Source organism: Salvelinus alpinus, chromosome 16 (genome assembly GCF_045679555.1).
Source record: "Salvelinus alpinus chromosome 16, SLU_Salpinus.1, whole genome shotgun sequence".
Taxonomy (NCBI): Eukaryota; Metazoa; Chordata; class Actinopteri; order Salmoniformes; family Salmonidae; genus Salvelinus; species Salvelinus alpinus.
Genome location: NC_092101.1, coordinates 19,270,645 through 19,342,733, shown reverse-complemented (window position 1 = coordinate 19,342,733; position 72,089 = coordinate 19,270,645). Strand labels below are relative to the sequence as shown.

The window sequence follows — 72,089 nt, the reverse complement described above, 5'->3', positions numbered from 1 at the left end:
ACCGAGATGAGATCCTCAGACCCCTTGTGAGACCATATGCTGGTGCGGTTGGCCCTGGGTTCCTCCTAATGCAAGACAATGCTAGACCTCATGTGGCTGGAGTGTGTCAGCAGTTCCTGCAAGAGGAAGGCATTGATGCTATGGACCGCCCGTTCCCCAGACCTGAATCCAATTGAGCACATCTGGGACATCATGTCTCGCTCCATCCACCAACGCCACGTTGCACCACAGACTGTCCAGGAGTTGGCGGATGCTTTAGTCCAGGTCTGGGAGGAGATCCCTCAGGAGACCATCCGCCACCTCATCAGGAGCATGCCCAGGCGTTGTAGGGAGGTCATACAGGCACGTGGAGGCCACACGCACTACTGAGCCTCATTTTGACTTGTTTTAAGGACATTACATCAAAGTTGGATCAGCCTGTAGTGTGGTTTTCCACTTTAATTTTGAGTGTGACTCCAAATCCAGACCTCCATGGGTTGATAAATTTGATTTCCATTGATCATTTTTGTGTGATTTTGTTGTCAGCACATTCAACTATGTAAAGAAAAAAGTATTTAATAAGAATATTTCATTCATTCAGATCTAGGATGTGTTATTTTAGTGTTCCCTTTATTTTTTTGAGCAGTGTGTATTTATATATTTTCATTTAGGGGTGTACTCACTTTTGTTGCCAGCGGTTTAGACATGAATGGCTGTGTGTTATTTTGAGGGGACAGCAAATGTACACTGTTATACAAGCTGTACTCTCACTACTTTACATTGTAGCAAAGTGTCATTTCTTCAGTGTTGTCACATGAAAAGATATACTCAAATATTTGTAAAAAATGTGAGGGGTGTACTCACTTTTGTGATATACTATATACAGTGGGGCAAAAACAGCTCTTTGGTCTTGACCATAGTGGAGTTTGGAGTGTGACTGAGGTTGTGGACAGGTGTCTTTTATACTGATAACAAGTTCAAACAGGTGCCATTAATACAGGTAACGAGTGGAGGACAGAGGAGCCTCTTAAAGAAGAAGTTACAGGTCTGTGAGAGCCAGAAATCTTGCTTGTTTGTAGGTGACCAAATACTTATTTTCCACCATAATTTGCAAATAAATTCATTAAAAATCCTACAATGTGATTTTCTGGATTTTTTTCCCTCATTTTGTCTGTCATAGTTGAAGTGTACCTATGATGAAAATTACAGGCCTCTCTCATCTTTTTAAGTGGGAGAACCTGCACAATTGGTGGCTGACTAAATACTTTTTTGCCCCACAATAGAACAGGATTATCTATTTTGGATGCAATTTGAATGGAGTTGGAGAGAGTGTGTTTTGGTGCACTGATTTAAAGCAACAGTATTCGAGTGATAGGCTGCAATAATAATAAATAAATCAAGGTGACCCCGGAAAGCCAGATGGAGATAGATAAATTAGACACGAATTTGGTCTTTATGTTACTGTAGCATAGGATATGCTGCACAAATGTAGGTGTACCTGTCAATTATATTAAGTCTATGGTGTGCCTGTGTATTGTGGGGGGGAAACTTATTGCCTTACTGTATGTGAGGATTGGTCTCCAAGGCAACTAAGGAGAATTGGGGGAAGATAAACCGATGGTAACAACAATGGATAATTTTTTTGTTTGTGCTGTGGACGTGTAATGCCTCTGACTCACCAGCCGTCGTGTCCGTCTGTGAGGGTGAATGGAGCCGTCCGCCATGCAACACACAAACTGCTGGAACAACAAATGCTGTGCTGCGGCCTCCTGGCATGTTAGCTCTCCCACTGAGCTTTGGGTCAGAGGGTTTTTATCTGTTATTTCTACTCTCCACCGCTCTGCTCCCGTCTCACTTCCTGTTCTTCCAGGGGTCCAACAGAGTTATTTGTGGCTGAGGCACAGAGAATTAAAGGAGTGGGTCTCAGGACACAGTCATGGTTATGACTCCCTATGGTCTATCAAGGATAATTGGACACTTTCCTGTGCTCTGATTTTCATGTCCTCCTTGGGAAGAACAAGTAAGGTGTACCATTAAATCATTTGTGTGATTCACAGGTATGACCGAGGGCAAGAGCTTGTTTCCTCTCGTTTAATTGGAAGACTTCAGTGTTCTTTAAATTCTCAAACGGATAGAGAGATGCTGGCTGTGGCCATTAATGTGCACAGAACAGCCACATTAACCTTTCCCCTCTGTATCTGTCTCTAGGTCCCTGTCTCAGCCTACAAGGGTTCTTTGGATATAGGCTATCTATGGCCTTAATTTGGTATTGACTTGGCTTACCTAATAATATAAAGAATATGGTGTGTGTGTGTACACCACTGTACTAAATAGACTCAGGGAGTGTAGCTAATATTACAGCCCTGCTCTGGTGGAGCTACACTGCTGTCTCAGACTGCTGTAGACAACTGTAACCCTCTCAATTACCTTAATCAGGGGGTTTTACCAACAGTGACTGGGTAAGAGGTCAAACAGTCATCTGCAATCTATAATAAAGGGTATTGGTTATGTCTTGAGAAAATGACACTGGCAGTGGACTGTAACGGGTTGACCTGGTTGCAGCAAAGTGTACAATTGAATAATTATTAGGATCCTCATTTAGCTCTTCCTGGGGTCTAAACAGGGTTAAAACAGTTACATCAAAACACAACAATGGTCTACATCATAAATAAAACGAAACATGTCGTGGAAAATCATTTCAAATACAACGCTTACCAGAACTTGTAAAATCAAACATGCTTTTTATTACAATTGTATAGCCAACTGGCATGTCCCCGCGGAACACACCCCGCGGAACACACACCGCTTCCCAACCCCGGTTCCAACATTTATACATAAATAGCATATGGGTCCACCCCATATGCAAATAAGCATACTTCCCCTAATTCTTCCTGCCATCATTATCTTTTTAGTTCAGGCTTCCTGCTTGTTCACGCCTACTAACGCCCATTATCTGCTTTCAGTTAAATTATAATAGTGGCCAGACCCGTGCTTGTCTTAAAAATAATATATGTCCATCTATCCTATAGGCCTATAACTCAACCCTGTATTTAACTCAATGCCCCAGCATGTTCTCTGGTATGTCCTTATTGGAATTGGCAGACTCTATGTCTCTTCTTATCATTAGTGTCCAGTTGCCTTAGGCATATTTCTCTGGTATGTGTCTTATTGGAATTGTCAGACTATATGTCTCTTCTACCATTAGCATCCAGTTGCCTTAGGCATATTTCTCTGGTATGTGTCTGGTCAGTCTGTCAGCACAATGGAGAAAATAAGAGGGCCAGAACGTCCCTTAGTATATCTCCATTACCACAGTCTCATGATCAACGTGAATATGTGGTTCGTTACTTTAATGTTCAGCTGTCTTATGTTACTACTACAAACATCGTACAAGATATTATTACACTTATAAAATATAAATTCCACAATGCCAAAACATTACAATGTGTGTGTGCATATGCGCATGTCATGTCTGCGTTGTGTCAGGAGGTGTTGTTTTTTCAGATTTTACTGCTCGCTTGAGTTACTTGATGCGGAAGAGTTCCATGTAGTACTGTGCATTTCCCAGAGTGTGTCCTGAAATTGATGACTGTGAAGAGACCCCTTGTGTTCTTCATACTATAAAACAATGCTATGGAATTCTAAGCAAATCTTGTTTGCTAAATGGACTAGTGTAGCCCATAACCATTTGGCATAGTCAGATCAGGACCTAACATACGAACAACTCAGAGTATGCTATTCTGTTCTAATGAAATAGACTACATTTTCTTCATATCATGCTTCTTTAGACCTGTCTAAAATAAATATTGGATTTATTGTGAAGGTTAAGACTATATTACATGGATTTGACTTTTTTAAATGTAGATGTTCCAAAGGTCTGTATCAATGGCTTGTAGGAAGCCAAGAGATGTTAAATGTGTTTGTTAATTGACAGTCAATTACCGTGAGATCGACAGTTATTTGCTTGACAATCACTGGCTGGCAATTTCATGACCACCACAGCCCTACATGTGACCAACCAATACTTCAAGAGGCATCTTCTCCAAGCTGAGACCTTGAAATTGAGATATCCCTTTCGTTCTTAAAACAAGGGTCTGGGCGTACTGCCAAATTGCAGATGCTGATAGTGAGGATTCCTCCCAGGCACGTTCAATCAGTCACTTGCATATACACTGAAATTGGTTATTAGAGAAGCACAAACGTTACATTTTCCATCACACACCTTATTTACATAAGTATTCAGACCCTGTGCTATGAAACTCAATTGAGATCAGGTGCATCCTGTTTCCATTGATCATCCTTGAGATGTTTCTACAACTTGGAGTCCACCTGTGGTAAATTCAATTGATTGTACATGATTTGGAAAGGCACACACCTGTCTATAAAAGGTCCCATAGTTGACTGCATGTCAGAGCAAAAACCAAGCCATGAGGTCAAAGGAATTGTCCGTAGAGCCCCGATACAGAGTTGTGTCGAGGCACAGCTCTGGGGAAGGGTACCAACACATTTCTGCAGCATTGAAGGTCCCCAAGAACACAGTGGCCTCCATCATCATTCTTAAATGGAAGAAGTTTGGAAGAACCAAGACTCTTCCTAGAGCTGGCCACCCGGCCATACTGCGCAATCGGGGGAGAAGGGCTTTGTTCAGGGAGGTGACCAAGAACCCGATGGTCACTCTGTCACTCGGCATGGTGGCAGCATCCTGCTGTGGGGATGTTTTTCAGGGGAGTCAGGATTGAGGGAAAGATGAACGGAATAAAGTACAGAGCGATCATTGATGAAAACCTGCTCCAGAGCGCTCAGGACCTCAGACTGGGGTGAAGATTCACCTTCCAACAGGACAATGACCTAATCACACAGCCAAGACAACGCAGGAGTGGCTTCTCTGAATGTCCTTGAGTGGCCCAGCCAGAGCCTGGACTTGAACCCGATCGAACATCTCTGGAGAGACCTGAACATAGCTGTGCAGCGACACTCCCCATACAACTTGACAGCTTGAGAGGATCTGCAGAGAACAATGGGAGAAACTCCCCAAATACAGGTTTGTCACACTTGTAGCGTCTACCCAAAAAGACTCCAGGCTGTAATCACTGCCAAAGGTGCTTCAACAAAGTACTGAGTAACGGGTCTGAATTCTAATGTAAATGTTATATTTCAGTTTTTTATTATGGGGTATTGTGTGTTGATTGATGGGGGGGGGGGGGGGACTATTTAATAAATTTTAGAATAAGGCTGTAACAAAATGTGGAAAAAGTCAAGGGGGTCTGAATTCTTTCCGAATGCACTGTGTATCTTAGGAGGGTATAGAACAATTTTGAGAGTGTTGAAATTTCCAAGAGCACAGAAGTCTCCATCATTGGGAAGTCTCAAAAATACCCAGACTCTGCCTAGAGCTGGCCTTCCGACCAGTCTGGTCAAGAAGGACCTTGGTCAGGGAGGTGACCAAATACCCAATGAACACTTTGACAGAACTACAGAGTACCTTGGCTGAGATGGGAGAACCTGCTAGAAAGACAACAGTCTCTACAGCACTTCACCAATCTGGGCTTTGACAGCACGCCTGGAGTTTACCAAAAGGCACGTGAAACTCTGAGAGCATAAGGAAAAATATTTTGTGGTCTGATGAGACAGAAATTAAACTTTTGGCCTGAATGCAAAGCGCAATGTCTGGAGAAAACCAGGCACAGTTCATCGCCCTTCTAACAGCATCCCTACTGTGAAGCATGGTGGTGCCAGTGGCAGGTATTGGGATACTGGTAAGGATAGAGGGAACAATGAATGGAGCCGACTAGAGGAAAATACTTGATGAAAAACTGCAAATGACCTTAGACTGGGGGTGAAGATTTACGTTCCAACAGGACAATGAACCCAAGCATACAGCCAAAGCAACGCTGGAAAGGCTTTAGAACAAGAATGTGAAAGTCCTTTAGTGGCCCAGCTCAGACTTGAATCCTATTGAAAAACTTTGCTGTTCACCGCCGCTACCAATCTAATTGAACAGAGCTTGAGAAAATCTCCCATGAAGAATCAAAACTGTAATCACTGCCAAAGGTTATTCTACAAAGTATTGTCTCGGGTGTGAATGCTTATGTAAATGAGATATTTCTGTATTTCTTCAAGAAATGTTCAAACATTTCTAAAAACATGTTTTCACTTTGTCATTATGGGGCATTGTGTGTACATGAGTGAGAATTAAGTATTTAATCCATTTTGAATTCAGGATGTAACAAAACAAAATGTGGAATAAGTCAAGGGGAATTAATACTTTTTGAAGGTATTTAACTCTCGGTCCACAGTCTGGCAGAGGATATAAAGCCATAACACACATGTGTTTTCAGCAGCAGACTATGATCGATGATGTCAGAAGATGCACTGAAGTCTAACAACAGCTCCCGCAATCTTCTTATCAATTTCTTTCAGACAATCATCAGTAAGTTGTCTTAGTGCTGTCCAAGTTAAGTGCCCTTCCATATTAGCGTGCTGAAAGTCTGTTGTCAATTTGTTTACTGTAAAAAAAAGCATTGTATTTGGTCCAAAAGTTTACAAAGGGTTGGAAATAGGCTGATTGGTCGGCTATTTGAGCCAGTAAAGGGGACTTTACTATCCTTAGGTAGGGGAATAACTTTTGCTTCCCTACAAGTTGTCAGACCCCGGTGGCTTGTCATTGTTGATAGACAACAATCATTTTTTCACCTCTTCCACACTTACTTTACGGAATTCAAAATTACAATGCTTGTTGTTCATAATTTGGTCAGATATACTTGGATGTGTAGTGTCAACGTTTGTTGCTGGCATGTCATGCTAAAGTTTGCTAATCTTGCCAATGAAAAAAATCATTAAAGTAGTTGGCAATATCAGTGGGTTTTGTGATGGATGAGCCGTCTGATTCACTGAATGATGTAGCAGAGTTTGCCTTTTTGCCCAAAATTTCATTTAAGGTGCTCCAAAGCATTTTACTATAATTATTTGTAATTTATCTTTATTTAATAGTGTAGTTTATTTTATTCAGTTTAGCCACATGATTTCTCAATTTGCAGTACGTTTGCCAATCAGTTGTAAAGCCAGACCTATTTGCCATTTATTTTGCATCCTCCCTCTCCACTATACCATTTTTCAATTCCTCATCAATCCACAGGGATTTAACCGTTTTTACAGTCATTTTCTTAATGGGTGCATACTTGTTAATAACTAGGATAAGCAATTTCATAAATGTGTCAAGTGCAGCATCTGGTTGCTCCTCATTACACACCACGGACCAAGAAATATTATTTACAACATAGGAATCGCTACAAAACGTATTGTATGAGCTGTTATACAGTATATTAGGCCCAGCCTTTGGACCTTTGGTTTTCCTAGATATAGCTACTATATTGTGATCACTACATCCGATGGATTTGGATGCTGCTTTCTAACAAATTTCTGCACCGTTAGTAAATACGTGATCAAGACATGTTGATGATTTCATTCCTGTGCTGTTTGTAACTACCCTGGTAGGTTGATTGATAACCTGAAGCAGGTTGCAGGCACTAGTTACAGTTTGAAGCTTTCTCTTGAGTGGGCGGCCTGACGAAAGGCAGTCAATATTTAAATCGCCCAGAAAATATACCTCTTGATATAACATACACTACCGGTCAAAAGTTTTAGAACACCTACTCATTCAAGGGTTTTTCTTTATTTGTACTATTTTCTACATTGTATAATAATTGTGACGACATCTAAACTCTGAAATAACACACATGGAATCATGTAGTAACCAAAAAAGTGTTAAACAAATCAAAATATATTTTAGATTTTAGATTCTTCAAATGCCACCATTTACCTTGATGACAGCTTTGCACACTCTTGGCATTCTCTCAACCAGCTTCATGAGGTAGTCACCTGGAATGCATTTAAATTAACAGGTGTGCCTTGTTAAAAGTTAATTTTTGGAGTTTCTTTCCTTAATGCGTTTGAGCCAATCAGTTGTGTTGTGACAAGGTAGGGGTGGTATACAGAAGATTGCCCTATTTGGTAAAAGACCAAGTCCATATTATGGCAAGAACAGCTCAAATAAGCAAAGATAAATGACAGTCCATCATTACTTTAAGACATGAAGGTCAGTCAATACGGATCATTTCAAGAACTTTGAAAGTTTCTTCAGGTGCAGTTGCAAAAACCATCGAGCGCTATGATGAAACTGGCTCTCATGAGGACTGCCACAGGAATGGAAGACCCATAGTTACCTCAGCTGCAGAGGATAGTTCATTAGAGTTACCAGGCTCAGAAATTGCAGTCCAAATAAATGCTTCACAGAGTTTAAGTAACAGACACATCTCAACATCAACTGTTCAGAGGAGACTGAGACTGTGTGAATCAGGCCTCCATGGTCGAATTGATGCAAATAAACCACTACTAAAGGACACCAATGAGAAGAAGAGACTTGCTTGGGCCAAGAAACACGAGCAATGGAAATTAGACGAGTCAAAATGTGCGATTTTTGGTTCCAACCGCCTTGTCTTTGTGAGATGTGGTGTGGGTGAACGGATGATCTCCGCATGTGTTTTTCCCACCGTAAACCATGGAGGAGGAGGGAGTTATGGTGTGGGGGTGTTTTGCTGGTGACACTTAACCAGCATGGCTACCACAGTATTCTGCAGCGATATGCCATCACATCTGGTTTGGGCTTAGTCCCACTATCATTTGTTTTTCAACAGGACAATGACCCAACACACCTCCAGGCTGTAAGGGCTATTTGACCAAGAAGTAGAGTAATGGAGTGCTGCATCACATGACCTAGCCTCCAGAATCCCCCGACCTCAACCAAATTGAGATGGTTTGGGATGAGTTGGACCGCAGAGTGAAGGAAAAGCAGCCAACAAGTGCTCAGCATGTAGGAACTCCTTCAAGACTGTTGGAAAAGCATTCCAGGTGAAGCTGGTTGAGAGAATGTCAAGAGTGTGCAAATCTGTCATCAAGCCAAAGGGTGGCTATTTGAAGAATTTGGTTTGTTTAACACTTTTTTGGCTACTATATGATTCCATATGTGTTATTTCATAGTTCACTATTATTCTACAATGTGGAAAATAATAAAATAAAGAAAAACCCTTGAATGTGTAGTTGTTTTAAAACTATTGATCGGTAGTGTACATTATCAAGCATTTCACGCATGTTATCCAGATACTGACTGTTAGCACTTGGTGGTCTATAGCAGCTTCCCACCAGAATGGGCTTAGGTAGATGAACCTGTGGCAATATTACTTCAACAGTATTTAACGTGAGATCCTCTCTAGGCTTTACAGGAATGCCGTTCTGAATATTAACAGCCACACCTCCACCGTTGGCATTTCTGTATTTTCTGTAGATCGTATAACCATGTGTTGCTACCACTGTATCATCAAAGGTATAATCTAAGTGAGTTTCAGAGATTGTCAGAATATGAATGTCATCTGTTTCTAGCAAATTGTTGAAGAGATGGAAAATAGGAGTGGCAATATGGTCCACTACCATCCTCAGTAATTTTCCATCCAAATTGTCAGTACGAGGTGGTTTGTCATTATTGATAGACAATTTTTTAACCTCTTCCACACTCACTTGACGGTATTTCGAAATTACAATGCTTGTCTTTAATAATGGTGAGTTATGCATGGATATGAAGGTTGAGTTTATTCTTGACATGTCATGCCTACATTTGCTGATCTTGCCAATAAAAAAGTAATTAAAGTAGTTGGCAATATCAGAGGGTTTTGTGATGAATGAGCCATCTGATTCAATGAAGGATGGAGCTGAGTTTGTCTTTCAGCAAAAAGTTAATTGCTCCAATGTTTTTTTCCCTATCATTCTTTACAGCTTCAGTCAGCCAAATACGAGCGGTGTCGAGCCCTTCTGTCCGTTGCTTCTCTACGTTGTCCCCACAAACCCTATTTATTTGTTTAATCATTGATTCCAGTTTTTCTATATTTAAAGTCCGCCAAATTCGTACTTTTTCCTGCATTTCGGGCCAAAATAGATGTTCCTCTTATCTTTTCCCTGCATATATTTCTCATCTCCCGTTAATTCCGGGATTCCCTTAGGGGATTTACTACTCATGTTTATTCAATTACTATTATTGTTATTGTTATTATGCTTCTTCTTACAATCTAGGTGTATGTGCTTTTTACCGTTATTATCCTGAACCTATGTTGATAAATTCCTCCCGTAAATCTTCCCTAGAATTTTACAATAATTATTTGTATGAATCCTGATATATTATTTAGATCTCACACTTTATACGACTATAAGTTCTACTTATTCTTAGTTGTTCCTTTTGACTTTTGACTGATAGATATATTTATCTCCTTATTCTATGTGTGTGCTTTTAAAATTCTGATTAAATTACTCCTAAGTCAAATCAAATCAAATGTATTTATATAGCCCTTCTTACATCAGCTGATATCTCAAAGTGCTGTACAGACACCCAGCCTAAAACCCCAAGCAATGCAGGTGTAGAAGCACGAAAAACTCCCTAGAAAGGCCAAAACCTAGGAAGAAACCTAGAGAGGGACCAGGCTATGAGGGGTGGCCAGTCTTCTTCTGGCTGTGCCGGGTGGAGATTATAACAGAACATGGCCAAGATGTTCAAATGTTCATAAATGACCAGCATGGTCAAATAATAATAATCACAGTAGTTGTCGAGGGTGCAGCAAGTCAGCACCTCAGGAGTAAATGTCAGTTGGCTTTTCATAGCTGATCATTAAGAGTATCTCTACCACTCGTGCGGTCTCTAGAGAGTTGAAGATCTGGGACAGGTAGCACGTCCGGTGAACTGGTCAGGGTTCCTTAGCTGCAGGCAGAACAGTTGAAACTGGAGCAGCAGCATGGCCAGGTGGACTGGGGACAGCAAGGAGTCATCATGCCAGGTAGTCCTGAGGCATGGTCCTAGGGCTCAGGTCCTCCGAGAGAGAGAAAGAAAGGGAGAGAGAGAGAATTAGAGAGAGCATACTTAAATTCACACAGGACACCGGATAAGACAGGAGAAGTACTCCACATATAACAAACTGACCCTAGCCCCCCGACACATTAACTACTGCAGCATAAATACTGGAGGCTGAGACAGGAGGGGTCAGGAGACACTGTGGCCCCATCCGATGATACCCCCGGACAGGGCCAAACAGGAAGGATATAACCCCACCCACTTTGCCAAAGCACAGCCCCCACACCACTAGAGGGATAACTTCAACCACCAACTTACCATCCTGAGACATGGCCGTGTATAGGGGGGGCGCCAACCCAGACAGGAAGATCACATCAGTGACTCAACCCACTCAAGAGACGCACCCCTCCTAGGGACGGCATGAAAGAGCACCAGTAAGCCAGTGACTCAGCCCCTGTAATAGGGTTAGAGGCAGAAAATCCCAGTGGAGAGAGAGGAACCGGCCAGGCAGAGACAGCAAGGGCGGTTCGTTGCTCCAGAGCCTTTCCGTTCACCTTCACACTCCTGGGCCAGACTACACTCAATCATATGACCCACTGAAGAGATGAGTCTTCAGTAAAGACTTAAAAGTTGAGACTGAGTCTGCGTCTCTCACATGGGTAGGCAGACCATTCCATAAAAATGGAGATCTATAGGAGAAAGCCCTGCCTCCAGCTGTTTGCTTAGAAATTCTAGGGACAATTAGGAGGCCTGCGTCTTGTGACCGTAGCGTACGTGTAGGTATGTACGGCAGGACCAAATCGGAAAGATGGGTAGGAGCAAGCCCATGTAATGCTTTGTAGTTTAGCAGTAAAACCTTGAAATCAGCCCTTGCCTTAACAAGAAGCCAGTGTAGGGAGGCTAGCACTGGAGTAATATGATCAATTTTTTTTGGTTCTAGTCAGGATTCTAGCAGCCGTATTTAGCACTAACTGAAGTTTATTTAGTGCTTTATCTGGGTAGCCGGAAAGTAGAGCATTGCAGTAGTCTAACCTAGAAGGAACAAAAGCATGGATACATTTTTCTGCATCATTTTTGGACAAAGTTTCTGATTACGTAGATGGAAAAAAATCTGTCCTTGAAACAGTCTTGATATGTTCGTCAAAAGAGAGATCCGGGTCCAGAGTAACGCCGAGGTCCTTCACAGTTTTATTTGAGACGACTTTACAACCATCAAGATTAATTGTCAGATTCAACAGAAGATCTCTTTGTTTCTTGGGACCTAGGGCAATTTTGGGGCTTCACCATGTTTCATTGAAATGTACAGCTGTGTGTCATCCGCATAGCAGTGAAAGTTAACATTATGTTTTCGAATGACATCCCCAAGAGGTAAAATATATAGTGAAAACAATAGTGGTCCTAAAACGGAACCTTGAGGAACACCGAAATGTACAGTTGATTTGTCAGAGGACAAACCATTCACAGAGACAAACTGATATCTTTCCGACAGATAAGATCTAAACCAGGCCAGAACTTGTCCGTGTAGACCAATTTGGGTTTCCAATCTCTCCAAAAGAATGTGGTGATCGATGGTATCAAAGGCAGCACTAAGGTCTAGGAGCACGAGGACAGATGCAGAGCCTCGGTCTGACGCCATTAAAAGGTCATTTACCACCTTCACAAGTGCAATCTCAGTGCTATGATGGGCTCTAAAACCAGACTGAAGCATTTCGTATACATTGTTTGTCTTCAGGAAGGCAGTGACAGCTTTTTCACATTTTTTTGAGAGGAATGGAAGATTCGATATAGGCCGATTAGTTTTTAAAATATTTTCTGGGTCAAGGTTTGGCTTTTTCAAGAGAGGCTTTATTACTGCCACTTTTAGTGAGTTTGGTACACATCTGGTGGATAGAGAGCCGTTTATTATGTTCAACATAGGAGGGCCAAGCACAGGAAGCAGCTCTTTCAGTAGTTTAGTTGGAAACTAAAGGGTCCTGGCAGAGTTGTGCAGACTCAGGACAGCTGAGCTTTGGAGGAATACGCAGATTTAAAGAGGAGTCCGTAATTTGCTTTCTATGTAAACTGGAAACCACACACCCTGAGGCTGCATTCATCGTAGCTGGGGATTTTAACAGGCTAATCTGAAAACAAAACTCCCTAAATTCTATCAGCATATCGATTGTGCTACCAGGGCTGGTAAAACCTTGGATCATTGTTATACTAACTTCCGCGACGCATATAAGGCCCTCCCCCGCCCTCCTTTCGGAAAAGCTGACCACGACTCCATTTTGTTGCTTCCAGCCTACAAACAGAAACTAAATCAGCAAGCTACCGCGCTAAGGTCTGTTCAACGCTGGTCCGACCAATCTGATTCCACGCTTCAAGACTGCTTCGATCACGTGGATTGGGATATGTTCCGCATTGCGTCCAACAACAACATTGACGAATTCGCTGATTCGGTGAGCGAGATCATTAGAAAGTGCATTGACGATGTCGTACCCACAGCAACGATTAAAACATTCCCAAACCAGAAACCGTGGATTGATGGCAGCATTCGCGTGAAACTGAAAGCGCGAACCACTGCTTTTAACCAGGGCAAGGTGACCGGAAACATGACCGAATACAAACAGTGTAGCTATTCCCTCCGCAAGGCAATCAAACTAGCTAAGTGCCAGTATAGAGACAAAGTACAGTCGCAATTCAACAGCTCAGACACAAGAGGTATGTGGCAGGGTCTACAGTCAATCACGGATTACAAAAAGAAAACCAGCCCCGTCGCGGACCAGGATGTCTTGCTCCCAGACAGACTAAATAACTTTTTTGCTCGCTTTGAGGACAATACAGTGCCACTGACACGGCCCGCTACCAAAACCTGCGGGCTCTCCTTCACTGCAGCCGAGGTGAGTAAAACATTTAAACGTGTTAACCCTCGCAAGGCTGCAGGCCCAGACGGCATTCCCAGCCGCGGCCTCAGAGCATGCGCAGACCAGCTGGCTGGTGTGTTTATGGACATATTCAATCAATCCTTATCCCAGTCTGCTGTTCCCACATGCTTCAAGAGGGCCACCATTGTTCCTGTTCCCAAGAAAGCTAAGGTAACTGAGCTAAACGACTACCGCCCCGTAGCACTCACTTCCGTCATCATGAAGTGCTTTGAGAGACTAGTCAAGGACCATATCACCTCCACCCTACCTGACACCCTAGACCCACTCCAATTTGCTTACCGACCCAATAGGTCCACAGACGACGCAACCACACTGCACACTGCCCTAACCCATCTGGACAAGAGGAATACCTATGTGAGAATGCTGTTCATCGACTACAGCTCAGCATTTAACACCATAGTACCCTCCAAACTCGTCATCAAGCTCGAGACCCTGGGTCTCGACCCCGCCCTGTGCAACTGGGTCCTGGACTTCCTGACGGCCGCCCCCAGGTGGTGAGGGTAGTTAACAACATTTCCACCCCGCTAATCCTCAACACTGGGCCCCACAAGGGTGCGTTCTGAGCCCTCTCCTGTACTCACTGTTCACCCACGACTGCGTGGCCATGCACGCCTCCAACTCAATCATCAAGTTTGCGGACGACACTACAGTGGTATGCTTGATTACCAACAACGACGAGACGGCCTACAGGGAGGAGGTGAGGGCCCTCGGAGTGTGGTGTCAGGAAAATAACCTCACACTCAACGTCAACAAAACAAAGGAGATGATTGTGGACTTCAGGAAACAGCAGAGGGAGCACCCCCCAATCCACATCGACGGGACAGTAGTGGAGAAGGTGGAAAGTTCTTCGGTGTACACATCACGGACAAACTGAATTGGTCCACCCACACAGACAGCGTTGTGAAGAAGGCGCAGCAGCGCCTCTTCAACCTCAGGAGGCTGAAGAAATTCGGCTTGTCACCAAAAGCACTCACAAACTTCTACAGATGCACAATCGAGAGCATCCTGTCGGGCTGTATCACCGCCTGGTACGGCAACTGCTCCGCCCACAACCGTAAGGCTCTCCAGAGGGTAGTGAGGTCTGCACAACGCATCACCGGGGGAAAACTACCTGCCCTCCAGGACACCTACACCACCCGATGTCACAGGAAGGCCATAAAGATCATCAAGGACAACCACCCGAGCCACTGCCTGTTCACCCCGCTATCATCCAGAAGGCGAGGTCAGTACAGGTGCATCAAAGCAGGGACCGAGAGACTGAAAAACAGCTTCTATCTCAAGGCCATCAGACTGTTAAACAGCCACCACTAACATTTAGTGGCCGCTGTCAACATACTGACTCAACTCCAGCCACTTTAATAATGGGAATTGATGGAAATTATGTAAAAATTTATCACTAGCCATTTTAAACAATGCCACTTAATATAATGTTTACATACCCTACATTACTCATCTCATATGTATATGTATATACTGTACTCTATATCATCTACTGCATCTTGCCATCTTTATGTAATACATGTATCACTAGCCACTTTAAACTATGCCACTTTATGTTTATATACCCTACATTACTCATCTCATATGTATATACTGTACTCTATACCATCTACTGCATCTTGCCTATGCCGTTCTGTACCATCACTCATTCATATATCTTTATGTACATATTCTTTATCCCTTTACACTTGTGTGTATATGGTAGTAGTTGTGGAATTGTTAGGTTAGATTACTTGTTGGTTATTACTGCATTGTCGGAACTAGAAGCACAAGCATTTCGCTACACTCGCATTAACATCTGCTAACCATGTGTATGTGACAAATAAAATTTAATTTAATTTGATAATGATCATGATCTTTTCCTCAAAGAAGTTCATGAATTTATTACTGCTGAAGTGAAAGCCATCCTCACTTGGGGAATGCTGCTTTTTAGTTAGCTTTGCGACAGTATCAAAAATAAATCCTCAATTAAGTTGGAAAAATAGGATGATCGAGCAGCTCTTCGATACTGCACGCTACTGTCTTTCCAAGCTAGTCGGAAGACTTCCAGTTTGGTGTGGCGCCATTTCCGTTCCAATTTTCTGGAAGCTTGCTTCAGAGCTCGGGTATTTTCTGTATACCAGGGAGCTAGTTTCTTATGACAAATGTTTTTAGTTTTTAGGGGTGCAACTGCATCTAAGGTATTGCGCAAGGTTAAATTGAGTTCCTCAGTTAGGTGGTTAACTGATTTTGGTCCTCTGACGTCCTTGGGTAGGCAGAGGGAGTCTGGAAGGGCATCAAGGAATCTTTGTGTTGTCTGAGAATTTATAGCACGACTTTTGATGCTCCTTGGTTGGGGTCTGAGCAGATTATTTGTTGCGATTGCAAACGTAATAAAATGGTGGTCTGATAGTCCAGGATTATGAGGAAAAACATTAAGATCTACAACATTTATTCTATGTGTCTCACTATTGATGTGTATGTCACTACTCCCTATGTGTGGGCATACACTCTATGTGTATTTTACTATCTCTTAACCTATGTGTGCTTTTCCTTTCTTGAAACTTTATCTATAGAGGTGTCTTTCGATCAGACATTAGGTCTCACCGTTTACAAGCTATTTTCCAGGGGTCGTAAATCCCTAGTCAGCAGCCTATTTTTCTGTTGTTCCTTGTTCTTTTGACGTTAATATCTCGTATCTCACTCCGCTGTATTAGGTTTCCCTTCTTTCTCCATTTTTTGGACTTTATTTTAAGTATTGTTATTGTCTTTGGAATCGGATCTATGGCTAATTCACTTTTGTTAATTGACCATTTGAGTTATCTTGTTCGCATAGAATTACCGTCCTATCTCACCAAACCTATTTTATGTCCTCACCTCTTCAAGTTAGGACTTTATTTAGGTATGTTTTTTAAATTGGATCTATGGTTAATTTACCACATGATAATTAACCATTGAAGTTATCCTATTTGCACAAAATCACCGTCCTATCTCACAGCACCTATTTACATCCCTTGCTAATAACCTTTCTGCCATTCCACAGACCTCAATTATTAAGCTATTTTTATTTATGGTAGTGCACATGTAACTCAGGTCAATGAGGACCTGTTCCCTCAATCGATTTTTGGTTAAAACACAAAGTAAAAGCCTCCTAGTGAATCTGTTTAGAATAACCAAGCTCCTATTATTGATATATTCTAAGTATTTAGAACATCAACTCAAAGATCTCTTAAATAATTCCCCCAAATTCGTGAATAAAGATTTACTGACCTTCGTCTCATAGACTGGGAAAAGCAATGTGGGTTAGATTCCGTCACCGTCTCTGCCGACCTTAGATATATACCGGCCTGCTATAGAACCCCAATGTCAGGGGACAGGTCTTTCATTTACGGGTCAATGACCAGCCCGTGCACGGTTTTTGGCGTGGTACCTTCGGACGGCAGGGACAGGTATTGGAATCCGGCTCTCGAAGGACCAAATTGTTAAGAGAATTATGTTCTCAATGTTCATAACCCAATTCAATTACTACTCGGTCTGCAACCCAGAATTTGTAAGATACTGGTTGAATGAAACAGACAGAGGCCCAGCCTACAATAGTCAAATGTTTATTCACGAGAACGTTCTGAAGTCCACAATACAAAGACATCCATTTTATAGTGGCGCACATACTTCCACACAAACAGTAGGTATACTTCCACATAAACAGTAGGTATCCTGCGCACATACTGTCTCCCTACCCAGCCGACATAGATTACAGAGACCGTGAGAAGCACTCCCCGTCCTCCTCCAAGATTGGGGAGGCCGTGAGACCAAATTTCTCAGTGGCCCCTAGCCAAGGTCGGCACCGAATTTTGCTCAGACAGTCTGTGTTTAAGATACTGTAGAGACATATTGTTTTACTGACTAAAACTACACACATCATTAATTATAACTTCATGATTCTAATCAATTTCATACAATTATATGGTTTCAGGGTGGAGTATTCTAATCATTAATTTAAACATAAATTCCATTAACAACCAGTCAAAAGTTTGGACACACTCATTCAAGGGTTTTTCTTAATGTTTACTATTTTCTACATTGTAGAATAATACTGAAGACATCAAAACTATGAAATAACACATGTAGTAACCAAAAAAAGTGTTAAACAAATCAAAATATTTTATATTTGAGATTCTTCAAAGTAGCCACCCTTTGCCTTGATGACAGCTTTGCACACTCTTGGCATTCTCTCAACCAGCTTCATGAGAAATGCTTTTCCAACTGTCTTGAAGGAGTTATGCTGAGCACTTGTTGGCTGCTTTTCCTTCACTCTACGGTCCAACTCATCCCAAACCATCTCATTTGGGTTGAGGTCGGGTGATTGTGGAGGCCAGGTCATCTGATGCAGCACTCCATCACTCTCCTTGGTCAAATAGCCCTTACACAGAATGGCGGTGGTGTGTTTTGGGTCATTGTCCTGTTGGAAAACTTTTGACTGGTACTGTATATAATTTATCTTTGTCTCATAATACAGTTTCTTCTTCTTTTTGTATAGTTTAGTCACATGATTTATCAATTTACGTTATGTTTGCCAATCGGCTGTGAAGTCAGACTTATTTTCCATTCCTTTTTCCTCGTCCCTCTCAACCATACCATTAGCAGTTTTTACAGTCAGTGTCTTAATGGGTACGTGCTTATTAGTAACTGGAAGAAGCAATTTTATAAATGTGTCAAGTACGGCATCCGTTTGCTCCACAACAGACCAGCAAATATTCTTTACATCTTCAACATAGGAATCACTACAGAACCTCTTGTATGATCTCTTATACACAATTTTAGCCCCAGCCTTAAGAACTTTGGTTTTTCTAGATATGGCTATCATATTATGATCACTACATCCGATTGGTGTGGATACTGCTTTAGAGCAGATTTCTTCCGCATTAGTAAACATGTGATTAATACACATGGATTTCTTTCCTGTGCTGGTTGACTAATTACCTGAACCAGATTGCAGGCACTGGTTTCAGTTTGAAGCTTTTTTTGAGTGGACAGCTTGATTAAAAACCAGTCAATATTTTGGTCACCCAGAAAATATACCTATCTGTTAATATCACGTACACCATCAAGCATTACACACGTACACTACATGACCAAAAGTATGTGGACACCTGCTCGTCGAGCATCTCATTCCAAAAGCATGGGATTTAATATGGATTTGGTCCCACCTTTGCTGCTATAACAGTCTCCACTCTTATGGGAAGGCTTTCCACTAGATGTTGGAATATTGCTGAGGGGACTTGCTTCCATTCAGCCACAAAAGCATTGGTGAGGTTGGGCAATTGGCCTGGTTCTCAGTCAGCGTTTCAACTCATCTTAAAGTTCAATAGGTTTTGAGGTCAGTGCTCTGTGCAGGCCAGTCAAGTTCTTTCACACCAATCTCGAAATACCATTTCTGTATGAACCTCACTTTTTGCACGGTTAACAAGAAAGGGCCATCCCCAAACTATTTCCACAAAGTTGGAAGCACAGAATCGTCTAGAATGTCATTGTACGCTGTAGCGATAAGATTTCCCTTCACTGAAAAACAGCCCCAGACTATCATTTTCACTATGCATTCGGGCCGTCAAACCCAGATTCGTCCGTCGGACTGGCAGATCGTAAAGCGTGATTCCTCACTCCAGAGTCCAATGGCGGCAAGCTTTACACCACTCCAGCCAATGCTTGGCATTGCGCATGGTGATCTTAGGCTTGTTTGTGGCTGCTTGGCCATGAAAACCCATTTCATGAAGCTCCCGACAAACAGTTCTTGTGCTGACCTTGCTTCCAGAGGCAGTTTGGAACTCGGTAGTGAGTGTTGCAACCGAGGACAGACTATTTTTATGCGCTTCAGCACTCGGCGTTCCCGTTCTGTGAGCTTGTGTGGCCTACCACTTTGTGGCTGAGCCCTTATTGCTCCTAGACATTTCCACTTCACAATACCAGCACTTTCAGTTGACCGGGGAAACTCTTGCAGGGCAGAAATTTGACGAACTAACTTGTTGGAAAGATGGCATCCTATGACGGTGCCACATTGAACGTCACCGAGCTTCGGTAAGGCCATTCTACTGCCAATGTTTGTCTATGGAGATTGCATGGCTGTGTGCTTGATTTTATACACATCTCAGCAACGTTGTGGATGAAATAGCAGAATCCACTAATTTGAAGCGGTGTCCACATACATTTGTATACAGTGGGGAGAACAAGTATTTGATACACTGCCGATTTTGCAGGTTTTCCTACTTACAAAGCATGTAGAGGTCTGTCATTTTTATCATAGGTACACTTCAACTGTGAGAGACGGAATCTAAAACAAAAATCCAGAAAATCACATTGTATGATTTTTAAGTAATTAATTAGCATTTTATTGCATGACATAAGTATTTGATCACCTACCAACCAGTAAGAATTCCGGCTCTCACAGACCTGTTAGTTTTTCTTTAAGAAGCCCTCCTGTTCTCCACTCATTACCTGTATTAACTGCACCTGTTTGAACTCGTTACCTGTATAAAAGACACCTGTCCACACACTCAATCAAACCTCTCCACAATGGCCAAGACCAGAGAGCTGTGTAAGGACATCAGGGATAAATTGTAGACCTGTACAAGGCTGGGATGGGCTACAGGACAATAGCCAAGCAGCTTGGTGAGAAGGCAACAACTGTTGGCACAATTATTAGAAAATGGAAGAAGTTCAAGATGACGGTCAATCACCCTCGGTCTGGGGCTCCATGCAAGATCTCACCTCGTGGGGCATAAATGATCATGAGGAATGTGAGGGATCAGCCCAGAACTACACGGCAGGACCTGGTCAATGACCTGAAGAGAGCTGGGACCACAGTCTCAAAGAAAACCATTAGTAACACACTACGCCGTCATGGATTAAAATCCTGCAGCGCACGCAAGGTCCCCCTGCTCAAGCCAGCGCATGTCCAGGCCCGTCTGAAGTTTGCCAATGACCATCTGGATGATCCAGAGGAGGAATGGGAGAAGGTCATGTGGTCTGATGAGACAAAAATAGAGCTTTTTGCTCTAAACTCCACTCGCCGTGTTTGGAGGAATAGAAGGATGAGTACAACCCCAAGAACACCATCCCAACCGTGAAGCATGGAGGTGGAAACATCATTCTTTGGGGATGCGTTTCTGCAAAGGGGACAGGACGACTGCACCGTATTGAGGGGAGGATGGATGGGGCCATGTATCGCGAGATCTTGACCAACAACCTCCTTCCCTCAGTAAGAGCATTGAAGATGGGTCGTGGCTGGGTCTTCCAGCATGACAACGACCCGAAACACACAGCCAGGGTAACTAAGGAGTGGCTCCGTAAGAAGCATCTCAAGGTCCTGGAGTGGCCTAGCCAGTCTCCAGACCTGAACCCAATAGAAAATCTTTGGAGGGAGCCGAAAGTCCGTATTGCCCAGCGACAGCCCCGAAACCTGAAGGATCTGGAGAAGGTCTGTATGGAGGAGTGGGCCAAAATCCCTGCTGCAGTGTGTGCAAACCTGGTCAAGAACTACAGGAAACGTATGATCTCTGTAATTGCAAACTAAGGTTTCTGTACCAAATATTCAGTTCTGCTTTTCTGATGTATCAAATACTTATGTCATGCAATAAAATGCAAATTAATTACTTAAAAATCATACAATGTGATTTTCTGGATTTTTGTTTTAGATTCCTTCTCTCACAGTTGAAGTGTACCTATGATAAAAATTACAGACCTCTACATGCTTTGTAAGTAGGAAAACCTGCAAAATTGTCAGTGTATCAAATACTTGTTCTCCCCACTGTATATAGTGTATTATCCAGATATTGACTGTTAGCAATTGGTGGTCTATAGCAACTTCCCACAATAATAGGGTTTAGGTGAGGCAGGTGAACCTGTAGCCATATCACTTCAACAGCATTTGACAAAGTCAATAGCTGTTTGTCATGCGATACTTGAGCTCTCCTTTGTTTACCTCTTCAGAACAGGTTGAGTCATGAAGTGTCACGGTTGATACAGTATTTGCCAATCACTGAAGAATGTCATAAAGCCAGTTTACTTTCCTACAGCCTTCTTAAGTTCTGTCTGTCTCTTCAGTGTCTCTGTTAAAGTGTCAAGTGTGTTATGGTTAAAGAGACTGACAATTCTAATTAAAGTCTAATCCAAGTGTTCATTTACTCTTGGGCATCCTGTTTGTGTGTCAGCTCCCAATTCTATTAGGTGTCTGACAGAAAAGGGCATTGTCTGCCCCAGGAGCAATGAGGTGCCTGCAGTTTTCCATCGTTGTCTGTGTGTCTGGCTATACCTCTCACAAACGTGTAATGAAGAATAGAAGCACCAATTATATTTTGGGGGAATCAATGAGATGCCGATTTACATGTTCATTGTGTTTTCACAACACAGTTCATGGACTACAGTGGCACTTCTGAAAGTTGTGAGGCCTGCTTTTTCAGAAAAGAACTGAGAACTATAGTGATTGGCCAAAGTGAAAAATGCAATAGAAAAGGTAAAACCAAACATTTTCTGAACAACCTGGACTCAGGGGTAGACATAACATTGTAAATGTAAATCTGTCTCCCTCCATTTAGTATAATATGTTACATTTCGTATGTTATCTATTACTTTGTAGATGTCTATCATCCATTTTGTATGATATGTTACAAATTACAATTTGTATGATGTTACAAAATGGAATTCATATAAAATGTTACGAATTTGCAATACTTATGATAGGTTATGAATTCCAGTTTTTGTGGCTAACATTAGCTGGGCTAGGATTAGGGGTTAAGGTTAGGGAAGGGTTAGCTAACATGGTAAGTAGTTGCAAATGAGCTAAAACGTAATATTTAGTTGCAAAGTTGCGAAATAGCTAAAGTTGTCAGTGATGAGATTTGAACACGCAACCTTTGGGTTGCTGGACATTCAAGTAAAGGCACCTGTATACTAGGTTTGGTTTGCTCCTAGCAGAACTTGGCTAGGCGACGCAAATGTATGTGCCTTGATAACTCCTTTAAAAGACCTTTGCTTGAAAAACAAGAAAAAAGTGACAATTTGACTGTTTGTCTCTTCTGAGACACCGTAACAACAACAACAGCCAGTATACACTTCCTCAAAATCGCCCGAAGCAATCTAAGATCAAGAAATCTGGAATTAATTTTCACGTTTTTTTCAAGTAGGTCTTGATTGCATCATTTTACGTCTAACTAAGATGTTCAGTACAGTATTTCTCAAGAGAAAACAATGTGCATGAAAACTAGTCTCTCATTGAATGACTACTAGGCGTACTACAAAGAGTAGGACTGTTGAGTAATAATCAACGAAAAGGTGTAGAATTCAGCTACCGAAATTCGACTTGCCTCAAGAAAAAATGTTTACACGAACAGTCGGAAAAAAACCTGCAGAATGGGTGCTCAAATCTCAGTGTTGAGGTAAAAAGTGTTGTGAGTGTTATATCTGAGTGTTGATTCTCATGTGGTTAACACCAGTAGGCTTGAAATTGACACCACCAGTTGAATAAATTAAGTGTTAACCTCGGTGGTGGTGTTGTTACTCCACTGTGTTGAGTTAATTTGGGAGGGGCCTCATTATTATATTTCCCAATATGCTTTGTTGCAGGTTGCTTTTTAGAATGGTTTGTTTTAATATCTGTTTCTGCATGCACATTGATTGATTCATTGATCTTGTGCTACACAAAGATAAATAACATACATTTTTTCTGAACTAATCCAATCTGTAAGTGGTTGGACATATTTCACCCGTTATTGAGATGGTTTAGGTAGTCACATTCATTAATCTTCCTAACCTTGGCAGTTATTCTAACTGCGGATTGCAGGTGATTAAAGGTTCCAGTTTGTGGATATCCTAACTCTGGCTCGAATCCAATAGGTATTATATAACACTTTACAAGCCAGTGTAATATGACTTGCTGACGTGGCCTACAAACCAGGAGGATCTGGACCCCAGGAAGATTAGCTAGTGTTACGGCATTAGCTAATGGGGATCCTAATAAAAATTGCAAAAGTATCAGACTACTTACCGTGTTACGGTAAAACTAGGATGTCAAAGTATTATATTGTAAAAAAGTGATGTATTGTCAAAATAAATAATCACCTTTTTATAATAGGCTACATGAGTGAAAACTATTGAATGCAACAACCATCTCTCTGTCACTAGCAAACACAGTCATGGGTGGTACCTCCAAAATTAACTTGACAGGCACCCTGGGAAATAAATATGGAAATAAGGCTTTACACCCTACAGTGTTAAAACAACACCCCAAACGAGTTACTACAGGTGTAAATTCCCTAACACTTACATCAGCTGTAATAACGTTTTAATTTAAATCAGAATATGTAACACCCACAGAGTTAAGGACCCAACATTTTTGGGGTGTTAGTTTAACAACACTTTGAAAAGTGTTAGTTTAACACTATTTCAGTGGGTCACATATAATTACTAAGAAAGTTACATTTAACACTGTGGGTGGGTTAGGGTTAGAATTATTTAAGATAATCTTTGAAGATGTAGGGTTTTTGGAAGTTGAGCAGGAACTGTCTTGGTTTCAGGATGAAGGTGGTTCCACAATTGGGGTGTCAGGACAGAGAAGAGCTTTGAGCAGGGCAGAGCAGGAGCTGCCCTCCCACAGGGATCGGAGGGCAAAGAGACCAGAGGTGGCAGAATGGATTGTAGGATTGTAACCACATGTGAACTATTTTATGTTATTCTGCTTTATTCTCTCTTATAATCTATATATTTTTTACCAGTATGTCATATTTTTTATTTCAAAGCCTGTAGTTTTGACTGATGCTGGAAATTAGTACAAGCTATTGAACAAAAATATAAATGCAACATGCAACAATTTCAACTATTTTACTGAGTTACAGTTTATATAAGGACATAAGTCAATTGAAATAAATGCATTAGGCCCTAACCTATGGATTTCATATGACTGGGCAGGGGTGCAGTCATTGGTGGGCCTTGGAGGGTGTAGACCCAGCCAATCAGAATTAGTTTTACCCCCACAAAAGGGCTTTATTACATACAAAACTACTCCTCAGCACTTGCCCGTTCACGTCACTGGCCATAGACCAGTGCGCCGCGGTTCAGCTTAATAGAATGTTGTCACTGGCTCTCTAGACTAGGATATAATAGTTTTATCTTATTGGTCGGCTCCCAACATCGCCGCCGGGAGAGTGTATAAAATGCATCATAGTCGCTCAAGAAGCGCAAGTCCATCTCTGGTCTCTGGGGTGCAGAGCAGCCAGCCACAGTCAGCCACAGCCAGCCAGCCAGCCAGCCTAGTTCTGCAAACAGTGTGAGATCCAGAGGAGGCGGGAGAAAACACCTGTTGCGGAAGAATCAAGTCGACAAAAGCAGCCTCCACGTCTTCAGTAAGTGTATTAAACTGAATTCAACAGGTATCTAAAATTGTATATTTGTCTCACTCAAGGGTGAGTAATTAAATATATTCTGGCACGGGAGAGCATAGGCTACGCCAATGGTATAGTCTGCGAACTTCTTATTTGCACTTGTTGCACTTTATTTTATGATAGGCTAATACTAGGCTAATATACACTTCTACATTATTGATTCCTTATATAATAAATTGACGTTCTTACGATGGTAGGCTACACCAAGTTTTTCTAAAATCAACGGAGATCCGTCTTCATTCTCTTTAAAGGCAAAGTTATTATCAATTCAAGATTGTGCAAATTCATCACAAACTAGACCGGCTAGCATTTTGTCTGTATCGTCCATCTCTTATCAATATGAACTGACCACACAATTCAACAACCCTAGTCAAAAGATCCTATCCTAAAAAATATATGTATATTATAATCCAAAAGGAAAAACAGATTTTGGAACCTACCCTATATGATTTTATATGATTGTGTAGGATATAATCCTATAGGACTGGTTTCAAAATCTGATATATTTAAAAAAAAATGTTATTTTAAAGGAGAGCTGAGTTATTTAAATGTAATATTTTTTGACAGGACAGATAGGCAGACTGATATCGAAGTGGTGATTAAGGGCACAGACAGTCGGCCGATGCGGGGCTCAAACCTCTGTCGCTGAGGGGGGAAATGTGGTCCGGAGTTTAGACCGCTACACCAGACTCCAGGACATTGATAGGAATTTTCTATTAGATTCTTGTATATAACATCATATAGGATAGAATCATATAGGAGTCCAATAACACTGGTTCCAAAATCTGATAGGATTGTTCTATTGGATTCTAATTGGACCCTTGTATTGGAATCCTATTCATTTTGTTGATGGGAATTGTATAGATATTTTCATTACATTCTAAAGGAATTATCCTCAAAACTTGGCTATACACTATTGTTAACTTGGCTGCTTAACATATGGCGCACCCACCCTCCAAATGTATTAGACAATTAAGACGGGAGCCTAGTGGTTAGATCGTTGGGCCAGTAACCGAAGGTTCGCTGGTTTGAATCCCCGAGCCGACTAGGTGAAAAATCTGTTTATGTGCCCTAGTCGCTCTGCTAAATGACTTAAATGTAATTACCTATGAAGGTGGACACGTGAACTATAATAACTTCATAAACAGCCAATATTGCCACTTGAGATGATGATCCAGCCCAGCCTCACATTCAATTCGCGCATATATGTACAAAATGTATTTCAGCAGATTTCGTGCGTTTTTGGGGTGTTTTGGGGTGGTTCAATTCGTTTGAAAATACACGAATTTCTGTGCTACTTAATTTGTGCGAAAATACACGAATTTCTGTGCTACTTAATTCGTGCGAAAAGACACGAATTTAACCAGTAGGCGACATAAGCCGTTGCAACAACCATGTAGACGCGATCGCCTGTATTTATTTATTTTACGTTATGAATATATAGATATTTTGTCTTTTTTTTAACCATATAACCATAAGAGGTTATATATATATTGTCTTTATTTAATCCCTATTAAAACATTGTGGTTTTATGCCTATATGTACTGTTTTCGATTTTTCTGAACAGACTTTTCAGTATAGAATGAATGTAAGCAATGCATGACCATTAACCATGGTTAATGGTGTTTTATTCGGTTGTAGTTCCATGTATTTCTTAAAAAATAAACCATTTTTATTGAACAGAATGTAACTGAAAATACAATGGCAGCCTTGCCATTGTCCATCAATAACAAAACATTTTTTTTTCGTATAACATTTGGGGAAACGTATGCAGTCATTGTAGTCTTACATTTTGTTGGCCAACCAAAATTACCAAAACGTTAACCCGTAATAAGGCTAGGGTGGCTGAGTGTAAATACATGGCTCTGAGTGTAGCACCTTTTCACTAGAAACGTTCTTGTGTTCAAATTACCGTCAGTGCGAAATAGCTAGAAAGCTTTCGTATTTCCACTTGGCTACACCTACGGTTACGATAACGATAAATCAAGTGCAATACCTGCGTCGACCTGTGTCGAGCAGCAAAACACCGGAAAGCTTCTAGCCTACCGGAAAGTTACAAGAAGAACAAGAATAGTTACCTCATCCGGTCATGTGACACTCTGGATGCCCCCTAAAAGCAATTTCAACCGTTTTGAAAAATGACGCCTGGTAACCCCAAAAAAATACCAGGTGCACGAAAAGTTTGGACTTAGAATATTTTTTGAAAACCTCCATAAATCACTCAGGCCATTGACTCGAGAAGAAAAAACATAAAATATTTTCCAGAAGAAAAAACAGAATATTTTTTGAAAACCTCCATAAATCACTCAGGCCAGCACCCATTGATTTGGGGCGGTAGTATAGCGCTCCCAGAGCGGGTATGGAAGTCTGGATCCCCCCTAAAAGCATTTAAGGCTCTGTGTGTCTTTAAGCACCATACTTTTTCACTCCGTGTGTGTGTGTGTGTGTGTGTGTGTGTGTGTGTGTGTGTGTGTGTGTGTGTGTGTGTGTGTGTGTGTGTGTGTGTGTGTGTGTGTGTGTGTGTGTGAGAGAGAGCTTTTCTTTGACATCTGTTTAGCGAAATTACTGATTTACAGTTCATGAGGGTTGACCGATTCACACATTTAAAGTTTTGGAAAGATCTGACCTTTTTAAACCTTCGAAACAGCACCTATGACCCCATTTTAAGGCACTTCCGGTTGGCACAGGAAGCTATAAGTAAATACATATCCTGATCGGGGTATGCTTTTACAGAATCCTGAGTTTTAAGTCTATACGTTAAGAACTGACTGATTTACACAGGGTTGAATGCACTATATATCACAAACTGCTGGTTGGGTATGGCAAAACACTTTTAGGGTGATTTTATCACTTCCGGTTGCTCCAGGAAGCTTAGAATCAACACAGGTAGACCTCATAGTGGCTTGATGGATTGTCATTGAAGACAGGTTCATAAGACATTCATAACCCACATAGGCTTCAGGTTGAATTTAGGGGTGCAGGCAATGTGTTCCTATGGGGTGAGATGTCATTGTAAACTGTTTGATGTAAACACCTTCTTTTAACTGTTAAGGGTTAATGCCACACGGTCAAGGTTAGGCTTGCACAGAGACCTTAGGAACGTTCCTGAGGTCAAATTGTGCTTCTAAACCTTAACAGTTCTCTCTCTGTCTCCCAAAAGCAAAAGACTTGAAATGTAGGTCAAGGGTCATCTTCTTGTCACTGTCGCTGCGCTCAGACCGAGCAAGCTACGGTCAAGCGGGGCATCTCGTTGAACTCGGCACGGCTATGGTGATGTCATTTTTAGTGGTAATTTCAGAATGCTATTTTGGTGGTTTTTCACTGTTGAAACATATTGCAAATGCACAAAAGTCAACTAGCAAGTCAGTGTCCATCAGCCAATTAGATATTTTCAGACACCAAACTGATACCATCTGACTCCAAACTCACTTTTTCCAACTCGTTTAGAAGCCAACTATCACATATTTCAGAGCAGGCCCAAAATTCACAGCGCCTTCCATTTAAACCATAATAAAACAAATAATAGGTAGTTATGTTCTAGCTGCGGGTCCAGTTTTCACATTATTTTTAGCCCTATGTGAGGCGACCTCGAATCCCAAGTTTCGGCTCGATAGGTCATTCGGTGCCCGAGCAAAACCTTAATTGGTGCTGAAATTCCACTTTTTTCCATGCCTTGCTACGGGGTCCTTGAATGAGCTATCGGACAGAAATGTCGGGGTCCGTCTCTATGGGCCGAGCCGGTTTCAATGCACCTAGTCGTGCAACTCTGGGACTTTTCTAAATGTCACCATTTTGTAATGCTCAAAATGAATTGAAGTCAATGCAAATGCACCGAGGCTTTTTATCGGTCCGAGAACCTTCTAGAGCCACATAACTCACCGTGCTTAATCGACCTGAGCTCTAGAACAGGTTTGTAAAGTTTCAGAACTCTAGGTCTGACGGTTCTTTAAAAGTTCAAACAAAAGTAACTATTGCTAACTATCAGCATTCCTGCGTCACTTCCTGTTGAATCTGCAGACGTGTTGCTGTGCGTTTTGTTGCTGTGCGTTTTGCTGCCAACTTTACTTTGCTAGCTGACAACTTTACGTTTTTTTGTTTTGTTTTTGTTTTTAATTACCGTTTATATTTTTAGTTTTTTCCATCGCAACTTTTTTCCCTCATTCAACTTTTTCACTCCGGACGCTTTATCTGGACATGGTTCGTCAACACCTTCAACAGCCGAAGCTAAGTAGTAACATTAACATGATGTCTTCTAATTGCAGTCGCTGTACTCATAATATACAGGAGAACGATCGCCTTACGGCGAGAATAGCTGTGCTACAAGCCCAGCTTCAGACGCAATCGTTAGGCAAGGGTAATTTCAGTGTAGGAAAGGAAGAAACAGCGTCTGTGCCACCAGTAAGTACAGATAGTAACGTTAGTATAAATCCCCCCGCACAGTCACCGCAGCCGGACAACTTTCTCATGGCTTCTGGAGGGAAATGCTGTTGGAATGCTCAACCGGTGTCGCTCATTCAGCCGACAGAAACTTTCAACCGGTTCTCCCCATTATGTAGCGAGTCGGAGTCTGAGTCTGAGTCTTCTCTTGTCTCTACTCCTCCCGTTACGGGGTCTGAGACGCCGAAGGCTCCCACCATTAGCTCTGACAAATTGAAAACCCTAGTCATTGGCGACTCCATTACCCGCAGTATTAGACTTAAAGCGAATCACCCAGCGATCATACACTGTTTACCAGGGGGCAGGGCTACCGACGTTAAGGCTAATCTAAAGATGGTGCTGGCTAAAGCTAAATCTGGCGAGTGTAGAGAGTATAGAGATATTGTTATCCACGTCGGCACCAACGATGTTAGGATGAAACAGTCAGAGGTCACCAAGTGCAACATAGCTTCAGCGTGTAAATCAGCTAGAAAGATGTGTCGGCATCGAGTAATTGTCTCTGGCCCCCTCCCAGTTAGGGGGAGTGACGAGCTCTACAGCAGAGTCTCAGCACTCAATCGCTGGTTGAAAACTGTTTTCTGCCCCTCCCAAAAGATAGAATTTGTAGATAATTGGCCCTCTTTCTGGGACTCACCCACAAACAGGACCAAGCCTGACCTGCTGAGGAGTGACGGACTCCATCCTAGCTGGAGGGGTGCTCTCATCTTATCTACCAACATAGATAGGGCTCTAACTCCTCTAGCCCCACAATGAAATAGGGTGCAGGCCAGGCAGCAGGCTGTTAGCCAACCTGCCAGCTTAGTGGAGTCTGCCAATAGCACAGTCAGTGTAGTCAGCTCAGCCATACCCATTGAGACTGTGTCTGTGCCTCGACCTAGGTTGGGCAAAACTAAACATGGCGGTGTTCGCCTTAGCAATCTTATTAGGATAAAGACCTCCTCCATTCCTGCCATTATTGAAAGAGATCGTGATACCTCACATCTCAAAATAGGGTTACTTAATGTTAGATCCCTCACTTCAAAGGCAGTCATAGTCAATGAACTAATCACTGATCATAATCTTGATGTGATTGGCCTGACTGAAACATGGCTTAAGCCTGATGAATTTACTGTGTTAAATGAGGCCTCACCTCCTGGTTACACTAGTGACCATATCCCCCGTGCATCCCGCAAAGGCGGAGGTGTTGCTAACATTTACGATAGCAAATTTCAATTTACCAAAAAAATATGGCGTTTTCGTCTTTTGAGCTTCTAGTCATGAAATCTATGCAGCCTACTCAATCACTTTTTATAGCTACTGTTTACAGGCCTCCTGGGCCATATACAGCGTTCCTCTCTGAGTTTCCTGAATTCCTATCAGACCTTGTAGTCATAGCAGATCATATTCTAATTTTTGGTGATTTTAATATTCACATGGAGAAGTCCACAGACCCACTCCAAAAGTCTTTCGGAGCCATTATCGACTCAGTGGGTTTTGTCCAACATGTCTCTGGACCTACTCACTGCCACAGTCATACTCTGGACCTAGTTTTGTCCCATGGAATAAATGTTGTAGATCTTAATGTTTTTCCACATAATCCTGGACTATCGGACCACCATTTTATTACGTTTGCAATCGCAACAAATAATCTGCTCAGACCCCAACCAAGGAGCATCAAAAGTCGTGCTATAAATTCTCAGACAACACAAAAATTCCTTGATGCCCTTCCAGACTCCTTCTGCCTACCCAAGGACGTCAGAGGACAAAAATCAGTTAACCACCTAACTGAGGAACTCAATTTAACCTTGCGCAATACCCTAGATGCAGTTGCACCCCTAAAAACGAAAAACATTTGTCATAAGAAACTAGCTCCCTGGTATACAGAAAATACCCGAGCTTTGAAGCAAGCTTCCAGGAAATTGGAACGGAAATGGCGCCACACCAAACTGGAAGTCTTCCGACTAGCTTGGAAAGACAGTACCGTGCAGTACCGAAGAGCCCTACTTTTCCAACTTAATCGAGGAAAATAAGAACAATCCAAAATTTATTTTTGATACTGTTGCGAAACTAACTAAAAAGCAGCATTCCCCAAGAGAGGATGGCTTTCACTTCAGCAGTAATAAATTCATGAACTTCTTTGAGGAAAAGATCATGACCATTAGAAAGCAAATTACGGACTCCTCTTTGAATCTGCGTATTCCTCCAGGGCTTAGCTGTCCTGGATCTGCACAGCTCTGCGAGGGCCTGGGATCGGGAGAGACACTTAAGTGTTTTAGTACTATATCTCTTGACACAATGATGAAAATAATCATGGCCTCTAAACCTTCAAGCTGCATACTGGATCCTATTCCTACTAAACTGCTGAAGGAGCTGCTTCCTGTGCTTGGCCCTCCTATGTTGAACATAATAAACAGCTCTCTATCCACCGGATGTGTACCAAACTCACTAAAAGTGGCAGTGATAAAGCCTCTCTTGAAAAAGCCAAACCTTGACCCGGAAAATATAAAAAACTATCGGCCTATATCGAATCTTCCATTCCTCTCAAAGATTTTAGAAAAAGCTGTTGCGCAGCAACTCACTGCCTTTCTGAAGACAAATAATGTATACGAAATGCTTCAGTCTGGTTTTAGACCCCATCATAGCACTGAGACTGCACTTGTGAAGGTGGTAAATGACCTTTTAATGGCGTCAGACCGAGGCTCTGCATCTGTCCTCGTGCTACTAGACCTTAGTGCTGCCTTTGACACCATCGATCACCACATTCTTTTGGAGAGACTGGAAACCCAAATTGGTCTACACGGACAAGTTCTGGCCTGGTTTAGATCTTACCTGTCGGAAAGATATCAGTTTGTCTCTGTGAATGGTCTGTCCTCTGACAAATCAACTGTACATTTCGGTGTTCCTCAAGGTTCCGTTTTAGGACCACTATTGTTTTCACTATATATTTTACCTCTTGGGGATGTTATTCGAAAACATAATGTTAACTTTCACTGCTATGCGGATGACACACAGCTGTACATTTCAATGAAACATGGTGAAGCCCCAAAATTGCCCTCGCTAGAAGCCTGTGTTTCAGACATAAGGAAGTGGATGGCTGAAAACTTTCTACTTTTAAACTCGGACAAAACAGAGATGCTTGTTCTAGGTCCCAAGAAACAAAGAGATCTTCTGTTAAATCTGACAATTCATCTTGATGGTTGTAAAGTTGTCTCAAATAAAACTGTGAAGGACCTCGGCGTTACTCTTGACCCTGATCTCTCTTTTGACGAACATATCAAGACTGTTTCAAGGACAGCTTTTTTCCATCTACGTAACATTGCAAAAATCAGAAATTTTCTGTCCAAAAATGATGCAGAAAAATGTATCCATGCATTTGTTACTTCTAGGTTAGACTACTGCAATGCTCTACTTTCCGGCTACCCGGATAAAGCACTAAATAAACTTCAGTTAGTGCTAAATACGGCTGCTAGAATCCTGACTAGAACCAAGAAATTTGATCATATTACTCCAGTGCTAGCTTCCCTACACTGGCTTCCTGTTAAGGCAAGGGCTGATTTCAAGGTTTTACTGTTAACCTATAAAGCGTTACATGGGCTTGCTCCTACCTATCTTTCCGAGTTGGTCCTGCCGTACATACCAATACGTACGCTACGGTCACAAGACGCAGGCCTCCTAATTGTCCCTAGAATTTCTAAGCAAACAGCGGGAGGCAGGGCTTTCTCCTATAGATCTCCATTTTTATGGAACAGTCTGCCTACCCATGTGAGAGACGCAGACTCGGTCTCAACCTTTAAGTCTTTACTGAAGACTTATCTCTTCAGTAGGTCATATGATTGAGTGTAGTCTGGCCCAGGAGTGTGAAGGTGAACGGAAAGGCTCTGGAGCAACGAACCGCCCTTGCTGTCTCTGCCAGGCCGGTTCCCCTCTCTCCACTGGGATTCTCTGCCTCTAACCCTGTTACAGGGGCTGAGTCACTGGCTTGCTGGTGCTCTTTCATGCCGTCCCTAGGAGGGGTGCGTCACTTGAGTGGGTTGAGTTACTGACGTGATCTTCCTGTCTGGGTTGGCGCCCCCCCTTGGTTTGTGCTGTGGTGGAGACCTTTGTGGGCTATACTCGGCCTTGTCTCAGGATTGTAAGTTGGTGGTTGAGGATTTCCCTCTAGTGGTGCGGGGGCTGTGCTTTGGCAAAGTGGGTGGGGTTATATCCTTCCTATTTGGCCCTGTCCGGGGGTTTCTTCGGATGGGGCCACAGTGTCTCCTGACCGCTCTTGTCTCAGCCTCCAGTATTTATGCTGCAGTAGTTTGTGTCGGGGGGCTAGGGTCAGTTGGTTACCTGGAGTACTTCTCCTGTCTTATCCAGTGTCCTGTGTGAATTTAAGTATGCTCTCTCTAATTCTCTCGTTCTCTCTTTCTCTCTGAGAACCTGAGCCCTAGGACCATACGTCAGGACTACCGGGCATGATGACACCTTGCTGTCCCCAGTCCGCCTGGCCTTGCTGCTATTCCAGTTTCAACTGTTCTGCCTGCGGTTACGGAACCCCTACCTGTCCCAGACCTGCTGTTTTCAACTCTTAATGATCGGCTATGAAAAGCCAACTGAGATTTATTCCTGATTATTATTTGACCATGCTTGTCATTTATGGAAATTTTGAAAATCTTGGCTCTCTCTAATTTTCTCCTTCTCTCTTTCTTTCTCTCGGAGGACCTGGGCCCTAGGACCATGCGTCGGGACTGCCGCCCGTGGTGACTCCTTGCTGTCCCCAGTCCGCCTGGCCTTGCTGCTATTCCAGTTTCAGCTGTTCTGCCTGCGGTTATGGAACCGCCACCTGTCCCAGACCTGTTGTTTTTCAACTCTTGATGATCGGCTATGAAAAGCCAACTGAAAATTATTCATGATTATTATTTGACCATGCTTGTCACTTATGAACATTTTTGAACATCTTGGCATAGTTCTGTTATAATCTCCACCCGGCACAGCCAGAAGAGGACTGGCCACCCCTCATAGCCTGGTTCCTCTCTAGGTTTCTTCCTAGGTTTTGGCCTTTCTAGGGAGTTTTTCCTAGCCACCGTGCTTCTACACCTGCATTACTAGCTGTTTGGGGTTTTAGGCTGGGTGTCTGTACAGCACTTCGAGATATTAGCTGATGTACGAAGGGCTATATAAAATAAAATTGATTGATTGATTGATATTGCAGGCACTGTCTGCCTCTAAGCCCCTCAGTGTGTCACTCCATCCTTTCTGTGTGGGTGTGTAAATTTTTCCTTGAAATCTGATGGGATGAATGACTGATTTACAGTTCATGAGGGTTTCCTATTCACATATATTAAGTTTTGGAAAGATTTGACTTTTTTAACCCTTCGAAACAGCCCTTTTGACACCAATTATGGCACTTCCGGTTGGCACAGGAAGCTGAAAGTAAACACATATCCTCATTGGAGTGGGCTTTTACAGAATCCTGAGTTTTAAGTCTATACGTTAAGAACTCACTGATTTACATAGGGTTGAATGCACTATTTCTCTCAAACTGCAGGTTGGGTATGGCAAACACTTTTAGGGTGATTTAACCACTTCCGGTTGCTCCAGGAAGCTTAGAATCGACACAGGTAGACCTCATAGTGGCCTGATGGATTGTCATCGAAGACAGGTTCATAAGGCATTATTAACCCACATAGGCTTCAGGTTGAATTTAGGGGAGCAGGCATGTCTCCTATGGGGAGACATGTCATTGTAAACTGTTTGATGTAAACACCTTCTTTTAACTATTAAGGGTTAATGCCACACGGTCAATGTTAGGCTTGCACAGATCGGGAGGACCTTAGGAACGTTCCTGAGGTCAAATTGTGCTTCTAACCTTAACGGTTCTCTCTCTGTCTCCCAAAAGCAAAAGAATATGAAATTGAGGTCAAAGGGTCATTTGGGTCCTTCTTCTTGTCCCTGTCGCTGCACTCAGACCGAGCTAGCTACGGTCAAGCGGGGCATCTCGTTGAACTCGGCACGGCCTGGAGATAATGGCAATGCCATTGCAGGCTTTGTGTGTCTTTAAGCACCGTACTTTTTCACTCCATCCTTTTATCCCCTTTTCTTCGTGGTATCCAATCGCTAGTAATTACTATCTTGTCTCATCGCTACAACTCCCGTATGGGCTCAGGAGAGACGAAGGTCGAAAGCCACGCGTCCTCCGAAGCACAACCCAACCAAGCCGCACTGCTTCTTAACACAGCGCGCCTCCAACCCGGAAGCCAGCCGCACCAATGTGTCGGAGGAAACACCGTGCACATGGCCCCCTTGGCTAGCGCGCACTGCCCCCGGCCCGCCACAAAAGTCGCTGGAGCGCGATGAGACAAGGATATCCCTACCGGCCAAACCCTCCCTAACCCGGACGACGCTAGGCCAACGGACCTCCCGGTCGCGGCCGGCTGCGGCAGAGCCTGGGCGCAAACCCAGAGACTCTGGTGGCGCAGCTAGCACTGCGATGCAGTGCCCTAGACCACTGCGCCACCCGGGAGGCAGATCTGACCTTTTTAACCCTTCGAAACTGACCCTATGGCACCATTTGAAGGTACTTCCGGTTGACATAGGAAGCTGAAAGTGAACACATATCCTCCTTGGGGTAGGCTCTTATATAATGTTGAGGTTTAAGTCTTTATGTTAAGAACTGACTTATTTACAGAGGGTTAAATGAGTGTGTGTTATTTCATAAAATCACATAAAATCACAGAAATCTGGCAGAGCTTCGAGACCCACTTAAAAAATGTTCGTCTGAACACACTGCAACTGGATCTGTAATTATTTTTTTTTTTAACTCCTTTTTGTGAACATGACCAATTTGTCAATGTACGATTTCTCTTAAATTACGATAGATAAATGGCTGGTTCTTTTTTTCCTGACACCGTATGCTTATGTACTTTGACGTGAAGCGGTCAAATTAGCACCCTACTTTGCGTTTTTGACCTTTAATCCCAGAAAAATGGCCATAACTCAAAAAGCGTTGAGGCCTCGACGCCATCTTGTTCGGGGCCAACTGTCCATTACGTCTTCGAAATATTTTCCGTTTAGGAGAAAAGGCCACATGCATTTGCAATGTGCTTGTGCATTTGCAATATTATTTATTTTCCCTCTGGTGGGAATTTCCGAGACTGCGGAAAAATGACCAAAATGTGTTATTTTTATAAAACGGAAACCGAACGTCCGAGAGATTTAGTTTGATGACTTCCTGAAAGATCTCTCCCCCGCGCACGGCCCGACGCCGTCCACGAATTTTAGAAACGTTGCAGGACGTCTAGTAAGGGACCTTACATTTGCAAGTGGCGTTTCTCACTAACCATATGGCGAGTGCTAAAATGTTCCCTTAAGGTATGGAAAGGCCTTGGAAAGGCCATAAGTGTAAGCCAACATAATTCATTATTTTACATTCACATGTAATACATGCATTATGAAGAAAATGGTGTAATTTAGGCTCCACGAAATATGAAATGGGTTATGAAGAAAATCGTGTATGGTTGCCTACATGACAAAAAGGCGTTCTGATTACAAGTGCACCAGTATCCAAAGTATTAAGCGAAATCAAGCACAGAAAACAGCATTGGCATTAATAAAACAATATTTCCCACGAATTAAGTCGCACTTAAATGTGCGTCTTTTCTCAAAAATTCTGTTCAGCAAGTCTAAAACAGTACATATAGGCATACAACGACACATTTTAAACATGGTTAAACAAAGACAACATTTCTGTATATTCATGACGTTGAATTAGCCATTAAGAAGAACAAAAATGAAAGACAAATTATCGCGTCTACATGGTTGTTGCAACGGCTTGTGTCGCCTACTGGTTAAATTCGTGTCTTTTCGCACGAATTAAGTAGCACAGAAATTCGTGTATTTTCGCACGAATTAAGTAGCACGGAAATTCGTGTATTTTCAAACGAATTGAACCACCCCAAAACACCCCAAAAATGCACAAAAACGCACGAAATCTGCTGAAATACATTTTGTACATATATGCGCGAATTGAATGTGAGACTGTGTTGGATGATCCTATATTGGGGAACCGCTATCTCGTGCACTTGTTTCCCCAAGTTCCAAGGGAGTAAGCATCTGCGTCACACATTAACTGCAACAACAATAGATATGAAACCTACTGTGATTGTTTGCAAGGTTGTTTATATTTGTGTCAAAAAGGTGTGCTATTTGACATTACAGCCAAACAGCATAGAGCTAGATTAACAATTTGATATAATGTGACATAGGTATTGGTTTAAAAAAAGATGACCTATTTCAGGTGTGCCAAGAGTTCACTAGCTGCGCACTGGTAGATACATCCAGGAGGGCAATAGGGAGGATGGGGAGGGAGCGGGGGGTTGCGGCTCTTGTGGGGATGGAGGGGCAGGTGGGGAAGGCAAGGTACAACCCTGGGAGGGAGGGAGTCCCGCTGCACCACTCGGGAGCTCCCCAAGTGAAACCCTGACTATTATATATTAAATGAAAGAAATGCTCGTATCTTTGTGTTACTGTACTAATTGTTTTATTTAGCTATGTAAAGATGGTGTACATTCTAAGAGGAAAATATATACTGAACAAAAATATAAGCGCAACATGTTAAGTGTTGGTCCCATGTTTCATGGGCTGAAATAAAAGATCCTATAAATGTTCCATACGCACAGAAAGCTTATTTCTCTCAAATTTTGGGCACAAATTTGTTTTGATCCCTGTTAGTGAGCATATCATGATCATTACACAGGTGCACCTTATGCTGGGGACAATAAAAGGCCACTCTAAAATGTGCAGTTTTGTCACACAACACAATGCCACAGATGAGGGAACGTGCAATTGGGGCGGCAGGTAGCCTAGTGGTTAGAGCGTTGGGCCAAGAGCACTGGATCGAATCCCCGAGCTAACAAGGTAAAAATAATTCGTTCTGCCCCTGAGCAAGGCAGTTAACCCACTGTTCCTCGGGCACCGAAGACGTGGATGTTGATTAAGGCAGCCCCCGCACCTCTCTGATTCAGAGGGGTTGGGTTAAATACGGTAGACACATTTCAGTTGAATACATTGTTGGACAACTGACTAGGTATCACCCTTTCCCAATTGGCATGCTGACTGCAGGAATGTGCACCAGAGCGGCTGCCAGAGAATTTGTTTATTTCTCTACCATAAGCCAAAAAAGACCTCCAACGTCTAAAACGACGTTGGAGGTCAACGTCGTTTTAGAGAATTTGGCAGTACGTCCAACCAACCTCACAATCGCAGACCACATGTAACCATGCCAGCCCAGGACCTCCACATCCGGCTTCTTCACCTGCGGGATTGTCTGAGACCAGCCACCCGGACAGCTGATGAAACTGAGGTGTATTTCTGTCTGTAATAAAGCCCTTTTGTGGGTGAAAACTCATTCTGATATGCTGGGCCTGGCTCCCAAGTGGGTGGGCCTATGCCCTCCCAGGCCCACCCATAGCTGCGCCCCTGCCCAATCATGTGAATTCCATGGATTAGGGTCTAATTTATTTATTTCAATTGACTGATTTTCTTATATGAACTGTAACACAGTAGAACTTTGTTGAAAAAGGTGAACTGTACTGGTGGTCATACTGAAAATGAACTTGCAGCCTTGGATCGCTCCTATATTGTGGTGATGAATGAAACCGAAATGAATATAGAATTGTTGTTTCCAAACAACGAAATTGTTGTAATTAATGTTATATTGTACTGGAACAAATTACAACAAACTATATCATTTAATGGGTTCAATTAAGAAAAAATTATAATCGGATTATGATTATGACAAAATCCTAAAAGATTGATCAAAAACCTATAGGATTACTTTTGATTTCCAATAGGAAAAAAATTGTCCAATAGGATTCCAATATGATAATGATAGATAGAGGTGACACAAAATCCAATAGGAATGATTTTGATTCCCAATATGAAAAAGTAGTGCAATAGGATTCTGATAGAGGTGACACAAAATAGGATTTTATTGGGAAAATTACTAATCCTTAAGGATTTTTTGACTAAGGAATTTAACAGAAGAAATAGAATAGAATTTCCTATGGCTGTTGAAGTGGATCTCAGTGATGTGCTAAAGTGTTTTTTTTGGCGTCATATTTTTAAAAGAACCAAATGAAACCTTAACAAAAAAGATAAATAAACGTAATCTAGGCTTCATTTGTTATTTTGACTAATGTAGACTTTATTATTCCACAGGAGTAATTTGCTGTGCAACATGTTGGCATAGTATAGGTTACTTACTGCAACATAGAATGTACTGTATGAGTAAATGTACAATAATAGTGTTTTCTTAGCCTTTGTAAATCAGTCATGTCCTATGTACCTCTTATTTAGGCTGCACAAATTATTTATTTATTCAACATCTCTATCCTAAATAATTATAAACTGGGTGGTTCGAACCCTGAATGCTGATTTGGTTGAAAGCCGTGGTATACCACAGGTATTACAAAACAATTATTTTTACTACTCCAATTATGTTGCTAACCATTTTATAATAGCAATAAGGCACCTCAGGTGTTTACTGGCCATATATCACACCCCATCGGTCCCTATTGATTAAATATAAACTTGACACATTGGGGTCCATTTATTTGTTTTTCTAGTTTTTAGATTCAGTTAACCATTTCTGGCACAGATATAGTAACAGCTACAATGTGATTTTCTCAGTGTATTAATAAATATATTTCACACCAATAACTGCTGCCTTGTTTGTGCTTTTGCCTGCAGACAGAGAAACACCCCCGTATCTCACTTGCTGAAGCCCAGTGGGACCATGTGGGTTCTGGACAAGATCCGTGGGTCGGTAGAAACCACTGTACTCCGGAGGGGGGAGAATGGGGACAAGGAGGGCAATACTCCAGCCTACAGCAATGTTCTCACCCCTGATAAGATCCCTGACTTCTTTATTCCCCCCAAGCTGGTCTCCTGCCCCCCAGAGCCTGAGACCCTGGACGTCGTCAAGCCCAAGGAAGGCCTTTGGCTCTCGGCCTCTGAGCAGACCATTGGCAGTAAGAAAATCAGCAGTCCTCAAAGTCCTCGTCTGGTCGTCAAGCTGGCTGGGGACACCAAGAACCTGCTGAGGGCAGCAAACCGTCACATCATCCAGATAGAGACCGCTGATGATGTGGTGGCAGGGGACACCAATGCTGACCCTCAGTCTCAGACTGCTATGTCACTGCCCTACGTCCCCAAGACCCAGACCTCCTATGGTTTTGCCACTCTGATGGAGAGCCCCCACACCCGCCGCAAGGAGTCGCTGTTCCACTGTGACCAGACCAGCCCTCTGACCTCCCCCAACTGCCAGCGGAAGGGGAAGAGCAGCGTCAGCGAGGGCAACCACCTCAACCCCGCCTCTCACAACCCGTACCGCTACTTTAGTGGAGGGGAGAGTGACACCTGTTCCTCGGCTGAGTCCTCTCCCTTCAGCTCCCCGCTGCTCTCCCGCTCTGCCTCGCTGCTCAAGATCTTCACACATGAGACGCAGGCCAAGGTGGTGAAGGCCAAGAGCAAGTTTGCCCGCCACAGCTCCTTATCCACAGACGAGTGCAGCTCGGCCGAGCCCAGTCCCAACGTGCCGCGGCGTCTCCACTCCCCTTCCCTCCACGGCAGTGGGCCGTCGGACCGTGAGCACACCATTAACCTGCAGAATGGCGGCAGGGTGAGGCTAAGCGCCGACTACGATGCCGGCACAGCCCGCCTGCGCATCCGTGTTCTGGCTGCCGAAGAGCTATATGACAAGGTGTACGACATCAAGAGCATCAACTGCTGCGTGTCGCTGTACCTGAACCCTGGCAAGCTGCAGAAACAGAGGAGCACTATCATCAAGAACAGCCGGAATCCTGTGTTCAATGAGGACTTCTTCTTTGACTCTGTGACCTCAGTGCAGGTGAAGAACCTGGCAGTGAAGATCAAGGTGGTGAATAAGGGCACCAGCCTGAAGAGAGACTTTCTGCTCGGGGAGAGAGAGATCCCTCTGGAGAAGCTGATCCATGACCTCTAGATTTGTTCTGGAGATACAGAACAGAAGTTTGACTGACACTGAATGAGACTATGAATGATAAAGTGCATGCATGGAAGAGATATAATTGGGATTGATGTTTCCTTGGTGCCCCACAGAGAACTGTCTGAAAGGTCTAGCAGCTCGTCTCTTAGATGGTCACCTCCTCAACCTTCTGTTCCCTGAGCCTGCAGCCCTGCACAGCCCAACCTCCAGATCATGTGGTGGACAATCAAATATGGCACAGGTCAAAAGACACCCGCACATTTGATTGACTCACTTTTTGTACTCTCTTGATCTCAACGTTTTATGTTGCATAGTTGTAACTTAATGTGACTCATCCTCAGACGATTCAGTGTTTATTCAGTTCAGCACTACAACACCTTTATGTATCAGTGGGTCTACTATATCCTGATTGTTGTTGCCATCTACAGTACCACCTGGAGGGAGGGCCAATCTGTGATGTGACCACAATGTCCCAAACCTGGAGGATAGAGATCAGACATTCCCATATGCATTCTCATCCGCTTGGCATGAATATGTAAATGCAGTTATACATTAGCAGTTTGTACTTCAGTTTCATAACACTCACAAACCATAGAGAGAGAGAGAGAGAGAGAATGCATGTCATTTTAAAGAGCGTTTACCAAGTGGTTGAACTTGATTTTATACATAAATGTGATATTTGTGTGAGACATCTGACTCAGTATGGTGTATGTGTGAATTTGTTATCAAGATACAATATTATGACTTGTTTGTTAATTGTTTGTTTGTTAACTGCTCTCTGCTAGAGAGTGAATGATTGGCAGCCCCCCTGTGTAGACAAGCCACCAGGTGAGTAGACTGAGAAAGGCATTTTTTTTTTACAATAACACAACAATATTTGACATGAAGGATAGTCTTCTATTCTCTGCATGTGCTCTGCTGTCCTTTAAAATGAATTAGAATAAATGTGGTCTGATTGCAATTTCAAGTAGGAGACAGAGGTTGTTTCTGAAGATGGTTGAAGGGTCAACACACCGATCAGTCGTTGAGATATGTAGTCATCTAACCATGTCAGACATGACTGATTACAGTATGTAGCCAGTGTTTTTGTGGGTTACATTCCTGTTATGTTCAAACCTCGACTATACAAAAGAGCTCTCCACAAAACCATTGCTTTTCTCCAAGCTTATACTTTATATAACTCTTGTTGCTGTATGTGTGATCATTTTGTTATTGTGAAAAATCTGTATGATACTATAAAATAATCTATTTGTGGGTGTTTATGCTATCTATACCTGCTGTACATGGGAGTGTGCTCACTGAGTTGTAACCAATCCCCTTTTTGGCTTACATCAGCATGACTAAGAAACATCAATATTGTCAGTAGATTTGATAAAACTTCATTTTAGTAGACCGGGTCAAAATGTAAGTGCATTTATGATGAAAATTCAATTAAGTCAAAAAGTGGGTAGTATACTTTTGGGACTGCCGAACAAGGCCTATTTTTGAAATTGATTGTCTTTTCTAGTTTCTCATATACAGTACCAGTCCAAAATTTGGACACCTACTCATTCAAGGGTTTTTATTTATTTTTACTATTTTCTACATTGTAAAATAATAGTGAAGACATCAAAACTATGAAATAACATGAGGTCGGGAGATTTTGGAGGCCAGGTCCTCTGATGCAGCACTCCATCACTCTCCTTCTTGGTCAAATAGCCCTTACACAGCCTGGAGGTGTGTTGGGTCATTGTCCTATGGAAAAAGAAAAATGATGGCATATCACTGCAGAATGCTGTGGTAGCCATGCTGGTTAAGTGTGCCTTGAATTCTAAATAAATCACGGACAGTGTCACCAGCAAAGCAACCCCACACCATCATACCGTCTTTCGGATGGGACGTTAAACAGGTGTCTTGACTCTCTGTGGTCATTAAAGATCCCATGGCACTTATCATAAGAGTAGGGGTGTTAACCCCGGTGTCCTGGCTAAATTCCTAAGCTGTCCCTCATACCATCATGGTCACCTAATCATCCCTAGCTTACTATTGGCTCATTCATCCCCCTCCTCTCCCCTGTAACTATTCCCCAGGTCGTTGCTGTTAATGAGAATGTGTTCTCAGTCAACTTACCTGGTAAAATAACAGAAAAATAAAAATAAATAAATACATCTTCCTCCATGCTTCACAGTGGGAACCACACATGCGGAGGTCATCCGTTCACCTACTCTGTATCTCACAAAGACAAGGCGGTTGGAAGCAAAAATCTCAAATTTGGACTCATCAGACCAAAGGACAGATTTCCACCGGTCTAATGTCCATTGCTCGTGTTTCTTGGCCCAAGCAAGTCTCTACTTCTTATTGGTGTCCTTTAGTAGTGGTTTCTTTGCAGCAATTCGACCATAAAGGCCTGATTCACGCAGTCTTCTCTGAACAGTTGATGTTGAGATGTGTCTGTTACTTGAACTCTGTGAAGCATTTATTTGGGCTGCAATTTCTGAGGCTGGTAACTCTAATGAACTTATGCTCTGCAGAAGAGGTAACTCTGGGTCTTCCTTTCTCATGAGAGCCAGTTTCATCATATTGCTTGATGGTTTTTGCGACTGCACCTGAAGAAACTTTTAATATTCTTGAAATGTTCCATATTGACTGACCTTCATGTTTTAAAGTAATGATGGACTGGCGTTCTCTTTGCTTATTCTAGCTGTTCTTGCCATAATATGGACTTGGTCTTTAACAAATAGGGCTATCTTCTGTATACCACCCCTACCTTATCACAACACAACTGATTGGCTCAAACGCATTAAGAAGGAAAGAAAAAAAAGAACTTTTAACAAGGCACACCTGTTAATTGAAATGCATTCCAGATGACTACCTCATGAAGCTGGTTGAGAGAATGCCAAGAATGTGCAAAGCTGTCATCAAGGCAAAGGGTGGCTACTTTGAAGAATCTCAAATATAAAATATTTTTTGATTTAACACTTTTTTGATTACTACATGATTCCATATGTGTTATTTCATAGTTTATTATTCTACAATTTAGAAAGTAGTACAAATAAAGAAAAACCCTTGAATGAGTAGGTGTATCCAAACGTTTGACTGGTACTATATATAAAACCAGCCCAATGTACATTTGAACTAGGAACAATTCTCCAGACAAATGAAATCTGTGCTGCTAGCTATTTCACTGAACAGGCTAGATATGCAATGAAAAAAAGATATTCAACCATATTCAATTAGCTTTATCATCATGACTGTGTTTTCAGGCATTGGGCGTCAGTTATGATTTAGCTATTTCCAGTTAGGCTATGCTTTCAAGTGATTTAAATGCTTTAGCATACAGCTTTGGCCAGAATTCCTTCCTGATTGTCTTATATACCAACCACAGGGTTAATTATCCTGGTTGAATACACTGAAAACATATATCACTCTTACTAATGAGGCTGGCTAATGGTGACCATGTGTGTCGTGGAATGGGATGCCAGTGAGGGGGCTTACTGTCAGCTAAATAATGAATACATATATGCACCAGAAAAGTGCAGGTGATTCTGATTGGCAATGTCACACAGTCACATAGTATGAAATGAATACAGCACTTTTAGATCTGAGCACCTTGTCCAAATTAATCTGATTTCTAAAAGTGGAACAATACCCACTGTCCTCTAGTCCAGAGGTGTCTAACTCATTCCACGGAGGACCTAGTGACTGTGTTTTTGGTTTTTCCTTTCAATTAAGACCTAGACATCCAGGTGAGGGGCGTTATTTACAATTTGTGACCTTAACTCATCAATCATGTACAATGGAGGAGCGAAAACCCGCAGACACTGGGCCCTCCATAGAATGAGTTTGACACGTGCTTTAGTCTATGATGTGTGGGGTTTCCCCTTCTGATTAAGCGAAGCTTATGAGTGCAGAAAACCTGCAAATGTATAATGTACAGGTAATTGCCAAAACTAAGGAAACACCAATCATAAACCTCTTGGGGATGTCATTTGAAAACATAATGTTAACTTTCACTGCTATGCGGATGACACACAGCTGTACATTTCAATATATGTACAGCTGTGTGTTCTATGTGTTATATGTTCTAGGTCCCAAGAAACAAAGAGATCTTCTGTTAAATCTGACAATTAATCTTGATGGTTGTAAAGTCGTCTCAAATAAAACTGTGAAGGACCTCGGCGTTACTCTGGACCCTGATCTCTCTTTTGACGAACATATCAAGACTGTTTCAAGGACAGCTTTTTTCCATCTACGTAACATTGCAAAAATCAGAAATTTTCTGTCCAAAAATTATGCAGAAAAATGTATCCATGCTTTTGTTACTTCTAGGTTAGACTACTGCAATGCTCTACTTTCCGGCTACCCGGATAAAGCACTAAATAAACTTCAGTTAGTGCTAAATATGGCTGCTAGAATCCTGACTAGAACCAAGAAATTTGATCATATTGCTCCAGTGCTAGCTTCCCTACACTGGCTTCCTGTTAAGGCAAGGGCTGATTTCAAGGTTTTACTGTTAACCTATAAAGCGTTACATGGGCTTGCTCCTACCTATCTTTCTGAGTTGGTCCTGCCGTACATACCTACACGTACGCTACGGTCACAAGACGCAGGCCTGCTAATTGTCCCTAGAATTTCTAAGCAAACAGCTGGAGGCAGGGCTTTCTCCTATAGATCTCCATTTTTATGGAATGGTCTGCCTACCCATGTGAGAGACGCAGACTCGGTCTCAACCTTTAAGTCTTTACTATCTATGATTGAGTGTAGTCTGGCCCAGGAGTGTGAAGGTGAACGGAAAGGCTCTGGAGCAACGAACCGCCCTTGCTGCCTCTGCCTGGCCGTTCCCCTCTCTCCACTGGGATTCTCTGCCTCTAACCCTATTACAGGGGCTGAGTCACTGGCTTACTGGTGCTCTTTCATGCTGTCCCTAGGAGGGGTGCGTCACTCGACTGGGTTGAGTTACTGACGTGATCTTCCTGTCTGGGTTGGCGCCCCCCCTTGGGTTGTGTTGTGGCGGAGATCTTTGTGGGCTGTACTCGGCCTTGTCTCAGGATTGTAAGTTGGTGGTTGAAGATATCCCTCTAGTGGTGCGGGGGCTGTGCTTTGGCAAAGTGGGTGGGGTTATATCCTTCCTGTTTGGCCCTGTCCGGGGGTATCATCGGATGGGGCCACAGTGTCTCCTGACCCCTCCTGTCTCAGCCTCCAGTATTTATGCTGCAGTAGTTTATGTGCCGGGGGGCTAGGGTCAGTTGGTTATATCTGGAGTACTTCTCCTGTCTTATCCGGTGTCCTGTGTGAATTTAAGTATGCTCTCTCTAATTCTCTCCTTCTCTCTTTCTTTCTCTCTCTGAGGACCTGAGCCCTAGGACCATGCGTCAGGACTACCGGGCATGATGACTCCTTGCTGTCCCCAGTCCACCTGGCCTTGCTGCTGTTCCAGTTTCAACTGTTCTGCCTGCGGCTATGGAACCCTGACCTGTCCACCGGACGTGCTACCTGTCCCAGACGTGCTGTTTTCAACTCTCTAGAGACCGCAGGAGCGGTAGAGATACTATTAATGATCGGCTATGAAAAGCCAACTGACATTTACTCCTGATTATTATTTGACCATGCTGGTCATTTATGAACATTTGAACATCTTGGCCATGTTCTGTTATAATCTCCACCCGGCACAGCCAGAAGAGGACTGGCCACCCCTCATAGCCTGGTTCCTCTCTAGGTTTCGGCCTTTCTAGGGAGTTTTTCCTAGCCACCGTGCTTCTACACCTGCATTGCTTACTGTTTGGGGTTTTAGGCTGGGTTTCTGTACAGCACTTCGAGATATTAGCTGATGTACGAAGGGCTATATAAAATAAACTTGATTTGATAAAGTGTTTTAACAGGGCATTGGGCCACTACGGGCCACCAGAAAAGCTCAATGTGCCTGGAACTCTATTGGAGGGATGCGAAGGCATTCTTCCACAATAAATTCCATAACTTGGTGTTTTGTTGATGGTGAAAAATGCTGTCTCAATCTCCCATAAGTGTTCAATTGGGTTGAGATCGAATGACTGACACACACACACACACACACACACACACACACACACACACTCAAAAAAAAGGTTTGACTATCAACATTTTAAAGTAAGTTATACTCAGAAGACGATGCTTATGCGAAATATTAAATAATTAAGGGAATCAATATTTATTTCAGTGATCACATATCTGTAGAGGAAAGGAGATTTTTTTTACTTATTCTGTTTCTCAAGTCTTCCTGTCTTGACAGGTTTTCAGAAAATGAAACAAGTGCAAATCCTTCATACTTGATGCCAAATTCTTTAATTTTGTTGTCACGGTGTTAGATAAAGGATGGATGCTGGTTTGTTTCTATCTACAGTGTTGTTATTGTTGATGTGGGTGCTTAGTATTGACATCACAGTATAAAAGACGTAAAGGACACCTGTGGGTTTTCCTGACTGTTCCTCAAACTGTGTTTATATGGACTACATTGCCAAAAGTATGTGGATGCCTGCTCGTCGAACATCTCATTTCCATTTTAATATGGATTTGGTACCCCCTTTGCTGCTATAAAAGCCTCCACTCTTCTGGGAAGGATTTCCACTAGATGTTGGAACATTGCCGCGTGGACTTGCTTCCATTCAGCCACAAGATCATTAGTGAGGTCGGGCACTGATGTTGGGCGATTAGGCTTGGCTCGCAGTCGGCGTTCCAATTCATCCCAAAGGTGTTCGATGGGGTTGAGGTCAGGGCTCTGTACAGGCCAATCAAGTTCTTCCACATCGATCTCGACAAACCATTGCTTTGTGCACCGGGGCATTGTCATGCTGAAACAGGAAAGGGCCTTCCCCAAACTGTTGCCACAAAGTTGGAAGCACAGAATCATCTAGAATGTAATTGTATGCTGCAGCGTTAAGATTTCCCTTCACTGGAACTAAGGGGCCTAGCCGGAACCATGAAGAACAGCCGCAAACCATTATTCCTCCTCCACCAAACCTTACAGTTGGCACTATGCATTCGGGCAGGTAGCGTTCTCCTGGCATCCGCCAAACCCAGATTTGTCCGTCAGACTGCCAGATGATGAAGCGTGATTCATCACTCCAGAGAACGTGTTTCCACTGCTCCAGAGTTCAATGGCGGTGAACTTTACACCACTCCATCTGACGCTTGGCATTGCGCATGGTGATCTTAGGCTTGTGTGCGGCTGCTCGGCCATGAAAACCCATTTCATGAAGCTCCCGACGAACAGTTCTTGTGCTGACTTTGTTTCCAGAGGCAGTTTGGAACTCTGTAGTTAGTTGCAACTGAGGACAAAACGTTTTTTTACGCGCCATGCGCTTCAGCACTCGGCGGTCCCAATCTGTAAGCTTGTGTGGCCGCCTACTTTGTGGCTGAGCCATTGTTTCTCCTAGACGTTTCCACTTCACAATAACAGCACTTACAGCTGAGTAGGGCAGCTCTAGCCGGGCAGAAATTTGATGAACTGACTTGTTGGAAAGGTGGCATCCTATGACGGTGCGAAGTTGAAAGTCACTGAGCTCTTCAGTAAAGGTGTAAGGCTATTCTACTGCCAATGTTTGTCTATGGAGATTGCATGGCTATGTGGTATATTTTATATACCTGTCAGCAACGGGTGTGGCTGAAATAGCCACATTCACTCATTTGGGGTGTCCACTTTTGTATATATAGTGTATGTATGAGTATGAAATGCCTTGATTAAATGTACATTTATTGTAGATTTGGCATGTCATGACTTTTTATATATTTTTTTACCCCCCATTTTCATGGTGTCCAATTGGTAGTTACAGTTTGTCTCATCGCTGCAACTCCCGTACAGACTTGGGAGAGGTGTGCGTCCTCCGAAACACAGCCCAACCTGCTTCTTGACACAATGCCCACTTAACCAGCCGCACCAATGTGTCGGAGGAAACACCATACACCTGGAGTCGCTAGTGCGTGATGGGACAAGGACATCCCTGCCGGCTAAACCCTCCCCTAACACAGACGACGCTGGGCCAATTGTGTGCCGCCTTATGGGTCTCGACAGAGCCTGGACTCGAACCCAGAATCTCTAGTAGCACAGCTAGCACTGCGATGCAGTGCCTTAGACCACAGTGCCACTCAGGAAGCCGTGTCATCATTACTACTTTTTTGACATAATCACGTTATACAAATCAGTGCTATAGCAGTGACCTTCTCACATCAAGTTAATATTCAGATATGATACAACAGTGATCCTTATTAGTGCGCTAGTCAGAATAATAAATTACTAACAATTATTTTAGAGTCCCATAGTTGCTAGTGGCACATGGCTCTATTATCTCCATATAATTTTAGGCCTCTGCTTAAGAATAAGTCTTCTGTGTGAATCACTAAAAGGCACCTAATCAGAGCAGCTTCTGATGAAACAGCAGTCATTACAGCAGCAATCTGCTCCACAGTGGCTAAGGGTCAGTCCAATTATTGCAGTCACCCACTGTCAGGTTTCTATCACATGAACTCATGGAGTCAATTATACTGGCTTGTGCAAAGGAAACGGAGTCTGCAATGTCTTATCCCTTATCTTAAAAGATGGATTTTGCTGGAGTCCTAGTCACCTCGGATAGACTGTGATTCTACAAATTTATCAGATGCAACCCTTACAAAAAAAGATTGCAGTTTTGAAACTGCAGTAACTGGAGTCAACTGTGATATTTTGGACGCAGCAATTACAGTTTACTGCAGTTATACAGCACTCTGACTGCAATCTTTTTTCGTAAGGGAAGGCGTAGTGTTCAAACAACACGTGGAGCAAATGTTCAGGTGTCCTCTGAAGGAAAGAGAGGAGGAAAAGGGTAGCTACGTTTCTTTTAATTTATTTTTTATTGAACAGTAACAAGCAAAACACAAAAAACATAACAGCCAGAGAGATTACACAAAAATAAAAAAAATCCACCTTATAATCAAATCAATTAGAGAAATGTAGCGAATACATTTTTCGACATTTTGTTTTGCATGCGTTTTTATTGATTCTAAATAGTTTTCCAAATCAGATAAAAAAAAATTGAAAGAGGTATTTGTATTCATACATTTTGATTTGTTTATGAAAATGTTTCCTAATAAAATGAAGAGAATTATGACATATTGACGTTCAATTGTGGAATCAGTGTAGTAAAATAATATGTCAAACTTAGATATGCCAATGGTGGTGTCATGACGTTGCCCTCTTTGGGTACAGCGAGCACCATCCCCCTCTCTGTCTCCTACAACCAGGCTGCTGTGGTCAGAGAGGTCGTAAATTCCTGGAGGAGATTATCTCCTCATGGCCACAGTATAGAGAGAGTGAGTTTTCATAGAGAGAACAACGGAATTTCTTCCACCTCACAGAACTTGAGGTCCGAACAACATTTATGTTCTGGAGAAGGTATAAAAGATCGGTGAAGAATCCAGCTTCGAACTGGTCCAATTTTGTGAAACTCTGGTACAATTTTGTGAAACTCATGGGCGACAATACGGCCACATTACCATAACGCTGTTTATACAATAGCCTCAGATATGAGGCTTATATCTAATTGATGTATAAGATGAATGAGTGAGGATGATACTGTTTGTGAAATTGTGTAATGTGATTTTGGACTGTTAAAACTTCTTGCGACTACAGGGGGTGCTGTTTTCTCATTAGCATAATTGCATTACAGATTAAACGGCTTCCTACTAAATTCTTGCTCGTACAATATGCATATTATTACTATTATTGGATAGAAAACAGTCTCCAGTTTCTATAGGCGTTGGAATTTTGTCTCTGAGTGGAACAGAACAAATTCTAGAGCAATTTCCCTGACATGGAGTCAGATTTCACACATTTTGGCCCCTGATCTGGAGTCAGTTTAAAGGCCACTGTTATTGCTATGAGGATACGGACACTGCTTACGTCTTCCCCTGGATGTCAGTACGTGATGACGCTTTGAATGGTATCGATTGCGCAATCAGGGGCTGCATAAAAGAGCAAATACCGGAAGTAGCATCCCTTTGCTGCCTGCCTCTTGCGCACGGAGGACGTCGGACTCGCCTCCTTCCAAGCGTTTGTTTAGCCAGTAATATTTCTCCGGTCATGTTTTTACTCGTTAGAGGTGTTAAAAACATCATAAGGTAGTTAATTTAAACCGTTTTATAGCAATTTATATCCGTTTAGTGCGATTTTGACCCATTTATTTCTGACGCACTTTGAACAGCTGGGCACGTTTCCAGTTCATGCCGAACGCAGTGGGCATTTCCACATGGCAAGAGGACAGCTTTCGACCAAAAGACGATTAGACCCAAGAATGGATTCTTTGCCCAAGATTCTGATGGAAGAACAGCTCACAGTAAGAACAATTTATGATGATAAATCGTGTTTCTGTCGATAAATGTTAAACGTTTATGTCGCCATCTTGTTTGCTATAGCTTCGCTTGGCGCAACCTGTATTGAAAAGTAAGGATAATTAAAAAAATGTAAATCAGCGATTGCATTAAGAACTAATTTGTCTTTCGATTCCTGTCAACCCTGTATTTTTTAGTCAAGTATATGATTAGCTTTCAATTAAACTAGATCACTCTGATAGATGACGTCAGACATATTGAGGCTTGATTTCCTAGTATTTTTATTGTGTAACCACGGTTTTGTATGGCTAAATATGCACCTTTTCGAACAAACTGTATATGTATGTTGTAAAATGATGTTACAGGAGTGTCATCGGAAGAATTCTGAGAAGGTTAGTGAAAAAATTAATATATTTTGGCGGTGATTACGTTATAGCGCTCTTTGGCTGGAATCGATGCTCTGGTAACGTTTGCACATGTGGTATGCTAACTTATCGATTTATTGTGTTTTCGCTGAAAAACGCTTAGAAAATCTGAAATATGGTCTGAAATCACAAGAACTGGGTCTTTCCATTGCTATGCTTTGTCTATTTTTATGAAATGTTTTATGATGAGTAAATTGGTCATACACGTTGCTCTATCTAGTAATTCTAGTCGATTTGTGATGGTCGGTGCAATTGTAAACTGTGATTTCTACCTGAAATATGCACTTTTTTCTAACAAAAACTATCCTATACCATGAATATGTTATCAGACTGTCATCTGAAGAGGTTTTTTCTTGGTTAGTGGCTATCAATATCTTAGTTGAGCCGAATTGGTGATAGCACCTGAAGGAGTAAGAAACTGATGGAGTTAGAATAGTGGTGTATTTTGCTAACGTGTTTAGCTAATAGATTTACATATTGTGTCTTCCCTGTAAAACATTTTAAAAATCTGAAATGGTGGCTTTATTCACAAGATCTGTATCTTTCATCTGGTGTCTTGGACTTGTGATTTAATGATATTTAGATGCTACTATCTACTTGTGAAGCTATGCTAGCTATGCTAATCAGTGTGTGGGGGGGGTGGGGGGTGATCCCGGACCCGGGGTAGAGGCTCGTGAAAGGTTAAATGAAGGAAACTCCAATTCCCTTTGGAGTTTCCTTCATCTATAATTCCATGTGTATAACTTGTATTATCATCTATATTTATGATGAGTATTTCTGTTGAAACGATGTGGCTATGCAAAGTCACTTGATGTTTTTGCAACTAGTGAATCTAACGCCTCAATGTAAACTCAGATTTTTTTATATAAATATGAACTTAAACAAAACATGCATGTATTGTGTAACATGAAGTCCTATGAGTGTCATCTGATGTAAATAATCGAAGGTTAGTGATTAATTTTATCTCTATTCTGGTTTTTGTGAAAGCTATCTTTAGCTGGAAAAAATGGCTGTGGTTATTGTGGTTTTGTGGTGACCTAACATAATCGTTTGTAGTGCTTTCGCTGAAAAGCCTATTTGAAATCGGCCACTTTGGTGGGATTAACAACAAGATTACCTTTAAAATGATATAAAACACATGAATGTCTGAGGAATTTTAATTATGAGATTTCTGTTTTTTGAATTTGGCGCCCTGCACTTCGACTGGCTGTTGTCATATCGATCTCGTTAACGGGACTGCAGCCATAAAAGGTTAAATCATCATGCAATAATAATGAGTTATTCCATTTCCAATAACCACCAGAGTTGTCACACCCTGATCTGTTTCACCTGTCTTGTGCTTGTCTCCACCAGGTGTCTCCCATTTGTCCCCATTATCTTCTGTGTAATTAATTATACCTGCGTTTTCTGTTTGTCTGTTGGCAGTTCGTCTTGTCCCGTCAAGTCCTACCAGCGTGTTCCCGTGTTTCCTGTGCTCTAGTTTTTGTCCAGACCCTGTCCTGACCCTGATCCTGCCCGCCGTCCTGTACCTGCCTGACTCTGATTTAGATTATGACTCTTTGCCTGGATTGATTTACCTTTCGCTTGCCCCTTGTACTATAATAAAAACTCTAAGCCTGTGTCCGGATAGCACGAACTGGCCATGACTGACCCAGCAGACTCGGACCAGCTCCGCAACGCCGTCTCCTCACAAGGAGCCACCATTGGTAGACACGAGGAGTTACTTCAGGGTCTTATGGAAGGATTCCAGACCTTGGCGGAACGCCATGACCGTGCCTTCAATACATTGCTGGAGCAATTCCGCAGATTGTCTGTTAGGGAGCCCACCACTATAATAACCCCCCAGACTGTCAGTTACCCCGCTACCAGCGCCGCTTCTCCCCAATCTACCCCGGCTTCCCCAAACCCCACATACCTCCTCCAGAGCGCTTTGCTGGCGATCCAGGATCCTGCCGGGCGTTTCTCTCCCAGTGTTCTCATCTTTGAGCTGCAGCCCTCTTCTTTTCATGCGGATTGCTCAAGGATAGTGTACTTGATAACGCTTATGTCTGGGAGGGCTCTCGCCTGGGCTATGGCGGTGTGGGAGCAACAATCCACCATTTGCCTCAGTCTGGAGGAGTTTGTGGAGGTTTGTAAGCCTACCGGCGGAGCAAATCACCCCGGTCAAATGTATTTTACGTTGTCGAAAAAGGCTCCGATTCCCCTGTAGTATCCACCCTTTCCTTGATTTTAGGCCTGTTGGACCAGAGGCCACAACTTTGCCTTTGCTGCCTTGTCTGCTGCAGTCAGGTCCTCAACGAATCTACATTTTCTCTCTTTCAGAAAGGTGCTTTCTTTTGCTTTCTTCAAAACTGCATCGCTCGCTGTGCGGAAAGCAAACTAGATGATCGAACGGCTGCCGATGTTTATGTCCAATGGCCGATGAGCACTGATACGTTTTATCTATAATTTCTCTTAATAATTCATCTTCATATAACAAGGATTGAAAAGGATTTGTCAGTAGTTTGTCGACTTGATTCATGATGACTGCTAGCTAAGATTTTGAAAGTATGATGTTGACATGATCAGTCCAATCAAAACTATGGTAGATAAAATGACGTCAAATCACGTTATATCTGTGGCCAATGAACCCGAGTTGTCTTGGATGGCCACTTCTAATGTAACTCTATGGCAGCACCCAAGGGGCTTGAATTTTTTAACTCCACCCGTCGATTTTGCGGTGATGTGTCCCATTAGTGACAGAACACTGAGCCAATCACGGCGCAACTGGAGAACATTACCATCCCCTATGCTCCGTATTTTCCTCTGGCTGCCCCACCACCACAGAAGCACTGAGCTAGGCTGAAACACCTGCATTTTGGAGCTGCCTTACTCAAGCTGCTTAATTAACTTAAAGTTTTATTTATTTTTACATTGTTTGCAAACTGACATGTGACACGTATTCATGCCAATCTATCATGCAAAATAGGCACTATATATTTTTTATTATTATTATTTTTAGCTAAACAGGTGGGGCTCAATTACAGGTCGCCACTGTTTACAACACATGGACACTTACCAAGGCTGAATCAAAAGTACTGAAAACATATTACGATCGTTGTGAAGCATATGTTGTGCCAAAGAACAATAAGATTTTCACTAGGTACAAATTCCAAGAGAAAGTACAGAGAGCTAGCGAATCGTTTGAACATTGTGACTGGCCTGCGTCTGCTTGTGAAAGACTGATTATGCGAACAAGGACGAGATGGTCAGGGACCGTACTGTATTTGGAATACACTTTTGAATGTTGGGTCTGAGCTAACGCTGGACAAAGCTATCGACATAGCACAGAGTCAGATGAAAAACATTTAGGGCAGCAGCACGAGCGCATATGTGAACAAGCAGTGCAAGCAGTCAGGCAGAAATCAAAGCAGCTAGCCTCGAACTAGGCCCATCTTCCGGCTAGCCGAAGAGATTCCATCAAGCAATCCCTGGGCTTCAATTACCTCTTGTCAATTGACCTGGACCCTTTGCTGCCGACCCGGAGCATCAGCGATCCATCACGACTGGTCTACCGACATAACCGTCTGAGGGGTTTTCTGTCCCGAAGCAAGCACCAGTTAGCCTGGAGCTAGCCTCGAGCTAGGCCCTTCTCCCGGCTAGCCGAAGAATTTCCATCAGATAATTCCTGGGCTTCAATACCTCTTCTGCCAATTGGCCTGGACCCTTTGCTGCCGACATGGCCCCCCGATCCATCACGACTGGTCTGCCGACGTAACCGTCCGAGGGGGTTTCAGACTCTCCCGTTGCTATGTCCCACAGAGGCCCACCTGCTAGCCTGCTGCTAGCCCTGGCCTGCTTGCTTACCTGAATCGCTGTGCCTCCAGCTCGCCTAGCTACTCACTGGACCCTATGATCACTCGGCTACACATGCCTCTCCCTAATGTCAATATTCCTTGTCTATTGCTGTTTTGGTTAGTAATTTTTGTCTTATTTCACTGTTGAGCCTCCAGCCCTGCTCAATATGCCTTAGCTAGCCCTTATGTTCCAACCCCCAAACATGCAGTGACCGCAGCTGGCTTAAATGGTGCCTCTAGAGACAAAACCTCTCTCACCATCACTCAATGCCTAGGCTTACCTCCACTGTACTCACATCCTTCCATACCCTTGTCTGTACATTATGCCTTGAATATATTCTTCCGCACCCAGAAACCTGCTCATTTTACTTTCTGTTCTGAACGCACTAGACAACCAGTTCTTTTAGCCTTTAGCCGTACTCTTATCCTACTCCTCCTCTGGTGATTTAGAGGTTAACCCAGGCCCTGTAGCCCCCAGCATCACTCCCATTCCCCAGGCGCTCTCATTTGTTGACTTCTGTAATCGTAAAAGCATTGGTTTCATGCATGTTAACATTAGAAGCCTCCTCCCTAAATTTGTTTTATTCACTGCTTTAGCACACTCCGCCAACCCGGATGTCCTAGCCGTGTCTGAATCCTGGCTTAGGAAGGCCACCAAAAATCCGGACATTTCCATCCCTAACTACAACATTTTCTGACAAGATAGAACTGCCAAAGGTGGCGGATTTGCAATCTACTGCAGACATAGCCTGCAGAGTTCTGTCATACTATCCAGGTCTGTGCCCAAACAATTCGAGCTTCTACTTTTAATAATCCACTTTTCCAGAAACAAGTTGCTCAACGTTGCCGCTTGTTATAAACTCCCCTCGGCCCCCAGTTACACCCCGGACACCATATGTGAAATGATCGCCCCCCATTTATCTTCAGAGTTCGTACTGTTAGGTGACCTAAACTGGGACATGCACCCCAGCCATCCTACAATCTAAGCTCGATGCCCTCAATCTCACACAAATCATCAAGGAACCTACCAGGTACTACCCTAAACCCGTAACCATGGGCACCCTCTTAGATATCATCCTGACCAACCTGCCCTCTAAATCCACCTCTGCTGTCTTCAACCAGGATCTCAGCGATCACTGACTCATTGCCTGCGTGCGTACTGGGTCCGCGGTCGAACGACCACCCCTCATCACTGTCAAATGCTCCCTAAAACCCTTCAGCGAGCAGGCCTTTCTAATCGACCTGGCCCGGGTATCCTGGAAGGATATTGATCTCATCCCGTCAGTAGATGATGCCTGGTTGCTCTTCAAAAGTGCTTTCCTCTCCATCTTAAATAAGCATGCCACATTCAAAAAATGTAGAACTAAGAACAGATATAGCCCTTGGTTCACCCCAGACTTGACTGCCCTTGACCAGCACAAAAACATCCTGTGGCACTCTGCATTAGCATCAAATAGCACCCGCGATATGCAAGCTTTTTCAAACAGAAATTTGCTTCCTGTAGCACTAATTCCCAAAAGTTTTGGGACACTGTAAAGTCCATGGAGAATAAGAGCACCTCCTCCCAGCTGCCCACTGCACTGAGGATAGGAAACACTGTCACAACTGATCAATCTACGATAATTGAGAATTTCAATAAGCATTATTCCACGGCTGGCCATGCTTTCCACCTGGCTACCCCTACCCTGGCCAAGATCTCAGCTCCCCCTGCAGCAACTTTCCCCCCCCCACTCCTCCTTCACCCAAATCCAGACAGCTGATGTTCTGAAAGAACTGCAAAATCTGGATCCCTACAAACCAGCTGGGCTAGACAATCTGGTCCCTCTCTTTCTAAAATGATCCGCTGCAATTGTTGCAACCCCTATTACTAGCCTATTCAACCTCTCCTTTGTATCGTCTGAGATCCCCAAAGATTGGAAAGCTGCCGCAGTCATCCCCCTCTTCAAAGGGGGAGACACTCTAGACCCAAACCGTTATAGACCTAAATCCATCCTGCCCTGTCTTTCTAAAGTCTTCGAAAGCCAAGTTAATAAACAGATCACCGACAATTTCGAATCCCACCGTACCTTCTCCACTATGCAATCTGGTTTCCGAGCTGGTCATGGGTGCACCTCAGCCACGCTCAAGGTCCTAAACGATATCATAACCGCCATTGATTAAAGACAGTACTGTGCAGCAGTCTTCATCGACCTGGCCAAGGCTTTTGACTCTGTCAATCATCGCATTCTTATCGGCAGACTCAACAGCCTTGGTTTCTCAAATGACTGCCTTGCCTGGTTCACCAACTACTTCTCAGATAGAGTTCAGTGTGTCAAATCGGAGGGCCTGTTCTCCAGACCTCTGTCAGTCTCTATGGGGGTGCCACAGGGTTCAATTCTCGGGCTGACTCTTTTCTCTCTATACATCAATGATGTCGCTCTTGCTGCTGGTGATTCTCTGATCCACCTCTACGCAGACGACACCATTCTGCATACATCTGGCCCTTCTTTGGACACTGTGTTAACAAACCGCCAAACGAGCTTCAACGCCATACAACACTCCTTCCGTGGCCTCCAACTACTTTTAAATGCTAGTAAAACTAAGTGCATGCTCTTCAACCGATTGCTGCCCGCACCCTTCCGCCCGACTAGCATCACTACTCTGGACGGTTCTGACCTAGAATATGTGGACAACTACAAATACCTAGGTGTCTGGCTAGACTGTAAACTATCCTTCCAGACTCACATTAAGCATCTTCAATCCAAAATTACATCTAGAATTGGCTTCCTATTTCACAACAGACTCCTTCACTCATGCCGCCAAACATACTCTTGTAAAACTGACTATCCTACCAATCCTTGATTTCGGCGATGTCATTTACAAAATAGCCCCCAATACTCAGCAAACTGGATGTAGTCTATCACAGTGCCATCCGTTTTATCACCAAAGCCTCATATACTACCCACCACTGCGACCTGTATGCTCTCGTTGGTTGGCCCTCACTACATATCCGTCACCAAACCCACTGGCTCCAGGTCATCTAAGTCTTTGCTAGGTAAAGCCCTGCCTTCTCAGCTCACTGGTCACCATAGCAACACCCACCTGTAGCACGCGCTCCAGCAGGTATATTGCACTTGTCATCCCCAAAGCCAACACTTTGGCCGCCATTCCTTCCAGTTCTCTGCTGCCAATGACTGGAACGAACTGCAAAAATCTCTGAAGCTGGAGTCTTATATCTCCCTCTCTAACTTTAAGCATCAGCTGTCTGAGCAGCTTACCACTGTACCTGTACACAGCCAATCTGTAAATAGCACACCCAACTACCTCATCCCCATAGTATTACTTACCCTCTTGCTCTTTTGCACCCCAGTATCTCTACTTGCACATCAATCACTCCAGTGATTGTAATTATTTTTGCCTCTTGGGCCTATTTATTGCCTACCTCCCTAATCTTCTACATTTTCACTCACTGTACATAGATTTTTCTATTTTTATTTTATGTGATTGACTGTACGTTTGTTTATGTGTAACTCTGTGTTGTTTCTGTCGCACTGCTTTGCTTTATCTTGGCCAGGTTGCAGTTGTAAATGAGAACTGGCCTACCTGGTTAAATAAAGGTGAAAATAAATAAATATATATCTATATATGTTTGGACATGGACCTCATCAAGTTATATTATCAGTGACAGCAGTGGTGGAGACAGAATGTCATGTAGGAGTTTGCTGATCTTTTTACAGGAATAGGACTATTCCCAGGAGGATGTACTATTCACCTTGTCCCAAACGCAACCACTGTCGTCTACCCACCAAGAAAGATTCCACTTGCTCTCTGCGCTCGTCTGGGGAAAGAGTTGGAACATGGAGCAATCAGACATTGTCACCAAGGTTACAGAACCAAAGGATTGGGTCAACGCGTTAGTAGTGGTGGAGAAACCATGCACAGGTAAACTCAGAGTATGTCTCGACCCAAGGCTATCAAACTCCCTCATTATCCGTTACCAATGCTAGATGACATCACACACAAGCTAGCTGGAGCATGCTACTTCAGTGTCATGGACGCCAGATGAGGCTAATGGGCGACTAAGCGCACAGAAGATCTCAGCCATAAAGGACCAAAGAAACACGCAGAGCTGGAAACAGTGCTTGGCATGATCAACTACTTAGCCAAGTTCGCGCCTAGCCTGCGTCAGCTGCAGTCCAGTGAGTTCCTCTGGGACAAGCAACACAACTTTGTTTTCCAGAAAGTGAAAGACTTGATCACGAGAGAACCAGGACCAATTCCTGCCTACTACGACCCCAACAAAAAGCTCAGACTCCAAGTCGATGCATCGATGTATGGACTATGTGCACTGCTACCGCAAGAAGAAAAGCTCATCGGCTATGCTTCCAAATCTCACAGACTGTGAAATTAACTCCGCTCAAATCGGGGGGAAAAAAGGAGCTGTATGCCATTCTGTTTGGATGTAAGCGTTTCCTTCAGTACGTCTATGGACGACAAGTCATTGTGGAATTCGACCGAAATTCCTTGAGTCAATCATGAGGAAACCTCTAGCCGCAGTCCCGCCAAGGCTACAGAGAATGATCCTTCAATTACTCAGGCAAAAACATCCCAGTTACAGACACATTCTCCAGGAAGTTTCTTACCTACAAGAACAGCATCCTGAGTGAAGGCATGGACATGCAGGTGCACACTATGTACAGTAACTTACCAGTTAGTGACACACAACTGAAGGAGATCTGACAGGAAACAGAATTAGGACACACGACTCACAAAGCTGAGGAAATTCATACAGGATATGGCCTGCAGTTGAGGCTCCTCGGAGGAGGTAGGTAATTGAATTTCATTTCTTTTTTTATTCTAAAACATTTAAAAGTTTTCCTTTTTTATAAAACTATACTAAATAGATTCACATCAACGAATAATTGATTAAAACACACTGTTTTGCAATAAAGATCTACAGTAGCCTCAACAGCACTCTGTATGTTAGCACCATGATATAGCCGGAGGAGAGCTAGCTTCCGTTCTCCTCTGGGCACATTGACTTCAAGACAAAACCTAGGAGGCTCATGGTTCTCACCCCTTCCATAGACTTACAGTAATTATGACAACTTCCGGAGAACGTCCTCAAACCTATCAGAGCTCTTGCAGCATGAACTGACATGTTGTCCACCCAATCAAAGGATCAGAGAAGGAATCTATTACTGAAAGCTACAGATAGCTAGCACTGCAGTGCATCAAATGTGGTGAGTAGTTGACTCAGATAGAGAAAGACAATAGGCAAATAGTTTTGACCAAATTAATTTCTTCCAAAAGGAAGGAGAATTTAGAGAGAGTATCATTTTTTTCACTTACTTAGCTATCAAATGCAGCTAGCTAGTTTAGCCCCTGCTCAAACAGAGCATGTTAGCTATCTGGCTATGACTATCCAATACAACCCCGGAACTCTTCCAAGTCAAGGTAAGCTTTTGGTTTGACTAATTTATTGCCACCGGGGTCCGCCGGTGTAAGTGCTAAACTGCTTACTGACTGTTAATGCATGATTGTAGCGGGTTTATTAGCACTTTAGTTCTATTAGCTATGTTAACTCTGATGTTACTTTAGCTAATATGGTGACAATGATGTAGGCTGTGTAGCGGTTATGATATGGTTTTGCTTGTAAAGTTGTTTTTGCCTGGTCATTTACAGTGGATGTGTTTTGCGTTGAAGTCCACAAGCGAAGGGAAAAGGTGAGAGGGGAGCTCATAGATGCGAGAAGGAATACAACGTGGGTGCTATGATCAGGGGTGTATTCATTTTTCTGATTCTGTTGGGGGGGAAAAAAAATCTTAAACAGAAGCAAACGGAACGAAGCGGGGATAAACATACTGAATTTGTCCAATAGAAACTCTTGCAACTGTTGGATTAATGATTACACCCTAGATCATCTAGATGCAAGAGTGCGCAAGGTGGTATTGAATGTGTTACTATCTGTCACCTTAAATTGTTCTCTCGACCTATGTGCACCTACTTTGTAAACTTTCATTAATAGGCTAGGTTTTAGCAAGCAACCTCACGATGGGTATATGGAAAATTTAAGTAACATGTAGCCTAAATCTATCGCTGTTACATTGAACTGGGTGAATGGAATATGAATGACAGTCAAACAAAATGGTGTAATGGAAATAAGGCCATGCTCATGAAAAAAATGTATTGTCCCCCCTTATCTTAAATGGCACTGACCGCCACTGATGATCTGTGGAGAGGAGAAAATGCCCCCGGAGTGTCTCAGAGTTCTGTACCAGTCTCAGAGAGGAGATTGTGACAAAGACCCATGCTGGACACAGACATGGAATTATGCAAACAGAGAGCATGGGACATTATGTTTTGGCCCGGAATGTGCAAACAAATAGAGGACATTGTTGGTAAATGTCCCACCTCTTGAACGACGCCCCTCAAACACCAAAAGCCAATGTTACCTCATCGTATTCCAGACCGACCCTGGCAGGTCGTGGCAACCGATCTGTTCACCTGGTACAATGAGGACTACAGTACATCATAACAGTGGACTACTACAGCAGATACTTCGCACTCGACAAGTTTCACAGCACCACATCTGCAGCTGTGATCCACAAGCAGAAATCAGCTTTTGCCAGGCAGGGCATCGTAGACACTTTAATATCTGACAATGGCCCCTGTTACATATCGAAGGAGTTTGAATCCTTTGAAAAAGCATCGGAGTTCACACACGCCACCACAAGCCCACATTACCCTCAAAGTAATGGCCTTGTTGAAAAATCTGTGCAAATTGCTATATCACTCATGGACTAAGCAAAAGCAGACGAGACCCCTACCTCAGTTTCCTTGAGTACCGCAACACTCCAGTTGACAACTTCAAATCACCAGCCCAGCTGTTGATGAGCCGCAGACTTCGCTCAATCCAGCACCAACCAGCAGCTGCAACCTGAGGTCATCAGCTACGAGGAAATGCATGCAAAAGACAACACCAATAGCGATACTATGATAGGTCAGCTAGACTACTGTCACCACTGAATGACAGAGAGTAAGTTAGAATCCAGGAGCATGGCTACAGGAAGCCAACAGTCGTCATCCAGCCAGCTGACACTGAACATTTGTTAGTATCACGTCTGCACCGCAGAAGGAGCGGTGTACTGCCGCAATCGTTGTCACCTACTGAAAACAAAAGAACCACACTGACGAGATGAACTGCTTCCCTGTAAGAGAACGTGATGGACTAAACACACACACCATACTTACCTGCAACACCACAAGAACTGTTGACTGACACAGAAGCATGCTCAGCTTCATACCACACAAGGTCAGGAAGAGAGATCAAGCCTAGAGCTTTCCTAGACCTGTGAAATGTCAAAGGGTGTATGCGGATTGCTGCCCTAAAAGAGTTCCAGACTAAACTTGTTATTGAAACATTAACTTGAAATGCTTTGATATTTTATTTGTTTTAAATGTTGAGATGTCATTGCTACAGTGAAAAGCTGATTTGCTGAGAAATTTTAGTTCTAGAAGTAACAGTACAGTATGTTGAAACATTGTTTCAGAGTCTGTTATGTTGATGCAGTATGGAGTTGGTGCAGTATACATGGTTACTTACCTGGAGTTCAAACTACAGCGCATCTATTCAAAAGAAACCCTTAAATATTGTAACGCTTGTCGTCTGGAGGAGAAGAAGAGGACCAATATGCAGCGTGGTAAGTGTTCATATCATTTAATAAAATATGCAACACTAAACAAAACAACAACCACGACAAACGCACAGTCCTGAAAGGTGACACAGACACTAAACCGGAAACAACCACAGGTGGGAACAGGCTACCTAAATATGATTCTCAATCAGAGACAATGATAGACAGCTGCCTCTGATTGAGAACCATATCAGGCCAAACACACAGAAATACAACACAAGAACAACATAGAACACCAGACATAGAATGCCCACCCAAACTCACACCCTGACCAACCAAAACAGAGACATAAAAAGGATCTCTAAGGTCAGGACATGACAATTATGCAGATTTTTTTTTAAAGAAGTGGGATGTAATATTCATGTGTTATCATACTGAATTGTAACTAGTTGCGTTCTACCGTCATATCATACTGCGCTATGATTGATTAAGACCACCCAGGTTGTGAGGTCATTGCAGTTGATTATGGCCAGAGACACATGAATATGCCAGTTATAGTTAGCCAATAAAGATCTACGTTTTATAAGGATCCTTTTCTACTGCATTTTATTATTTCGTACAAAGTGTGCAAAACAAGACACACTGGACCTCTGTCCCCTCCTGTTTTTGATTGGCTGCAGGCTGTTTCCAACCTTCCATAAACAGAAACAGCAACAGCTTTTCACCTCCATCTTGTTTCTGTTTAATTGGTGGTTTCACTTAACATATTCTGAAGTCGAACCATTAGTCTGGGAGTGTAGAACCAGTCTTGGCAGCCAAGTCAGGAGGGGGGTGAGTGGGAGTTGGTTCCAAGACTACCTGCAGGAGAAAACACCTGATTCAAAGATGGGCACAGATGGCTATTGCGATCATGGCAGATTTGTGCTTAAATGCAAGTAGAAACCAAAAAAGAGAATTAATCAAATTAAATAAAAATTAAATCAAATTAAATAAAAAATAAACAGTTTTTATTTGACCTTTATTTAACTAGGCAAGTCAGTTGAGAACAAATTCTTATTTTACTATGACAGCCTATACCGGCCAAACCCTCCCCTAACCTGGACGACGCAGGGTCAATTGTGTGCCGCCCTATGAGACTGTATCACAGCCGGTTGTGATACAGCCTGGGATCGAACCAGGGTCTGTAGTGACACCTCTAGCACTGAGATGCAGTGCCTTAAAACGATGCGCCACTCGGGAGCCTACATGGCTTTCATTTGTATGACTAAACATCTGATATAGACAATTTACTCTACCACAGCGTTTCCCAAACTCGGTCCTGGGGACCCCAAGGGGTGCATGTTTTGGTTTTTGCCATAGCACTACACAGCTGATTCCAATAATCAAAGCTTGATGATGAGTTCATTAATAAAAGTAATAAAATGTGATACTAATAACGATGACTTTTTATATATTTTGTGCAGTTCTAATGTTGTTGTGATTCTCTATGATGTTACAGTAAAATATTGTGTTTTGATTGTTCCTGATCTCGCCACCTGTTTTAGTACCTTATCTCTCCCCCTTTATAGCCCTCATTTCTCATTTCTATTTCCAATGTATTTATTTCTACCAAAGGGGGCCTCTAAAAGCTAGTCAATACATTTTATTTGCTGTATGCTCTTCCTCCTCATCAAAATCCCCATCCCTAAATTATCAGGGAGAATATTAGATTTCACATTAACAGCAGTGGCAATCTGCAGGCGCACCACCTGCGCAGACAACGCTGCCTGCATGCTGCTGGAAATGTTTACCAATTTTCTTCATCATTCGCTGCACATTTTCATCTCCCCTATGTTGTCTCTCACAGTTTGTAAATTGATTTAAAATGCTGTCTCTGCTGATCCTTGGAGGTGGATGGTACTGCTGTTAGAATACAATGGAGCATGGACTCTGAGTGCTTCACTCCCTGTGTCTGTTTCAGCTATGAGCCACTACATTCTTAAAGACCCAGTGCAGTCAAAAACTGGATTTTTCTGTGTTTTATATATCTTTCCACACTATGAGATTGGAATAACATTGTGAAATTGTGAAAATTATGATAATGCCATTTTAGTGTAAGCTTTTTTTTTTATGGCTGAAATTTCAGTCTGTTTAGGTGGGATGGAGTTTTGGCCAGCCTGGTGACATGAACAGGCAGTAAATTAGTTAATAGACCTTTTAAGAAGAGAGTTACAAACCTCTCTGCCAATAACAGCCATTTTTAAAATTTTCCCCTCCCCACTCCCAGTCTCACAGGCACTCCCATACAGTCCTAGCAAAATTCTTGCTTGTGAAATTGCTCTTTGCTAAGAAGCTACTTTTGTTTATTTTTTACCATTTTAATTGAAAACAATCACGTTAAGGTACTTAATTGTCACCCAGAAATAATTTGATATTTAGATAAAAACGGTTGCGTTGGACCTTTAATGCAAAATTCGATTGGGGCAATTTCCATCTCTGGCTTCCTTAACTTCAGGGAGGAAAGGTTGAGGGCTATTATTGGCTTTGGGATTATGGCTTTGGGATTACTATGGCAACCACAGAAAACCAAATACCGAGCAGGGTCTGAGTGAAGGAATGAGAGAGAGAAGATTTATAATACTCAATATGAAAGTGTGATAATACTCAAGTATGATAATACTAACATGAGATATTACTTAACAGGAAAGTGTATATCATGTTTTAATAAGTTTGACCCATAATTGGAAAACCAAGTTGATTTTTAACTATTACAGTATGTAATAAAACAGTTTTTCTGAAAAATCTAAACCACCCAAACGATCATAAACAGATTAAAGCCAACTCCCAGCTTTCTCTCAGGCCTGATCAGAAAGTGACTGCACACTGAACATCCCTACTTACTAATGTAGATGTAAATGGTTCCAAAAGACTTATAGAGCAGGTGTGTTATCTTGTTTTACCAGAAGACCACCTTGATAAGTCACTCCCTCAGCTAACCTCTGTGCTTATGGATTGAGATACATAGGTCCTATTTTGACAAGCCATCAATAAACACCATAATTAGATGTGTCTTTTTCTCCCTCTGATCTCCGGGAGGAGAGGAGGACCAAGCAGGGGGACAATGGAGATGAGAGCCGGTGCTGTCACAGCATCGTTCCCAGTGTAATCGAGCCAGGAGGATGGCAAGGGATCTTTAAGGAGCTTTCTAACAGACCTTTACATTTATCACCCGTCAGCCAGTGCCGGTAATGATCAATGGCTGAGCCTTTGTTCAGTGGTCCAGCATTGACCCTCTCTCCCTGCTTGTCATGTCAGCCACAGCAAAGCGGCTTCCCCACCCAGCACTAATGTGGAGAACCCAGGTGATCACAGGAATAGTTTCAGCTCCGAGTCTATTGAACCTGGAGTCACCAAACTGTGCAATCAAATCCAGAGTGACAAATGTTCCCATAGCAACCTGGGGGACATTTGCTCCCTGATAATAAGGAAAAGTATGTTGGGAATGCTCACTGATGCAGAGTTGACAATGTGTGTGGATTTGGACTCACTTGAAGGCGTCAGTAATTGTTTGACACTTCCTCTGGGAGTGTTGATGTACAGTAGCATATTGTCTCACAGTAAGGTCCTCAACCTCTACCAGTATAGATGGGACTGTATAGGGCTGATATAAACAACAAATGCATTGCAGCATTATCTGCTTGACTAGACACCAGTGGCATGTATTTATGCATGCCAAGGGAAGCCAGGCTTCCCCCCACCAGAAAAATAAAATATGAAAATAATGTATCTTTCGTGTTTCATAATTTTCCTTCAATTCGCAAGAGGCTGAATGTACTGTATCTCACAGGAGAAAGAATCAGAGTGAGTGAAACAGCTCCCCTCTCTCTACATGTAGGCCTTTTATCTTATGGTGTCTGTATAAAAAACGTGTATGACATTGTTGCCTCCTGTAGCATTGAAGGCAAGGGAAGCCAGCGAGCATCTGGCCTCCCTTGACAAAAAAGTATAATAAATTAGCCAATCAGCGTTGAGCTAAACTGAACGAGCTCAACTGTGAATGGCCAGCTTGGATTTGGTGTCACTCCTATCAAATCACATTGAGAGCATTCCTCATTGACAGAAAAACATTAATTGTTGCGTCTCATTGCATTGTTGTTCTCTGGTGTCTAGCTAGCCAGCGAGATAAAATTGGCCCTTTCCTAAATTAGCCATGGATGGAGATAGGGATTTGGACTTGTGGTTTTACTTAATTCTCCACACTGGCCAATGATTATAACGGCGATTCTGATCCAACCATTAATTCATACATTGTTGTGCCCCTGGCCTGAGAGGATGGAAGTTCAATATGTAGCTAGATAAAAGCGTGTACTGTATGATAGAGTCATAGACCGTTTAGGCAACATGAAAGAGGAGGATGGTATTGTGTTTCTCTACAAGTAGGGTGAGTCAACATGTTTTTCTACTTGCACGAATGTGCACGCACGCACGCACGCACGCACGCACGCACGCACGCACGCACGCACGCACGCACACACACACACACACACACACACACACACACACACACACACACACACACACACACACACACACACACACACACACACACACACACACACACATACACACACACACAATCATGACTTTGATGGGGAGTGTGGGCCTTGCTTATTAGCAACCACATTTCCTGTCCACTTGTTCCCCTGTTTGGTGAGTGAGGTTGTTAAACTGATTATGAACGAGCTTGACTTTAATATGCACACACACAGTCCTCTGTGTTTACCCTTCCATGGAAATCAGCATCACTTCCCAGAATGGATCAGGATGTGTGACTGTGAGTACAGTTCAGTGTCCGGGTTAACCAAACCAGATTGAGTAACTCCCTCCATTTGCAGAGAACTCTGCCTCACCGGGACACCTGTTCATTTCAAAGCGAATTCTCTTTGATTTTAAGGGATCAGTGCGTTGATCAATGGCTGAAATAATGCAGTGTGTTGAGCGCCTCACTCTCCTCTCTTCTCCTCTCCCCTCTCCTCTCTGCCTGCCTTCCACTCTATTTAAAGCAGTCTAATGTTAATTCACAGGTGTCTGTGTCCTGCATGTCACCATGGTAACGCCAAGGTATGCCTTACCAGGATTGATTAAACTGGACAACCAGCAATGCCTGCTGTGTGGTGCAGGATTTTGGGAATATGTTGTTCAATCTGATCTAAATCAGTCCATCCATGAGGAAACACTCATGCTTCATGATAATAAACAGCTAAATTCCTCCCATTCAACCCCTCTATCATAGGCTGTCTAGGGTCAAAGGTCCCCACAGGTTGCCAAGGTTACCAAAGGAAATGAAGACCACTCTATGGCACAAGGACTTCACGCATTATGTAACTGAAAGGCAGGAAAACCAATTATATTATTTACACAAAGCTTCATACAAATAACACTTATGTTTGTCTTGATGACACTTATGTTTATCTTGATGAACTACACACTGACTATGTCAGTGAGAAACGCAACTCTATTTTACCAGTGTATTCTATACATGGTGAAGAACTTTGATCCTGACAGATTATTTGAGGTAACATACTATACAATGTTTTTGAAGTCTGAACCCTACGTTCTCTCAAAGGGCCCCAATAAAAACCTGTTGGTATTTTTAGACTGTAGAGTAGAGTCGTGCTTATGTGTTCCCATGTTTATTTCAGGAAGGCTCATTTTAGTTCCATTCAAAACATTTAAAAAAACAGTACTCAAATGGATGCATTAATAAGCATCTCTGGTGAACACGAAACTGCTGGCAGTCTTTACAGTTCCACTCTCTCATAGTCTTCCACAAGGCAATTATGTTGCAGTCTGTTTTCAATGTTTTCTACCTGAGTCCTTTTTGAGTGAATTACTTAGACCTCTGTTGGCTTTGATGTGGATTGTGCAATTGGGGACGGTAGCATAGCTTTGTCTTTGATTGAACATGTCATTCAATCATGATCAGACAAAGAGCCCCCTTCATCTAAGCTCTCTGGGAGGCTGAGGCTGGACGTCAGCACAAGTGTCAATCAGTGGACTACGTGTTGTTTTCACCACTGAGACTGGAGAGAGAAAGAGAGAGAGAAAGGCTCTGCTTGTATATCCTTGTTCAAACAGTCACAGTTGTACCTTACTTGATATGTTGCTAAAGAAATGGAAATTCAGACGGTAATTGACAATACTTCTCTAATAAGGCATCGCATTAGATGAAAATTGTGGACTTTTGTCTATGTTACTGTTCAATTAAATTACATCCATTACCGCCTTGGTTCCATTTTATAGTTTTTTTTTTTTTTTTTCAATTTAAAGTTTTATTAAGTTTTCAAACAACCAACCAAACACATTCCACATTCACAGATGTGACAGACTTAAAAAAAAATTAATAATAATAATAAAAATAAAAGAAATGTTATATATATATATATACATATATACATACCTACATATACATACATACACACATACACACAAATAATAATTATAACAAAATTTAAAATGTAGAACTTGCAGCAGCACTATCAAAGTTCTTATTTGCTATTTCCAGCCTTAGCTGAGATGACGAGCCAATGATTAGTTTTTAGATTTTACAGCACCTTACACAACACGCATCTGCTCACCTCCCCGATCCCCCCATTCACTCTGTCCAATTTGAGATATAGTGGAGTAGTGGAGACCAGAGTCTATCAAACTTGGGCTGTCTCTTGTGGAGGTCATAAGTGAGCTTTTCAAGAGGGAGAAAGTCAACAATCTGGTCAATCCACATTTTAAATGTAGGAGAGGTACTAGAGGCCCACAATAGAAGGATACATTTCTTAGCAAAGTATGTAATGGTCATGAGCAAATTTTCTCTGTCAGGATCAAGAACAAAGTCCTGCTGGGCATTAAGAAGATAGAGACACGGGGTCATATCAAACTGTACATCTAGTATTTTCTGTGCAGCAGTATGTATAGATTGCCAAAATCTGGCAATCTCTCTACAGCTCCAAAATACATGCATATAGGTTCCACTTTCAGAGGTACATCTTTTACAGTTAGGAGAAATGTCTGTTTTCATTTTATGGAGTCTCAAGGGAGTGTAATAAAATTTGTACAAAAATTTGTAATTCGATTCTTTCATTTTTACATTAGTAGAGGAGCAGTATACCCTGTCGCAAACCTCCGCCCATAACTCATCACTGATAGTCAGACCAAGGTCCTTTTCCCAGATTATTTTCAAAGGAGTAAAGGAGGAGCCTCCTTTCTCAGAAAGGAGTCTATAGATATAGGATATTTTGCCTTTAATGGATTGTGCTGTGACAAGAAGGGTTTCAACTTCGTTCAACTGAGTTCTAAACCTCCTCTTGGAAGTAAATGAGGAGATGACATGTCTAATTTGAAGATATTTAAAAAAAATGGGATCTTGGCACATTGAATTCACTGCAGAGCTCTTGAAAGGATTTCAGTGTAGTGGTCTTCTGATGAAATAGGTCTGAAAAGGTCCTGATTCCTAGAGTATGCCAAAGATTAAAGTTGGCATCCTTCAGGGCTTTTGGCAAGTCTGGGTTGCCTACTATAGGCGAGTGAGAGCATATTTGGGAGGAGATGCCCAGGTATTTCTTGTTGCCCACTTCACTAAAGTTATTAATGAATATAGTTGAGCTTAGTGGCAATGAACCACAGGATTGGGCTTCTATCTGGATCCACGTTGACTCTTGTCTGTTTGTGATCCATGTTAGCATGTTGCGGATTTGGGCAGACCAGTAGTACAATTGAAGGGAGGGAAGGGCAAGACCGCCCTTAGATTCAGGTTTCGATAGAGTGGAGAGCTTGATCCTAGGTTTTTTATTGCCCCATATAAATTTGGTGATGCTTTGGTTAATTGTTTTGAAAAAGGAAGCTGGGAGATAGCATGGGAGCATCTGAAATAAATAGTTCAGTCTAGGGAGGATGTTCATACGGATTACATTAATTCTTCCTACTAAGCTAATTGGGAGGGAGATCCAGGTTTGGAGGTTGTTTTTGATTCGATCCAGGAGTGGAAGATAATTCTCCTTGAAAAGCCTATTCAGATCTGGTGTTATGAATATCCCAAGGTATTGAAACCCCTGTGTCTTCCATTGGAATGGGCATAGTGTCTTCATAGAACTGGTGAGTGTAATATTGAGAGGGCAGACAGTGGATTTGTTAAAATTTATCTTATAACCTGAAAACGTGCCATACTGAGCAATTGTGTCTAAAATGGGAGGAAGGGATTTCTCAGGGTTGGATATGTAGAGCAAGACATCATCCGCGTAAAG

At 42.6% G+C, this 72,089-nt stretch overlaps 1 protein-coding gene across 2 annotated transcripts; it reads left to right on the top strand.

The window, feature by feature from the left end:
- The first annotated feature begins 24,858 nt into the window (after positions 1–24,858).
- Positions 24,859–45,785, top strand: LOC139541052 (C2 calcium-dependent domain-containing protein 4C-like). 2 transcript variants are annotated; one of them, XR_011668311.1, is made up of 2 exons: positions 24,859–25,160; positions 28,360–35,695. XR_011668311.1 is itself a non-coding variant. In XM_071345230.1 (2 exons), exon 2 carries the CDS (start codon positions 40,393–40,395, stop codon positions 41,617–41,619), a length of 1,227 nt encoding a protein of 408 aa, XP_071201331.1. In that variant the 5' UTR covers positions 24,859–25,160; positions 40,347–40,392; the 3' UTR covers positions 41,620–45,785. The 2 variants fall into 2 exon arrangements, 1 of the variants encoding a protein (XP_071201331.1); XM_071345230.1 differs by lacking the exon at positions 28,360–35,695 and adding an exon at positions 40,347–45,785.
- The last annotated feature ends 26,304 nt before the right edge of the window (positions 45,786–72,089 follow it).

Bases quoted from the DNA above. Each gene is read 5' to 3' on its own strand.
- LOC139541052 (XM_071345230.1), top strand. From the start codon at position 40,393: ATGTGGGTTCTGGACAAGATCCGTGGGTCGGTAGAAACCACTGTACTC.